Source organism: Oryzias latipes, chromosome 17 (assembly GCF_002234675.1).
Source record: "Oryzias latipes chromosome 17, ASM223467v1".
Taxonomy (NCBI): Eukaryota; Metazoa; Chordata; class Actinopteri; order Beloniformes; family Adrianichthyidae; genus Oryzias; species Oryzias latipes.
This window is the reverse complement of record NC_019875.2, coordinates 16,444,645-16,497,636: the sequence shown is the minus strand read 5'-3', so window position 1 is coordinate 16,497,636 and position 52,992 is coordinate 16,444,645. Positions and strand designations below refer to the sequence as shown.

The 52,992-nt window shown below is 39.0% G+C and overlaps 6 protein-coding genes across 7 annotated transcripts; 5 read left to right on the top strand and 1 right to left on the bottom strand.

Annotated features, from left to right (window-relative positions):
* The first annotated feature begins 2,879 nt into the window (after positions 1-2,879).
* LOC101175597 (peroxiredoxin-1) lies at positions 2,880-6,749 on the top strand. Of its 2 annotated transcripts, XM_023965078.1 has the most exons (7): positions 2,967-3,004; positions 3,278-3,339; positions 3,724-3,840; positions 3,936-4,089; positions 4,177-4,299; positions 5,917-6,047; positions 6,295-6,749. In XM_023965078.1, the coding sequence occupies exons 3-7, from the start codon at positions 3,735-3,737 to the stop codon at positions 6,375-6,377; spliced, it is 597 nt and encodes a 198-aa protein (XP_023820846.1). In that variant the 5' UTR covers positions 2,967-3,004; positions 3,278-3,339; positions 3,724-3,734; the 3' UTR covers positions 6,378-6,749. The 2 variants fall into 2 exon arrangements, with proteins under 2 accessions (XP_023820844.1, XP_023820846.1); XM_023965076.1 differs by lacking the exon at positions 3,278-3,339 and having other exon boundaries at positions 2,880-3,004.
* A 117-nt stretch (positions 6,750-6,866) lies between these two features.
* On the top strand, positions 6,867-9,582 carry LOC101175349 (HORMA domain-containing protein 1-like). Its single transcript, XM_004079076.4, has 12 exons — positions 6,867-7,564; positions 7,698-7,842; positions 7,998-8,061; positions 8,177-8,213; positions 8,299-8,319; positions 8,397-8,423; positions 8,511-8,578; positions 8,646-8,794; positions 8,886-9,103; positions 9,171-9,219; positions 9,289-9,329; positions 9,452-9,582. Exons 1-12 carry the CDS (start codon positions 7,517-7,519, stop codon positions 9,497-9,499), a joined length of 915 nt encoding a protein of 304 aa, XP_004079124.1. The 5' UTR covers positions 6,867-7,516; the 3' UTR covers positions 9,500-9,582.
* On the bottom strand, positions 9,508-17,703 carry LOC101155544 (aldehyde dehydrogenase family 9 member A1-B). Its single transcript, XM_004078994.3, has 11 exons — positions 17,291-17,703; positions 16,186-16,331; positions 15,885-16,014; positions 15,526-15,660; positions 13,455-13,651; positions 13,240-13,380; positions 12,967-13,155; positions 12,810-12,897; positions 12,082-12,223; positions 10,577-10,689; positions 9,508-9,956 (listed from the first exon to the last, which is right to left on the bottom strand). The coding sequence occupies exons 1-11, from the start codon at positions 17,466-17,468 to the stop codon at positions 9,862-9,864; spliced, it is 1,554 nt and encodes a 517-aa protein (XP_004079042.1). The 5' UTR covers positions 17,469-17,703; the 3' UTR covers positions 9,508-9,861.
* Positions 17,704-17,933: 230 nt separating this feature from the next.
* Positions 17,934-23,129, top strand: LOC101155299 (uridine-cytidine kinase 2-B). Its single transcript, XM_004078993.3, has 7 exons — positions 17,934-18,064; positions 20,025-20,184; positions 20,560-20,656; positions 21,028-21,170; positions 21,368-21,465; positions 21,682-21,730; positions 21,979-23,129. Exons 1-7 carry the CDS (start codon positions 17,960-17,962, stop codon positions 22,113-22,115), a joined length of 789 nt encoding a protein of 262 aa, XP_004079041.1. The 5' UTR covers positions 17,934-17,959; the 3' UTR covers positions 22,116-23,129.
* A 535-nt stretch (positions 23,130-23,664) lies between these two features.
* On the top strand, positions 23,665-26,673 carry c17h1orf123 (chromosome 17 C1orf123 homolog). The gene is made up of 8 exons (XM_004078992.4): positions 23,665-23,770; positions 23,861-23,944; positions 24,194-24,250; positions 24,339-24,420; positions 24,519-24,550; positions 24,915-24,992; positions 26,142-26,207; positions 26,351-26,673. Exons 1-8 carry the CDS (start codon positions 23,765-23,767, stop codon positions 26,426-26,428), a joined length of 483 nt encoding a protein of 160 aa, XP_004079040.1. The 5' UTR covers positions 23,665-23,764; the 3' UTR covers positions 26,429-26,673.
* A 1,475-nt stretch (positions 26,674-28,148) lies between these two features.
* scp2 (sterol carrier protein 2) lies at positions 28,149-50,492 on the top strand. The gene is made up of 16 exons (XM_023965174.1): positions 28,149-28,281; positions 29,677-29,734; positions 29,830-29,901; positions 29,992-30,123; positions 31,351-31,415; positions 31,562-31,688; positions 33,701-33,764; positions 33,890-33,976; positions 34,972-35,122; positions 35,194-35,341; positions 36,077-36,184; positions 39,375-39,528; positions 41,531-41,627; positions 43,193-43,322; positions 47,098-47,177; positions 50,039-50,492. The coding sequence occupies exons 1-16, from the start codon at positions 28,228-28,230 to the stop codon at positions 50,132-50,134; spliced, it is 1,623 nt and encodes a 540-aa protein (XP_023820942.1). The 5' UTR covers positions 28,149-28,227; the 3' UTR covers positions 50,135-50,492.
* The last annotated feature ends 2,500 nt before the right edge of the window (positions 50,493-52,992 follow it).

The following is a 52,992-nucleotide window of genomic DNA, read 5'->3' as shown; positions in this document are numbered from 1 at the left end:
GACAAAAAAATGTTAAAACAAACCAGTAAGTCATTACGTTTAAATGATTTACTAATCAGTTTCAAGAAATAATAGAAAAACTTGTTTTTATATAAAGCTTTATTATAGAATTTTCACAAAATCTACTATACTAATAGACTGGATGACAAGGACACAAGCAGAAGAAAAGAATGACAAATACAGCTTCCTTTTAGAAAATATTTTGCATCAAAGGTCCTAGAAATGCCTGACACACATTTAAAATCTGGGGTTATTTCACTCACAGTTTATTCATAATTATTGTCTCTTTAGAGTTTTTTATTTACTTGTGTGACATTGTATGGCTGGAACAAATAAAAAAACGTAAAAGTAGTGAGGAACTAAACGAAAAACAAAGTCCATTTCACCAGCATCGGAAAAGACATTATGTAGTGGGACAATATCAGTGAAAAAGGGTTTTTTAGCTGTGAGTTTATCTGGAATTTTATATTTTCAACAGGAGACCTTAAAGGGAAAACCTTAAAAACATCCATAAAAGCATAAGCTGTTGCAATAAAATATGGTGGGAAGGGTTATGATTTTGGCCTCGTTTTACAGAAAATCAATTTATGTTCATTTTGTGTATATTGACATGAATCAAGCCAAATGTGAGGCTATATGTAAAGTGCCCTCATCAAGAGCATTTAAAAAAAAAGTTAAAAATCCAGACCTCAACTTGACAAACTTGCTGAGAACTGAGCTTTACCTAACATCCATGTATGTTTTGATTCTAGATTGCTTATTGACCTACGTGTGCTATACATGCCACAATCACGTCCTCCTTTTGATCTGGTCCTGCTGATTTCTTTCCATCACTGCCTTAAAAAAGGCAAGATTCAACGTGGCACCCAATCAACCTCCCACTGTTCAACTCCCGTATTCCCACCGCTATTTCCTCATTAAACATTTAGCTTTATCAGACATAATTACCTGAAAAATACACTCCACAGTGCACGCATCACTTTATCTACATTTAGGATCGGGAGAAAACAACTGATGTTGGTGTAATTCAAACAAAGTTCTTTGATGAAGAGACATTTTTGACATTTCTTTTTAAATCACACACATTTGATGGTGGAGTAGGTTTGTTTTCTTGCTCTGGAAACCTGAGGCTTTGCTTTAGTAAACAATAGGATTTCCCGATCACACCATGAAGGCATTCACTTCAGCTTTGAGCAAAATAGATTAAAGGTTTTTAAAAGACATTTCATCAAAATGGTGTAAATTTGTGCACCATTTTTGTTTTAACTTGTGTATGGGTTGGAACTTCAGCCGATTTTGACACCATTGAACCAAACACTGAAACAAATGATTTATAGGATTAACACAATTAAATAGGGGAAACGTGTTGCACCTAATTTGTGTGGATAGAATTTTTAATTCTTCTTTGTGCTGTTTCAACACAAATGGTTTCAGTCAATCTGACATTTTTTGAGTAGAATTCACGCAATCTCTACACAATTTCTGATAAGCGGATAAGAGGTTTGTACTAAAATGACTGTGGTTTCAATAATTTGGTAAAATGCCTGTAGATATTCTAGTTTAAAATAGACATTAGCAGCATTTCAGCCCACCTTCACATCTGTGGGAAATTGTGTTTCAAAACTGCAGTGCTGACTGAAACCACAATGACAGCCCCACAAGTGTCCTTCAAACGTGTACGATCACACGCCCTCATTATGCAGACATTAGGATGAGAAAGGGGATGAATGCAGGCCAGCGTTTGATCACTGGCTCAGAGTGCTGCTTCTAAAGGGGGTTATTGTGTTTCTCCCTCCAGTCTGGTCCTTGAAGTAGCGCTATGGCAACAGCCTGCAAAGATGCAGCTTGATTATAGCTGAAGACGGAGGGATGCTTCTGCCATGACAGAGAAAATACACAGAAGAACTCTTTCCAACTTTATATACACTATTGTTTACTCTACTGTGTGTAGTCTTATTATTATTATTGTTTGACCTCCATTGAGTTGTTTCCCCCTTTTGAGATAATATCAATCATGAGATCTGTGGTCATATGAACATTAAGTTAGAGTAAATGAGATCAGCTTCTGGGCAAAACAGAGAAATCTGAACGTTAGCATTTCACAATTCATACGCATCATCGCTCTAGGTGTGAGAAAATCACTAAAAGTGAGGTATCTAAATAAAGAACTAGACATAGGTTAATCATTTGACAAGACTGAATGATTCACATGAAGAGCAACCACTTAAGGATTATGCAGATCTATTTTTGTTAAACAGAAGACATTTTGTTGTTTTTCTTTACCTTTTTTGCTTTTATTTAAGCGTTTAGGGCTTGTAATTAAACAACAAGAAACCTCTTTCTGTGCGAGACAGTGTGTACATTATGTGTTCTGTTCCTTCCAGTAAATATTACAGAGGAGAGGAAAGCAGGAAATGAAAAAGATAAATGACTTTGGCAGCAATCTGGATAAGCACACAGTGTTGCAATAAAGTGTTTGAAGGAAGGGAGTGAGATTTTCCAGAAACTGCTTAAGAAAATATAATATCGTTGGCAAGAGAAATGCAGCTTAAAATACCCTGGTTGAAATATAACGTCTACAAGACTTTTCCATACCGGGAGTTTTTTTGTAAGGGCATGGCCAAAGTAGAAAAAAAGGAGAGGAAGAGTTTAAGAAATATGGATAAACGAAATGTATACTTGACAAAAGTTATGAGAAAAATTGAGAAAGCTACCAAACGCTGTTTTTCCCCTCGTCTGTGTTTTTAAAACAAATTAATGGCTTCATAAACTAGAGATGTTAGAAAAAAAGAGGCATCTCTCTAGCTTCCTTTTCATGAAATAGCAGTTAAAAAGTGCAGAGTCATGCTGAATGCTTCATTTCTGGAAATAGGGATCAAGGAAAGGTTCTGTTCTTGTTCGGTCGATGTTATCGCGAGATTTCTGGGCTTTATAAAACCTCCTGATAGCGCACTCGAGCCCGCACGTTCGCTTCTGACAGTTGGTGTGGCGTGATCGCTAAGAGGTGAGTACCATAATGCCTTCATCTTACCACCCCCCCCCCCCCCTCTCGTTTACTTGTGTTTTTAAAGGTTTTTTTTTTTTTCATACAGTTAAACCCGGAAGTTTTCAGTTCAACAAGTGTCTGTTTATTTCCGTTCGGGATTTGATTTCGTGTGGAAAATCAAATAACCAGATTTTTTATAACTTTTATTTCCCCATATTATATTAAATGAATTGGGTCTTAAGACTAACACTTTTGGGCCTCTAAACGTTTTCTTTCTTTCTTTTTTTTAAGCGTTGTGGGGCGTGAAAACCTCTCTGTTCCCCAAAACGGGGCGATCTTCTTTCCCACCAAAAGTAAAACATTTAACTTTGTCTCCCACATGCGGAAATGTAAACTAAAAGAGGCGCTCGTAAGCTGTAATAAATACTAGTTTAAGTGGACACTGTCTAAATAACATTCCAACTCTTTTTCAAACCATTCTCTCATTTGACGCTTTTATTTTGAAAAACCCACTTCATTGATCCAGTTCATTATTTTGACTTTTGTATCATGTTCTTTCTAAATGTTGTTATATTTCACGTATCCAGTTGATTATGCATTACGTTAAAACTCTTAAAACTACTACTCTTACTACTTCCTCTTTCATGGATGCATAGATTCGTGCTTTTTGTCTGGCAAACGAGGAAGGCTTTTTTTTTTTTTTTTATTTAATCCCACTTCCTCCTTCTGTATTTCAGTAAGGACAAACATGGCAGCAGGAAAGGCAAAGATTGGAAGCCTGGCCCCAGACTTTACAGCTAAGGCTGTGATGCCTGACGGCCAGTTCAAAGACCTGAAGCTGTCAGATTATAGAGGTAAAAGCCTCAGTCTATCTTGTAAACAATAATTAAGGCAGCGCAAGAGCACTAATACCTTATATTTTATTTTTCCTGTTTCACTCTTCCTACAGGAAAGTATGTCGTTTTTTTCTTCTATCCTCTGGACTTCACCTTTGTGTGTCCCACTGAGATCATCGCCTTCAGCGACGCTGCTGACGACTTCAGGAAGATTGGCTGTGAAGTCATCGCTGCCTCTGTGGACTCTCACTTTTCTCATTTTGCATGGTACTTTCAGATTTTTAACATAATACCTTGTGCTTCAACTTTTGCAAATAGTTGAAATCAATTTTTCTTTTTGTTTTGGTTTGAAAGGACAAACACACCACGGAAACAAGGCGGTCTGGGTTCAATGAAGATCCCCCTGGTGTCTGACACGCGCCGCACCATTTCCACAGATTATGGGGTCCTGAAAGAAGATGAAGGCATTGCTTACAGGTGACACAACAGAGTTTTTTTTATTTTTTTCTATTTGCACATCCCTAAATTAGACCTTAAAGTGTGGATGCCATGCTTTGAACAACTTTGTCAAATAAAAAAGCCCTTTAAACGCTGATTCTATTGATACCAATAGTTCGCGTCGAAAAAAATCCGAAGCATATGAATAATAGACATCTTTCGAAGGAATCAGAGATTTGGATCTGCCGCTAGAGCGCAGGCTGGAAGTGAACCCGATATGACCTGTGACGTCATGAAAGGCGTTGATTTTCGCAGTTCCGCTTCGGACAGCATGTAAACAAAACCGGTAGTCTTCGTTTCTCTCGTGTTTAAATCTGTTAATCATCAACATGCCAAGTCGTTGTGTGGCAGCTGGATGTAGCAATACATCTACTGAAAGTGTATCTGTGTATAAAATTCCCAAACAAGAAACGCTGCTGAAAAGGGGAAAGTTCAAGAAGGTGGACGGCGAAGGATTTTTCCCTCCAGATCTGCAGGAGAGAAGTCTGCGTTTTCGAAGGGACAAAAACCGGGACACAAACGAAGAATTTTGAACGGAGAGTTGGGAGGAGGATCTTGGCTTCTGAGTCGAGGAAAGGCGGGTGAGCTGGAAGCGAGCGAGCCGTTTTCTGGGTCGGAGAGGACGGCGCTGGAGTCGGGAGCGGAGGCTGCTAAGCTAGTGTGCATCACGATGGATCACATTGAGGCGAAGTAGTCGTGTTTTCTGTTGTCCTTGGATCCAACTGGAGTATTTCAACGCACTCAATGTTTTGCAAGAGAAGCAACAGGCCTGCAACGTTTTTTTTCTTTTGCTTTTGAGGTGCCGGTACCATGAGTAAACTAAACTGTGTGTGTGTGAGCGCGCGCGCGCGCACGAGAAAAGGTTTCAAACGGGTTCAAACGGGTAAAACTGTTAATGTTCCACAGTTGTTAATGGTATACAGTGACTTTGTTAACTAAAGAGTAGTAATATCTGGGAAACTTTTATTTTGTGACATTTATTTTGTAAATTGGGTTGAAAACCAGTGTTTACCTTTGTTTAGATTAGGCCAAAAGGGGACATTTTGAGTATATTTTAGGGTAAGTGGAGTAATTTAATTTTATACATTTTTTAGACTTGCTGGAGTCTAGCCGAATCTTCATGCTGGCTATCGTCATGATCGGCATGATCACTAGACCTACTACTTTCTGCTATATCCTCCTCACTTTCGCAAAAGGGTTCGAATCGATACGGTTGCAAAAGTGACTCATCATCATGATAATCTCCGCAACTTTCCTCTTCATCTTTCTGTTCATCTGATGATAAATCGCTAATAGAGACGGTAGCATCACTCTGTGCTTCGCTATCGGTGCTAGCCATGTTGTCTGCCTTGTCTTCCTTTCGTTACGTCACAAACAGGGCGGCGCGAATTCGGCGGAATGCGTGAAGCCGGCGGCCGTCCTCGTTGTTTATATTGCGTTTTTCGCTATTTATTCTTTTTCGAAAAATATTAAAAACAATCGCAACATGAAATAGAAACTATTTACTATATTTTGGCTTATTAAAATAGGCCATGTCACCCACACTTTAAAGTTGACTTAAACCTGCAATTTTTTTTCTTCTCTCCATGATTTTAGAGGTTTATTCATCATTGACGATAAGGGCGTCCTGAGACAGATCACCATCAACGACCTGCCAGTTGGACGCTCGGTTGAAGAGACTCTGCGTTTGGTTCAAGCGTTTCAGTTCACTGACGAGCATGGAGAAGGTATGATACTACTGCTGCTATTACCTTGATCTGCATGCCTGGGAATAATTACTTTGAAGCAAATGTTTACAGTATGTTTATTTGCATTACAATACAAAAAATACTACATTTTTGGATTATTTTTCCTAAAACCAGACTTTTTTTTTTTTTTTTAACCCTAACAAATATTTTCTTTACACTGCGCCTGTGCTTTTATACTGGCACATTGTTATAGTGGGACCTGCTGCTCATCGCTCTTTCTTTTCAGTCTGTCCAGCTGGCTGGAAACCAGGTAGTGACACCATCAAGCCTGACGTCCAGAAGAGCAAAGACTTTTTCTCCAAACAGTAATAAAGCTACGACTCAAGTCTGCTGTAGGAGCTGTATTTTGAAATAGTATTTAGCACAATGTGTAAGTGTCCACTGTTCCTGTTTTGGAATGCTCTCCTGTCCATGTGGTGAACATTGTACTTGGACCAATTTCTTACTGTTGTTACAAAGATTCCTACAACCATTGTTCTTGAAATGGAACCAGATGACCTGTTCTCACGGTTTCTTTTTTTTTTTTTTACTGTAAGCATCTAAATAAAGAAAAAATGGACTCCTTTTTAAGGACTTTTGCTCACTAAAAAATAAAGGTGAAAATGCCAATAATGTTGTGAACAATGTACTTTAAATGCCCACGTAGTGCACAGAAAACTGCAGTAAAAAAGTATCAAACTGCAAAAAAGCCTGGTGTTGATCTACTTCCTGTTCCACAAAGCCTACCGTACTTCTGGAGAAGGATAACTTAATGAAATCTGAAAATTAGGCACATAAATTAGACTGCGTATAGCTGGAAATAAGTGTTTAAGTGTTAAAAGCTAGATGGCCTGAACCCTCTGGTCTTTTATTAATGAATTAAAACCCTTTAAACAAATTTAATAAAACTTTATTGAGCCAAAAAATACAGATACAGACAAATACAACCAAAACACAGCAATGACCATAAAATGTGATGTAAATAGGAAATTACAAGTCAAATTGTAAAGAACACGAAAAGACATTTACTCATCGAGAGAAGTACAAAGTTATACAGTATGGTACACTTTGAAAGTATGAATATTTCTAGGAGTGTTCTATGAAAATTCAGTTGTAAAATATTGGGACAAATTATAAATCTCACTCTAATGTTAATAAAATTTGGTTGGAAAATTGCCAGTATTATGTTTTATCAAAACTAAAAGGTGTAAACTACATCACGTAAAACTTCACGCGGGAAAAGATGACGCAACAACATTGGATAATTTTCCCATCAGCAAGCTTTTACAACTGCGCCTAACTTAACCTAAATAACTCAAACGTGTTTTAAAACCAGACAAAACTAAGTTGTTAGAGTCTAAGTCTACTACTTTATAGCAAACTTATTAGCGTGTACACGTTAAGATATATTAACGCTAATTCGTTCGCTAGCATTTGCGGTTAGCTACTAGCAAGTTCAGTAGAAGAAAATGACGTCCGGGAAAGTCTGTATGAGAAACAAAGAGAAAACGTCAGAGGTTTGAACATACATTTTTAAAAATATATTTTATTGCCAATCTAATGACATCTCTGTACACTTTTTGGGCTTGTTACAATTTAAAGTTTCTTTTTGGTGTTTTCACTTAAAAACCTGTGTTTTGGTACTTTAAGTGGCCAGGGTTGTTTCTGAATGACCTAAAAACCAAGAAGGAGTCTCTGATCTTTGTCAAGAGGATGATGGCTGTGGCTGTGTCCTCCATCACCTACCTTAGAGGGATTTTCCCTGAGTATGCCTACAGATCCAGATATCTAGCAGGTAACTAAGTACACCAGCCTACAATATCAAATCAGTGTCAAAATAAAACATAGACAATGTTTTAATCAAGATTGTTGTGAGTTTTCATGGTTTTTAAAACGTAATCATAAATAAAACTCAAAATAGTTTATTTTCTTGTTTTTCTTTTTCGGCAGATATGTGCATCAAAGTCTTGCATGAAAACGGCAACACCCCGGGCGCAAGTAAAGTTGTGAAATGGTAGAAAATAAAGCAAAATGTTTTAGGTTTTGAGAGCTTGTGTAGCTCTGAAGTTTAGATCCTTGTTCTGGTAAATTCTCATCCTGATTATTTCTTCTTTTAATTTTTTTCTTAGGCTGATGGGATCCTTTGATGCATTGGAGAAACAGTATGTAAGTCGGTCACTTTTCCCAGTCTGACATTTCTGTCCTCACATTGGAATCTCTTAATATTTCTAAATGTTTTCCTTTTTAACAGCTGCAGGTTATATCCATTGGGGTAAGTTCATGCAAACATGCAGCTTGTTCAAAAAGATGGACAGCCAAAGCTGATAGCTTGTTATTGTTGCAATCAAGGTCTACACCGATCCTGAAAATCCTAATGTGAGTAAACTCAATTTAGAGAATTTAACCTCCACGTTCAAGTCAAGGGTAACAAAAATACCTTTTGAATTTTTTTTTACATGACAGTGCATCATTGAGGCGTACCAGTTTAACTTCAGATACACTGAAAAGGGACCCGAGATGAACATTCTCAGGTTTGGATCCTGAAAGTATTTGCATCCGCCGTACGGCGACTGACTAGAAGTTCTTATGCAATGACAGGAACAAAAACGTGGAAATGCAAGTGACGCTGGAAAACACCAAGCAAGCCTCGGTGCTGCTCATCAGGAAGCTCTTCCTGCTCATGCAGAACTTGGATGCCCTTCCCAACAAAGTCTACCTCACCATGAAGCTCTACTACTACGATGACAGTAGGGGACTTTGTGGCACTTTGTATCAAGTCTGAAATCAAAAGATCTGATTTTATTTTTGTATTTTTTTTGCTCTATTTTACCTCAAAAGTCACTCCTGCAGACTACCAACCTCCAGGCTTCAAGGAGGGGGTGTACGATCACCTGTGGTTTGAGGGAATGCCTGTGCACTTCAAAGTGGGTGAGGTGCACACATCTTATCACGCCTTGAGAGTCCAAGTGTCTGTGGAGCAAAGCCAGGTGGAGAAACTTCAGAGAAGAGATTCCCTGAAGGAGAGCGGGCCACTTTCTGTGGATGAGGAAAAGAAGGTAAGCTCAGTGTGAAGATGCTACAAAACAATTTGCTCCTGGATCTGACAATTCTCCTTTTTTGTAGGTTCCTTCAAAGAAAATGGACACTGAGGGGGATTTCCCTTCTGAGGATGGTAAGACTGCTTCCAAAAACCTGTTAGTTTGAGCGTTTTAGTATTTATTCTTCATCTTTCCTTTAAAAGAGTCTGCACAGTTCAAGAAACCTGCAAGACCTCTTCAAAAGGTACAGTACATTCATGAGTTTCTGACTAAACTGAAAAACACACTATGTTGGTTTCTCATGGATGGTAATACGTTAGTCAAGTATGCAGAAAATACAGCTTTTTTATTTTTGTGTTTTCTCAGAGAAGGGCAGCAACCAAAACTCTGGTGACCAAGAAACGAAGAGTTTAGACAACCAGACGAGTTTCATTTAGTGTTTTATTGTGATCCATACAAACAGTTCAAGTTAGGTTTGTAGCAAAAAAAAAAAAAAAGAAGACTTTAGGCACTGTTTGGTAGAAAAAAAAGAATATCTTTTGTGATTTTGGACAAAACAAGTGAATTTGTTGCTTCATGTTATAAACTTGTTCGGAGGTAAAAGAAATAAAGATTTTTGCAAAAGTTGACGTTCCACGCGAGTCCCGTTTATAATAAATGATCTAGAATCAGAAATCCTTCAGTTGAAACAAGAATCAGTCTGTCCTCTAGTATAAAAACATCCATAAAACTTTCCATTTTTGAATTCACTTCATTTGTGACTCAAAGCTGCAGCTCTAGAACAGGCTGTCCACATCTCCCATCTCCACAAACACCGTCTTCATCTGGGAGTAGAACTCAATCGTCACCTGGCCGTTCTCCCGTCCTATACCTGTGGAGTGCAAAGATTAGAGAAAAACAATGAGCAGCAGCTTCAAAGCATGATAGTACTTTTGACACAGCAAGTGGATTACTCAGATATTCATTGTTGCAAACTTTACTGGGAAAACAATTACAGGAGCTTGGAAAAGTAAGAAAATACAGTGGTCCCTCGCTTTATCAGGGTTTACCTTTGGCGATCATGCAGATTTGATTTGTGTATAATTGTGCATGCTTTTTTTTTTTTTAAACAGCGCCTTGTGTTCTGCATCCTGATTGGCTGTAGACTATTGCTAATCAATTTCCTCCGTACCATGTCTCTTGTACGGATTGTGTTTAATTTGCCAAATCTACATAAATCTGTAATTGCGATCAGATCTTTGTTTTCATACTAAAGTACTGGACTTTTTTTTTTAAACATAGGTTTGAAATTTGATCGTTTAAACAAGAGATAAAAGTGTGAAAATGCTCGTGTGTGTCAGAGAATAGTATATATAGTGTATAGTGAGGAGTTTTACGGCCTTAAAACATAAATATACAGTTGACGTATTTATTAGAATGCAACTCCTGTGATAAACGAGGGGACTCTGCATACATGATTTGTGATATTTTCCTCTGAAAAGGCAGTTTTACCTGACATTTTGAAGCCTCCAAACGGCACCTCCACAGGAGTGACGTTGTAGTTGTTGATGAAACAGGAGCCGGCCTTTAGGTGCTCAACCACTCTGTGGGCTCGCTTCACATCCCTTGTTGCAGCAGACGAAGGGTTAAAATAGCGGACATGTTAACACACACATATTCATATCAGAGCTCCTATTCTGAATTAAACACACATTCTTGTCTTCATTTCTGTAAAATGTGTATATTTCTGTGAATCCATATCCATCATCTCATGCATTGTGTGTTTTATTCAGAGCTATGTAAAGATAGTAGGGGTGTAACGATACGCAAAAATCTCAATTCGGTTCGATTCAGAATTTCATAATGCTCAGTTTGGTACATTTCGGTTCGGTGTTTAACAAATCTGCCTGATATGAACTGCTGTTTTATGAACTATTATTTTATTGTTATTTATTGTGTGTGTTTTGCTGCCGGACACCTGAATGTCTCCCTTGGGAGATTAATAAAGTTTTTATCTATTTTCGGTATTTTTTCTGTACAAAAAACGAAGGCAGAAAAAAATTACGTGCAAAATGCATTTATTGGTTTTACATAATAATAAATAAAACTGACATATGTAGGTGATCTGCTTTATAAAATAAGAACAACTATTAGCTGGCAGGAACCAAAAACTTTGGATAATTAACACTGGCCTGAAAAAAAATCATTTAAACTAGCACTTTTTTTTTTCTTGTAGACCCAATTGTTACAGTCGGGTGATGCTGTTTTAAGTTGGTTAACAGATTAGATGTGTTACTGTGGCATACACTATCTTTGTGTAACCATGTCAACACACAGCAATCGACTTATCCAACTGTCTTTTCCCTTCATGGATGCTGACAGCAAAGCTGAAGTGTTCCCCCCACACAGGAGAGCGTAAGGACATGGGGGGGGTCCTCATCTCTGGCCTCATGTCTGCATATGTTTACATGCTTACTTTCCGTCACCTAATAGCGTCTCGGAGGAAACTCACGGCTAACGTTACTTCTGCCTCGGCACAAAGTTAATACTGTGTCAACCTGGGGGTTAGCCCCGCCTATAGCCACTAAGACTCATGGGAAGTGCGAAATCTTGTGCGTTGAATTCTTCACCATCACTGAGAGAGCTATGAAGAGAAGTGAGGTTCATGCTGTTACGCTGATTGTGTGTGTTCATAATAAATGGGTTTAAATGCCAGAAAAGGAGATGGAGCAATCTATTTCTCTGTCTACTCTCTCTCTGAGACTGAATGAGTGTGTGGTGCATGAGGGGAGGATAGTCAACGCAGCTAGTTAATAAGCAGTTCGGCTCTCGTTTCCCGCTACTAGTGACAAAGCAGCTGGGTCTTTACAATGCATATGCGGGGAAAAAAAAGAAAAAAACGTACCGAAACGGTTGGGTTCAACTACGTGTATCGTTACACCCTTAGAAGATAGTATCTGATCCACACACGTTGCCTGTCTGGTCACATTGGTCAGTCAGCTGCAGATGTCTCTAACCTGGTGAAGATGCCAGCAGCCAGTCCCAGTGTCGTGTCGTTGGCTCTCTGCAACGCCTCCTCTTCTGTTTCGAAGGACAGCACAGACATGACTGGACCAAAGATTTCCTCCTTCACACAGGTCATGTCATCCGTGCAGTCCCCTGAGAGATGGACGGCAAAGAAATATGGAAAAAAACGGAGAGGTCAAAATGAAGAAATGGGCGATATGGCCAAAAAATAAAATCCCATTTTTTTCAATCCAAACTGGATTTTCCATTTTAATCAACTTTTTTCTCCCTTCTTCTTCTTTTTTCACAAAAAATGGAATATATAAAAAAAGAACTATTTTAGTTTAACATCTCCTTTGGGAATTGACTCCAACACAAAGTTCAACTAATGACATAGTTGTCTCTAAATCAACACTTCTTATTACACAATTAATCCAACAGGTTTATCCTCCAGTTCTGCTGGATCCTGTTAGAAATCCTCTGCTCCTTCGGTTCAGCCAGTGTTTTCTTTTCCTCAGCCTCACAGAAGAAGCTCCTCTTAGCTTAGTGCTGTTTTCACATCTGTGCTCTGCGAGAGACCGACGGACTGACTTTACGCCGAACAACGGAAGCCCAAGAGAGCTGGGAAAATTAAATCTCAATTTCCCCCCAAAAAAGAAATAGTCTAAAATGACAAATTTGAATTAATCGATTAATCGCCCGGCCCTACTCAAAATAAAATTACAAAAAAGGAACTTACCAAGAACACACGGACTCATGTAGTATCCACCTCTGAGTTTGGGATCTGATGGGACAAAAGGTTCTCCTCCACACAACACTGTGGCTCCCTAACAGCAAATAAACACAAAGTTTTAAAGCAAGCAAAGCAACAGATTCAAATGTAGAACTTCTGTTACCTCTGCTTTTGCCTGCTGAACATACGATAAGACTTTGTCCAGGTGGGGTCTGCTGACCAGCGCTCCCATTCTGGTGCTCTCTAACAAAGGGTCTCCTATGGAAATGGCTTTTGTTCTTTTCACCACCACGTCCACAAACTCAGGCAGGATGTCCTTCTGCACGAAAACCCGCGTACCGTTGCTGCAGACCTGAGAGTCAGACGGAACAAATGGAAAAATAAAAAAGGATTCCTTCATTTTCAATCTCAGAACAGCCAGACCAGGAGACCCCACCTGGCCTTGAGAGAGGAAGTTGGCCATAAGGGCCCCCTTCACGGCATTCTCCACATCGCTGTCCTCAAAAATAATCAGCGGGGATTTCCCTCCCAGCTCCAGCGTCACAGGTTTGATCCCCTTTGATGCCATCTCCATGATCTGATTCACATGTGAGAACATTCAGAACAGAACTGGGCCTCTTTGATAGAATATTTCTGGACTGCATCTCCGACCTTCTGTCCCGTGGGCACGCTCCCGGTGAAAGACACCTTGGCTACATCAGGGTGATGGCAGAGCAGGCTGCCAGTCTCCTGACCCCCCTGGACCACGTTAAACAGCCCCTCCGGGGCGCCGGCCTTTGCATAAATCTCTGCCAGTAAGACCGCCGTCACAGGAGTCACCGGTGACGGTTTAAAAACCATGGAGTTACCTGGAACACATGATGGCAACCATATGACTAATCTAATAAACTCTTCAATATGATGCCAAAACAAGAGAAATGTCCTTGAGCGCCATCTACTGGCAAGATTTCACATTTCTAACCATGAACTCATTGTAGCCACTCTGATGAAAATCGGGGTTTTAACATGTTCTTGTGGCATTTTTCTGACAATGGAGGACAAAGATCAACAAAATTAAGCTCAAAATTTCATTTTGAATCAGGAGCAGAAGAAAAAACAGTTTGAAAAGGGTTATATTTGTGACGTAGAAAATATGCTGGGGGCCACAAGCTCCCCCTGCTCCATTCTGATGCAGACAGCTAGATCCTAGATCAATGGTCGGGAACCTTTTTGGCCGAGAGAGCCATAAACGCCACATATTTTTAAATGTAATTTTGTGAGAGCCATATAAAATGTTTAAAGCTAAAAATACAAGTGAATGTGTACATTTAATGTAATTTTAACACTTTTAATACCACTTTTAAAGTACAATAAGTCTGTGGATTCTTTTAATAACATTGTTATTGTAGGCGACTGAGTTGGACTCAGTGGCTGTGGGGTAGCGTTCTAAGTTCCGGAGTTCATTGAACGCACCAAGCAGAGATGCTGGTTGGCCCTCAGTTCTGTTGCTCAGCCTGTTGTTGGGTAGTTTGGACCAATGGGGTAAGCTATAAAGGAAATAGGAGGGCTAGCGGGGTAGAAAGTTGGGGGAGCACTCTCGGCGGGAGAGTCTCAGGAGTTGGTGAATAAATTGTACGCCGTCGGTTACGGCCTGCAGTAACCAGAATAAAGAACCCTAAAAGAGGTTAAGTCTCTGTGCCTCACTGTGGGAAACAGACGGTACATTATGCTGTTGCTAATAAATGAGTATTTCTTAGCATTAATGCTACTTCTGGTGCTGCATGGTGGTTTTGCTGATGGTCTTATCTGGTTGATACGTGGTGAGTTTAAGCTTCATGCAGGCGTTGAGACTTCTATCCGTTAAACGTGATCGTAGGTTGGTCTGAATGTTCTTTAGATGTGAGAAAGACTGCTCGCGTGTAGACGTGGAGCCAAACATAGTCAGTACAGCCATACTCACACGTTGCAGTGTGTGGTATGTGACGGGCAGCGTGTTGTAATCAGAGCGCCGCTCACCTTGCTGCCTGCGCCCACTACGCCCTCCCCTTTTATTCTCAAAGACGGGAGCGTGCATCTGCCGGGACGGCAATTTGCAGGTTTCAGGCTGTTACAGATTTGGGGTTTTGATGCGCAATACATTAGACGTTGAATTGACACCATACTTTACAAACTGGCATCGCATCGCACCCCAGAAGGAATGGTCTAATGAAACGTTAAGTTTTTTGTTTTTGTTTTAATAGTTAAAGATTTGTCTGCGACCCAGATGTGGCCATCAACAGAGCCATATATGGCTCACGAGCCATAGGTTCCCGACCCCTGTCCTAGATGTACATCTTTGTTTTCCTCGTCTGAGCTGTATGCCTGGATAGCTCCAATACTGCTCACCATTCTTGTTGCACCAGAAATGTTAGGTTGGGGTTGTTGTGAGGGGCTGTAAGATAATAAGCCATCAATGGAAGCACGTGGATAACGGGAAGTGTGTGAGGGGGGGTGTACCCTGAATCAACATTCCCGGCCACAATTTAGAGGCAAATTTCTAATGAACTCCTGCTGCTCTGCAGAAAAAATGTCCTAGGAAATGACAGAGGTTTTACCATTTTGGCTAAAAAAGGCATAACCATGATTAAAAGATCACTGGGAACACTTCTAAAATACCGTACATCAAAAGAGTGGGATTTTAATACTTTTGTTCAACTCATTGCAAGAATGAAAGTATTTCCAGCGAGAGGAGAGTCCTGCTCACCACAGGCCAGGGCTGGAGCTGACTTCCATGCAGCGATCTGAAAGGGGTAATTCCAAGCCCCGATGCCAGCACACACTCCCAGGGGCTCCCTGCGGGTGTAGGCGAAGGATCCTCCGGCTAACTGGACATGCTGGCCTTAAAACAAGAGGTTGACAAGGTTGGATGAACAAGCTGGGCTCTTTTCCATTTGGTTGGCATAAAACTTAAAAAAAAAAAACAACTTTATTACTGACTTACTTTTACTTTATAGTTAGTTTTTTAAACTAAAACTTTTATCTTTTTTTTTACTTGAGAGCCACAATGGAGGGATACAGGAGCCTCATTTTGCATGTTAAACTGAATGTGCATTTTGGGCTAACCTGCCAGAGTACTGGCTAGTCCTGCATAATATTCTATGCACAGCCTTGCAGAGTCCACATCCAGACGGGCTTCTGTGATCGACTTCCCATTGTTGACCACCTCCATCTCAGCAATCTCCTCTCTCCTGCTCTGTGTCAAACCACAGCAAATGCCAACAAATGCATTCAGGCAGACACAAAACTGGAGGAAGAAACCGATTTCCTTCTGTGCAGTATCATGCAAGATATGTAAACTAAGTTACCCCATCCTATCTGCATGGAAAAAAGGATCAATGTGTGTTTTTTTTTTCATGTTTCATACCTCCATTATGTGGGCAGCATTGATCATGATCCTCGCTCTCTCCATCCCAGACATTTTGCTCCAGTAGCCAAACGCTGACTTGGCAGCCTTGACAGCCTGATTGACCTCATCACCGCCACAAAGTTCCAAATGGCACAAGATGCGTCCTGCAAATAGAAATACGCAGCATCTAAAACAAACGTAAACAACAAAGCTTAGTTTCTTGGATTCGTCTTTTCTATACATAGGTTTTTGCGGATATTAAAGTCCTCCTCCGATCATCTTTTGAGCTACTTTGAAAACATTCCTAGTGCTCTTTTAATTAAGATAATGCCGTTTTTTGTGCTAAAATCTGAAAAACCTGTGTCGCTTTCTAGGCCATAGTTTCTGCAGACAGGCAGGAGTTTATTAGAAATATGCCTTTCAGTTGAAGGCGGGAGCAACCCCGTCCCCCCTTCCCTACCCCTTTCCTGTTGCTTAAACTGAGCAGGGGGGTTGTGGCCAACACAGTGTATCTTCTACAACACAAATAAGAATTTCTTGGATAAACAAATTCTTAGAAATGGAAAGTCGATGTTATTTTCTTTGAAAATGACCTCCATCATTAAAAAACAATAGAAAAACACAAGGACATGTTAAAAAAAGTGCCAAAAAACACACTTGTCACCACAGTGGATCTTTAAGGTTTATAGACTTCTGTGTTTAGTCTACATACTGTCTGCTTTACCCAATTTTGATTTGCTGAAAACAGAATGTACCAGAAAACCAAGCACAAAAAAACTAAAGCAAATGTTTTATTTCATTTATTTAACCTTAATTTGACCGGGAAATTCCATTAGATCAAATCTCTGAGGCCTGGGCCTTGTGCTCGCAGCTTGAAAATTTGCTGCACGAACAATGGGAAAATAATAATTGCATAAGAAAAAACAAACGCCACACATGAATATATTTGTCCAAAATAAGAATATTTATAGGTATAAGTTTCAAATAAAATGTTAAATAAATTATCCTAAACCTCCAAGGTTAAAGAATAATGAATAAAAGATCATAAGAAAGTCGTGGTCAAAGTCCAGATTTAGCAAAAAAAAAAAAAAAAAAAAAGACAAAAAGTCAACAGTCTGTTTACCTGTTGCTGGTTCGTAAACATTCTCCGTGCTGCATTTTTCTTGACCAGCCTTCCTCCGCCCTGCCCAGTAGTTCAAGGGGTCTGTGATGGTTACCGAGCCGGAAGAGAGGCACCGTGCGGCCGAGGTGGCAAGGACGGCCGCCCGCCACCGTGAGGACGCAGCCAGCCTCTGAAGCATGTTAGTTTATCCGAGCCGTTTGCTCTAAAATCCTATAAAACCTAAAGAAGGATAGCTAAGACGGGAAGAAATGACACGCACGACATAAGGAGAACAACTATACGTTCTTCCTTTATCTGGGGGCGTATGAGTTCCTAACTTACGTAAAGTTTTCTTATCTTTAGGAGGTATTGAACTGTTTATGACCGTAACTCAGAAGAAGGACCGTAACACTAGTTTTTGGTGAACAAACATGACGTCAGAGAATGCCGTTGAAACGTAAAAGCCAATTTGCTAGTTAAGCCGTCAATCAAATGCGACTACTTAATAAACAATTTCAGACTTTTTTTTGAGTGGAAAATGTTCTCATTCTCAATTATGACAACAATAAATATATAAATTCAATTAAATTTAATTTTAAAAAATTCGAATTTTCTGTAGCGTAGAATTGTGGGAGGAGCTTCGTCACAATGATTTTCCCCGCACAGCCGCTCTAGCTGCTCATTGCAAGCATGGCCGGGGACAGCGAGGCTCTTCTTAAAGACCATGACGAGAACACCAACGGTGTCCGGCAACCTTTCCTCATAGGTGTCTCTGGTGGCACCGCCAGTGGCAAGGTTGGCACTCCGACCGCCTTATTTAGGCGGCCTTATTTACTGTCATATTAGATTTATTTATTTATTTATTAGTTCAAACGTGGCTCTCTGAGTCTCGCCCTAGTGTTGCCGGATGCTAACGCTAATGGACCGCGTGGCTTTATGACGCAAGGCTGAGCCTTCATTGTCAGCTCGGTCATTTCTTTTTCTTTCACAGCACCACGCGGACTTTGAAGCACTCCCGCTTTATATTAGTCACTGTTCGCAAAAGCAATTGGGACCTTTTAATAAAAAAAAAATCTTTGTTAGCACACCTAGCTAAATTCCATCACATGTAAGCTAACAATGTCGCTCGCTCAGTCGCTGTCAGACAAAAGCCGGGTTTCATTCTTCGAGTTTTTTAATCTGTAAACAATAAAGGAAGGAATTTTTTTTTAATATAAAATATTTTGACCGACATTTTAATTCAAGATCACTTTAGCCCAACATGTATCCTATGAATTGAAGTTTAGCCCGCTTTATGCAAACTGGTATGTTGTTTAGAGGTAGATAAGTCTGTGGAAAATGCCAAAGACAGGATTCGCCCACGCGCCCTTATTGTTCGACTCTGCGCTTCAGTTAAATTTAGAACGGTCTTTTTTTTTTAAAGCTACCGTTATTGATTATAGTAGCAACAGCTGACTCACTGAATGGGACAAAATGCAAACGTCATCACTTTTTTCTTGGGTCAGCATTGATTATATTCCAGGTTTAATTTCCACATGATCTGATGTCTGTACTGCTTGCAAAGGGATCTGGTTCTGTTTTAATGTTCTCACTATTAAATGAAAAACTTGAATATGCTATAAAAAAAGTGGAAAAGCTTAACCCCAGCCTTGTTTTATCCGTATAATTTTATCTAAAGATGGGTATTTTGTGGTGCCACAAAGGAATTTCTGAACTTGAGTCAACATTTTAGTAGTAAAATGAATTTTATTCATGTCTTTTTTTTTCTCTCTCAATACATTTTTGTGAGGGATTCTACCTTGAAGCATTGACACGCCTTATTACTGTTGCACTCAAGTGCTGCAGATGACAGAGACTCCAGAAGTGGGACGCCCAGATTCATTGTTGCACAAAGTTGTCTTTTCACTTGATTATTTTATTTTAAATTTATTTTTTTGTGAGTCTGTGGGCACAAAGCAGCAGTGGTTCAGGCATTGGGGAATGTCCAGTCAGCACTTGGTTAGACATTTCAGTGGGGGGGGGGGGGGGGGGGGGGGGGGGGGGGGGGCAGTGAGGACACAAGCCCGTAACCAGAGGGCGCTTAGATTGATTGGACTTCATCTCCCTCTCGTCTTGTTTTTTAATTTTCATAGAGCTCTTTTATGATGGAATATTAGGAGTGCCACAGTTTTACAAGAAGTTGCACAATTATTAGGAGAAAAGTCAATGTGTTACAAGAAATCATACATTTATAACTTATAATTATAAGTATAATTTTACAAGACAGAAAGTTGTGCTTTTCGAAAATAAAGTTGGATGTTTACACAAAAGTGAAGCAGGTTCAGCAAGACTCTTGAGCCGTGATGTCAATTGCTGAAACATTGTCAATTGTCTTTGTGACATTTTTGCAGCTGATAGTGACATTGTATTTTGGGGGAGAAAACTATTTTTCTTGTAAAATTAATGACTTCAAGGAAAAGATTTACTCCCAAAATATTCATTTTTTTTCCTTATTGTACTACTTTTTTCCCTAATAGTTTCACAACTTTATCTTTGTACAGTTTAGACTTTTTCCTCATTTTATGATTTTTTTTTTCTACAGTTTTTACCTTTTCCTCAGTTTTACACCTTTTTATTCTTGTAAAAAATGAACCTTTTTCCTCTCATAATTTGATGACTTTATTTCCATACTTTTTTCTTCTTTTAAAACGTTTTGATTCTGTCATATTTGCTCTTTGTATTTTCTTCTTATGGAAAACCCTCCTTTTATCTGCAGTCATCTGTATGCGAGAAGATCATGGAGCTGCTGGGACAGAACAAGATAGACCACCATCAGAGGCAGGTGGTGATCCTCAGCCAGGACAGCTTCTACAAGGTTCTTACTCCAGAGCAGAAGGCCAAGGCGTTGAAGGGCCAGTACAACTTTGATCATCCGGGTGAGATGACACACAACCTTATCTTTGTGTTATTATTGCAGCATTGTGTTTATATTTACCAAGGACACAGCGTCTTTTTCAAGGTGGTTATAATGTCAAATGTGTGTAAATAAAGTCATTTTTATCTTTTTTTTATAACATAAGAGGGGTTATTCTAGTTGTTTTAGAAATGGAGCAGCCTCCCTTTGGGACTCATACAGGAGGCCACACCTGCTAATGAACCATTCTTCCATTGTTTGATGTAGAATGGTGTTGGAGAGAGAGTTTTACCTCCAAATAACAGGGAAAAAACTGTCAATTTGACCTGAAAACCCTTACGTGGTTACTGCAGGTGTGCTGGTGTAACTGTAACAAGTGTTGTTTCCTTCTCGTCAGATGCTTTTGACAGTGAACTGATCATGCACACGCTCAGGCAGATTCTGCAGGGGGAGACGGTGCAGATCCCTGTTTATGACTTTGTCACCAATTCCAGGTGAGTCGGCTTTTTTCATGTGCAACTAAAATCAGAATAAAATGACCGACTGTGATGGATGTTTTTATTACATAAAATGAGGCTGGGGTTAAACAATTGATTTTAGAGAATTGGCTATATCTTTATGTGCGAGATGCACCTTTTTGTAATCAACAGAATGATTTTTACCAGAAAAGCCACCTCTTGTATGCAATTTAGTTTCTGCTTTGGGCATTGACAAACATAAATTAAATATATTTTTAAAAATCCACCCTAAATTGATGTAGGACTTTGTCACTGCTACCCCGCTTTGCATTATTTATTTAGGCTTTATTTGCTTTTTTCTGTGTGGAAGTACTCACAGAAGAGGAAACTTTTCTGTGTTGTTCCAGGAAAGAGGAGTTTATTACGGTGTATCCGGCCGATGTGGTCCTTTTTGAGGGGATCCTCATGTTCTACTCACAGGACATCAGAGATCTGTTTCAGATGAAGCTCTTTGTTGACACAGATCCAGACACGCGGCTCTCACGTCGAGGTGTATAGCAAAGAGTTTTGACGTCCACAGCCTCTCTGTTGTAGCTGTTTTTATTTTTACTATGCTAATTCATCACTTGACTCTTTTTAGCCTGTAAGTTTTTTTAAACCAATACAAAACTAATGGTGTGAAGTTCTGCATTAATAAAAGGTGCTCGTTCCTCCAAACTAACATGTTTCATTCTGTCTTTGTTTCAGTCTTGAGAGACACTACTGAGCGCAAGCGGGAGCTGGAGCAGGTGCTCACTCAGTACATCACGTTTGTGAAACCAGCCTTCGAGGAGTTTTGTTTACCTGTAAGTAAACATTTTTGATGAATTAACCCCTTTCGATGTTGTTGTTGCAAATGTTGACCACTAGATGGCATGAGGTCATAGATACTTTGATAAAGTGTTTTTTTTAAATGTTTTTTTGGTCTGTAGTTGGGTGGTTAAATATATAATTAACGTATATTTAAATTCAAGTATGGATCTACTGCACAGCTTTATCCTAATTGTGTCTTTTTCTGGTAGACAAAGAAGTATGCAGATGTAATTATTCCACGGGGAGCAGATAATCTTGGTAAGGTCAAAAAAATGTATTATTGGAACAGATTTGACCTTATTTCCTTCAAGCATTAAAGCCCTGTTACTCCTGATGTAATCCATTAGTGTTAAATCACGAGTCCCATTGTCAGTATGTTTGCATCACATTTTAGAAGAAGCTTGAACATGTTGCTAAGGGCAAGAGTTTCTAAAATGAAGAATATAATTGTTGAAATGTGTTTTTTTTATAGTAGTTTCTTTTTATATATATGTGTGTATTTTCAGTGGCCATCAACTTGATTGTACAGCACATCCAGGACATTCTGAACGGCGGGCTGAACAAACGCTACAACGGCTGCATGAATGGGCTTGGGACTCCCCGGCAGCGGCGGACCTCAGAATCGAGCAGCCGACCCCACTGACCCCGTGGCACCTCTCTTCAGAGAGGAGAGGAGTGTAATTGTTGAGTTAAAGATAATAAAAAAAAAAGCCTCTTGGCTTCACTGTATTTAAGACGGGGGGAGAAAGACAAAGATAAATTGAGATGCCTTGTATTATTATGACCGCTCCGCTCTTGTCAGTTACTTGGATTTTAAGTGTTCAACATGGATTTAAGTTCCTGTCAGGAGGATAAATGGAAACTTTTTTTTTTTTTGTTCTCGGTGTCCATTGCTGCTTACAGGAACTTCCTGTCAAAAGCAAGCTTTTTATTTCTATTTCCTATGTCTGATAAAACTTGAACCCCCTAATGAACGGGGCATTTCAGATGTTTGGAAGAGTTCCAAACAAAAAAAAGAAGAAAATTGAATTAAAAATCTGGAAGGATTGCACTCCACTGACAATCTCCTTAGTGTTTTCATACTAGTTTTGTCCACTTTTTAGGTTGGGTGGCTGTTGCTTTACTTTGTCCATTACTGTCCAAGTTTCTCGTTTGTGGCGAAACGTCGGATTTAAAGTGACGACTAAAGGGTTAAACTGGATGCGGTTAAAAAGAATTCCAACCAAAAATACATATTCCTTCATCTTTATGATTGATTTAAAGGGATTTTGGGTTGAGCCAAAATATTCAGATGTGTAAATAACTTGATTTGTGTCCCTGTATTTGGGGACAGCCAGGTGTTTCAGGTGGTGCGTGCACACTCAGGTCAATCATGACGGTTCATCTACAATGCCATAGCAATACCAGTCCTGTAGAAAAACGGACGACAATGCCTCAGTGAAGTTGCCTCAGGTTCACTTGTACAGTAAGCATCCACACCTGCTAGCAGAAAAACATTTTCATCTGTTTTTTTTGAATGACAGCTCTGTATTTTTGATGTATGAAGGAACTGAATGATGTCCTCTGAATGGTTGTGGAGCTTAAGACTGATTTTGTGATTTGTAATGAATGAAATTATGAATCACTTCATGGTCAATAAACTGACAATGTTGCATTAGTTGTCTTTGAAATCCTTTCTTCTGGCTGTTGAAAATGTACCAGTTTTTAGGTAATTGTCTTAAAATCTAAATGTTGGCAAAAAAATAGTGTTGGAGGTATTTCTGGACGCCCTCTGCACCTTTAATGTTTTCCAATCCTGGTCCTTTAAACATTGTCCGGATTGATTTCTACCCCAACGTGCTCAAACGTCTAGATCCATGCTATGAGGGAGTTTCATTTTAAAGTCTTGAAAGGTTGGTGATGAACTGAATTCGGTGTAAAATATTCAACTTTTTCCTTTAACAAAACAGCATAAATAAAGAAAAGAGTTTACTGTCAGGATCAGGTTTGGATACTTCTTTGGTTCCTTGAATTTGGACTATTTTGACTTTTTCCCCAAGGGAAAAAAGTACTTTTAAAGACCAGAGAAAGCACACACAAGAAATAAATTAAGCCACAAATCTAAACTTCACCTTTTCCAGTAATTACATCATTAAAAAATGTATGCTTATGGGAAGAACATTGTATTTTTACGCAGGTTAAAACCTATAGCTGGAACCTGTAAGACGCTGACATTTGCACCTGCGTGGTGTAATTATAGCATTTCCGAGGAACCGTGAAGGCACCATACATAGTCAAGGGAGGAGCGTCAACATGGTGGTATGTTTGAGGCGTTTGTGTTTATTTCTGGAGTAAACGTGCTCGCAGTTTTCAGGTCTTTTAATTTCAACGTCTTGTTTTATCCAACAGAAATTTGGCCTCCAGTTCAAGGCCACCTTAGAAAACGTCACGAACGTGAGGCCGCTGGGAGAGGACTTCCGTTGGTTTCTGAAGGTAGCACTGCTCTCAAGCTAGCATGCTAAACCAGTGCGTTTTGAATTGCTTTTTTAACCTGAATTAAAAAATTAAAACACCTTTTTGAACGTTTGGGATGTTTTTACTGCGTGTAAGGCGCGTTTTATGTAGGATATAGTGTCCAGTTTTCAAACACGAATTGAAATCTACTAAAACCTCTTAATTAATAATAGTTTCAAACTTGTCTGATCTTTGACTTTGTGTTTTTTTAATCCTTCGTTTGTTTAGCTTAAATGTGGGAACTGCGGCGAAATTCCTGACAAGTGGCAGTATGTGACCTTAGTGGTAAGATTAAACAGGAACCCCCCCTCCCATTTATTATTAATTTGGGGGAATTTCCATCAAATTGTTCTTTTTGTTGATGTTTTCATAGGAGAGTGTGCCCTTAAAAGGAGGACGAGGGCACGCCAGCATGGTACAGAAGTGCAAGTTGTGTGCCAGGGAAAATTCCATTGGTATGCTCTTGTGTCATTTAAAAAAAATCATTTTTAGTTTAGAATCAGCATTTTTCTAAGACTCTTAATCATAATGCTTTCTTTTTTTCAACTTGCAGATATCTTGGCGGACACAATAACAGCCTATAATGTAAGCAAGAATCTTTTTCTGCACAAAAGCACACTTTGAGTCAAATAAAAACCTGAAAACAGAGATATTCAAACTGTGTTCATCATGAAGGCTTTTTAAAAAAAGTTATATCTGGCTGATGGCTCCGTATTTGTCATGGAAATGAGTTGTGCGAAGGACCCCCACCGGAATTGGTTTGTATAGAAGACAATACTTTTTTTTTTCCTAATAAACAAACACCTTAGTGCATGCGGACGCACCAGACACCAAACTGAAAGCAGAAAAAAAGGCAAAAAATTCTGTCTTAAATGCAGATGTTGTGCTAAGTGGAATTTGCAGATGTTCAATCTTGTGTGTGTGTTTTTGTGTGTTTGTTGGGAGGAAGGCTGAAGACAACGAAACCTTCAAGACGATGGTTCAGTTTGAGTGTCGAGGTCTGGAGCCCGTTGACTTCCAGCCACAAGTGAGTTAAAGACCCAATGTGAAGGTTTTTTGTGTAGGTGTTGTGTGGGCCAGAAGGTTAACGTGTTCTGTCAAGTGATGCTATAACACAAAAGCAAAGAACAGCACTTTCATCCAAAAACCCTCAAGATTTAGTTACAAAATTGTTTTGTCTTTATTTCGTCGTAAAACTGAAGCTCTGTATTTCATGTTTGAGTCGATCTTTTCTGATTGTATATTTGAAGAGTTCTATTAACTGTTGATACATTTGGGTTTTTGGGAAAGACGTGGGTTTTTGATAATTCATAAGTGAAGATTAAATAATTGAAAATGAAACTCCCCACGTTTAGTTTCACTTTTAATCGCAACCTATTTGTACCTAAAAAATTTTTTTTTCTTTTTTAATTCCAGTTCTGATGTGCAGGTTTTGTTTGGGGCAGCTCCTCAAACTGGTAGAGAAGCTAACAAGGCTGGCCAGTGTTCAGTGATGTACACTGTTATCCAGTCTTTAGTTCCTGTGCCAGCAGTGCCCCCCCCCCCCCCCCCCCCGCAATGATTTGGTAGCAGATCAATAAAAAAAGGCAAGTTTATTTGTATTGCACAATTTGTACATAAAGTAACTCAAAGTGCTTCACAAAACAGGAAAATGCAAAATTAAAACATACATAATAATTCTAAAATTTACTTTAAAAGAAAGGACAGAGGAAAAAAATGAATAGGCGTGTCGAGAAAGGACCCTTTACGGCTAAACAGGAATGTTTTCAGTCTAGATTTGAATCTGTCTACAGTTTTTCTACCTGATTTGGTCTCAAATGAAAAGTTGCTGTGTTTCGGTTGTTGTGTATTGTTTGAAAAGGAATCGCAAACTGTCCTTGGAAATCAATATGTGACTACAAAAAAAAAAAATCCACACATCTCTATTTGCACATTTTCTTTCCTCTGCTAAAGAAATGACTTTGAGTGTTTGTTGGTTGAAGTTTGTTCAAATATCCCCAAAAGTATGTTGACAAAATAATAAATATTTTTTTAATTCTGATGGTGTACTTTGGTCAAATGCATGATGGGAATTAAATTGTTTAGATTTTCTCCCTTTTAAATTTGTCATGCCTCTCCTGTGTTTCTGAAGGATGAAGTGATTCATATGGTGAGTCTTTTCTTTTTTTTCCTTCAGGCTGGCTTTGCTGCAGTGGGAGCAGAAACCGGAACACCTTTTCCTGAAGTCAACCTGCTGGAAAAAGTACGTTCAGGACCAACACTGTTCCCAACACTCAAGTTGTAATAAGTCTCTCGTTTTTAGTCGGTGCTTCACCCTAAATTCATTCATCACTGTTTCAGAAATGTTCCGTTTAGCTATGTCCGCCTTCCTTTTCCAATTTTCAGGACTGGACAGACTACGATGAGAAGGCCAGCAAGTCAGTCGGGATCTATGAGGTCACCCATCGGTTCACTAAGTGTTGATGCCGTCCTCCCATAACCTTTAGGACGGGGTGAATGAAACACTGCAGCCAAGACTCCAGACTCTGATTCCTCCAAACCAGAGTTCCTCCTAAACAGAGAGCGTGGACTTTGAGTGATGAGGAACATAAATGTATGTGAATGTGACACAGTTAATTCCATCCTGGATGGATCAGTTTAATTACATACATGCTTTTTTTCTTTTTTTTACTACCTTTGTCAATAAAGGTTAAGTTTACAATTCTGAATTTAATTTTCCCTTTCTTTTGCTTTAAATAGTTTTAGTTGAACTTCATGATGGACTAGGCAGATTTAGAAAGTTAAACATGGCTGTAAAAATGAACCTTTAGATAAAGATTAAAGTTTTTTTGTGCCATCTTAAATTACCCCACCCTTACATTGATGTGTTCTTCCTACCAACACTAAGGTGGATAAAGGTGGAAAGATTTCATGTAATCCATGGACACCAGTGAAGATCACAAGTCATTGACGAAAAAGGTCCAGAGCACTGTCTAGTGGGTCTAGATGACCCAACTCCCAATATTAAAGTGCCTTGGATAGCACAAGTGATATAACATCAAAAACCTAGAAAAAGGTGGTTTCTTATATTTAGTTGCACACTGCTTTCTTGATCATCACAAATATAAACCATAAAGTGGGAAACAATATTTGCAAATTTGCTTTCTCATGGGGTATTTTTATAGATTATATATATATATATATATATATATATATATATATATATATATATATATATATATATATATATACACATATATATATATGGAAACAAGTAAAAATGTTATGCACAAGTTTAATTAAAAACTATTTACAATAAAATCTGAATTTAAGCTTGGAAGCTCACTTTTTTCACAAAAGTGATGTAATGACTAAAGACAGATATTGAGATGTCTTATTTTTAGGTTTGATGGGTCAAAACAACATGAAAGCAATAACTTATATGAATCCTAATGAATTTAAATTACCAAAGTATTAAAAAAAAGTCTGCAAATGAACCGTATGATAGCAATATTTGAAAAATAATGTATCCACATAGTTCACAAATATAAAGTAACTTGTATAATAGATAATGTAGTGTGGGTCCTTGGGCAAGCAAGACCCTTTGTGCTACTTCCTAACTATGTAGCCACAGGGGGTCTGGGTCCCACTAAGCTGGTCCCCAGCCCGGATAAAATACAGGGTTGTGTCAGGAAGGACATCTGGTGTAAAGATCCGTGCCAAACCACCTGTGTGAAAGAATCAGTGAAAGCTGATTCGCTGTGACCCCTGATGGTGAATTTTGCAGTGTGAAGTGTGCATCATAAATGTCATAATAGATATTCAGAAAAATAAAGTGAGAATTATATAATTTTTTTGTTTGCTGTTTTTGTTCATATACATTTTGACTCATTTTGTTTAGTTGATTTAGCATTTTAAGCTAATAAACAAGCTCTGACGATCATAAGACATTTCACTCTGTCACATTTTACAGGTACTCTGTCTAGCTTAAGTTTACAAAGAGTTAAGTTTTAAATTTTACTTGTCATTTTCTTGAACTATGGCAATCTCTATGTTTAACATAAATATTAATTGTGAAAATTAATTATTGTTAAAAGACTAATACGATTGTTTGGATAGCTTTCAGAGAACCGAAGCCAATTGAAATTGATTCCAGAGTGATGCATCTGAGAGTTTATAGACGATCTTTGACGTAAACGTCAGCCTGTCCATCAGCTGCTGCCTGTCAGTGGTGTCATTGGTGCTCCTCTGTCCACATCTTAGTTAGGGACAAGCACGTCGCCATGGCCCCCGGAAAGAAGAACCGAGTCTTTGTCATCGGTGTGGGCATGACAAAGGTATTTTCTATGCGTGTCCTTTAGAGAACAGACTTGAATAGCAAAAATGTATCGAATATGCTGTTGAAGTTGTGATGCTAGCTAGTTTTAGCTAACTTTTATCCAGCAACATTTTCCCAGATGGAACATCGAGGTGCGATGATGACGTTAATTAATAAAAAGAAAACGCTGCTCCCATCGACTTAGGAAGTTTTGAGCTTTTAACTTTAACGTTTTAACATTTCTCCAGAACTTTGCACATTCTTGTCCATTCAGGTATTTCATGTTTTGGGTTTTTGGTGAGTGTAGACTGAATCCCCGTCAAACTTTAGGGCTGGATGATCCAACCGTTCCTGCAGCTCTAGGTTCCGATCAGAGTCCATCTTTAGCTCAGATACAAACTGCGTCTAAGGGCTTCAATCTGTGCCAAAGGTCTGCTCGATGACTGACATAACAGTGAGCGTCACTTCAGACTGAATAAATAAATGAAAGATATGCTAAAACAAATTAAATTAAAGTTAATTGTTAAATACATATTGAAAACTGATTTTGGACATTTTTTTAAAAGTGAATTTTTAAAATTAATCTAAATGTAAAAAAAAAAATCATTAATGAAGTATTGAAATTAACCTGTAAGCACCTGTAGTGGGCGTGATGCATTGTGGGATGTGTTGTTCTGGGCTGTTTTGGGTGTTTGTTGTGGTTGTTTACAGTTGCGTTGGTTGTTGCTCCGTTTACTGTTGTGGTTATGTTGTTTGGTTGTGTTGTAATTTGTAAGTTCCTCACAAAAGTTAGACAGCCCTCAAAAAAAAAAAAAAAAAAAAAAAAGGACATATACAGCAAAATGTCATGCTGATATTTATCTGTATGTTTCAAATGGAGGTTTTTTTTTTCTCACTCTTTCTTCCGGTTCATTTTGGTCATCATCATCATTTTATTTGACACGGGTTGGCATAAAACTCTGACTTCCAATGTGTATTAGGTGGTAGTTTTGACTATCTTGCTAGAACAGCACTGTACTTTGTTCAGATGTGAACCTGTTTCCCTTTTCTTGCCCACTGATTATTTAATATATTAATCTCATTAAAACTAATTGGAAAAAACAAACACTTATTTCAAATAATAATTTAATTATGTTTAGATATGTTCTACTGGTTTGTAGGGTTGAAGTTTCTGCTTGGGGCAGTTTCCTACCCATAGGTGCAATAAATCTTACGATTGCTCCAGTTTCATGTTTTTTTTTAATTGCAAGTGTTTTTTTTGCCCCCTGTATTAATGTCTTATTTATTTGTAGCTTAATGGGTTAGTTTGACTTAAGAATCTTCATCTTGATGTGATGTACACGTGGCAAGCGTAATGTTGAACTGTGTAAGAATTTCCTGCATTTGATCTGTCTTTTTTTCTTTATTTCTTCAGTTTGACAAGCCTGGAGCCCGAGAAAATGATGACTACCCTGAGATGGCCAAGGAGGCAGGTACTTATCTCTTAGTGATAGTGTTGATAAACTGAAATGAAACCATATCATAATTTTTTTTTATAAATCTGTGATTTCACTGCCAATTGTTTCAGGTGTAAAGGCTCTGGCAGATGCAGGAATCCCGTACTCGGCCGTTGAACAGGCCTGTGTGGGTTATGTCTATGGTAAAGCTTAAACTACAATATATCTCCTCATTAATAAAAACTAAAGAAAGTTGGTTAAAATGATGTTAAGTGTGTCATTCTTAATTTCAGGGGACTCCACTTGTGGGCAGAGAGCTATTTACCACAGTTTGGGTCTGACGGGGATCCCCATCATCAACGTCAACAACAACTGCTCCACAGGCTCCACCGCTCTGTTCATGGGCCGTCAGCTAATCATGGGAGGTGAGCTTAGCTTCATTGCTTTATTCTCTGCCAAATCATTGACAGCTGTGGCGATTTGCCGAAAGGTGAACAACTTCCAAGCTATTCATCAAACGTTATTTGACAATCATTAGATTTAAAGGGTTTAATGTGTCATGAGTGTGTACTGTAAAAGTGGAAAAATGTCTATTTATGATTAGGAGCCATTATCATGTCAAAAAGATTTTATGTTTTTTCAAATCAACTCATGAACTAATATTTCTAAATTGATTTGAGATATTTATGCATTTATATCGTCTTTTCCTTTGTTTTTTAATCAATCAGTCTTCATTAAAATAGCTGTAATCTGTCCATCCTAGTGGATTTGGCTGTCGAGTCAGATCCCCCTGCTCCCCTGTGGTCCCTCCTTTGGGTGGTGGGTGTCACCCAGGAGGAGCTTGAGGAGCGGTTCCTCCACATTTAGAGAGGCCAGTTTAGGGAGGTTCTGTCAGCTCTTTCGTACGCCCCCTTGACGCCTCGCAGGGAGGTTTTATTTTTTTTGTTTTTTTTTTAGGTTTTTAGTGGGGGGGGGGGGGGGGGGTGTTGGAGATACTGACTGTCCAAATTCCTTAACATCCTAAATAGCGCGGCACTATCTAGTGCCCTGGATTTTAACATCCTCACTACTTTTCCTTTTTTTAAGCAGCATATCCGATTTGCAGAAGTAAAATCCTAATAAATATGAACATTTTACGAATTCCATGTATGAATCCACTGTGTATTGATGAGGAAAATATGGATGATTTATAAATAATATATTTTTTTTTCGAAGCTCAAATTTTTCAAACGCAATGCATTATGGTCCATATTGGCCGATCTAGTGAGCATTGATACAGACTGGGTTTTTTGCAGAGATTTTTGGGAAATTTCTAGGCCACTGGATTTTGGAAATGTAGATTCGGACACTGACAAACACGCTAGATAGAGCACTAAGTAGTGAGGAATTTGGGAGACGGCGTCAGACTTAGGTGGCCTGGGAGCACCCAGGGGTTCCAGCAGCAGAACTGGAGGAAGTTTATGTGGTAGGGAGGCGTGGCCATCTTTGCTCAGGCTGCCTTCCCCCGGCAGGAGAACGCAGATGGACCAATTGGGTTGTACTCCAAATATTTTGCAGACTTTTTCACTCTAGTTGATCCATGGACTCTTATTTAAAAGTTTTTAAATTAGATTCCTCCAGAGAATAAGTGAAATAATCCTCTCTGCTTGCAGGTCTTGCTGATTGTGTCCTTTCTCTTGGTTTTGAGAAGATGGAGAGAGGTTCCTTGTCTACTAAGGTATGGATGCTCCCTGCCAGACCAAATTCAACTCTCAAAGACTCTTCAGCAGAGGCTCTTTCTCTGGTTTTGGAAAGAAAACAAACAGTGCATCTTTAAATTTGTTTAAATCAGTCTGTTTTTGTTTTGTTTTGTTATGTTTTCAGTATATGGATCGGACCAATCCCCTGGACAAGCACATGGAAGTGATGATTAACCGTTATGAGATGGCTGCAGCTCCAGCAGCACCACAGATGTTTGGCAACGCTGGAAGGGAGCACATGGAAAAATATGGTAAAGAAATTCTCAGGAAAATGCAGCACATTTTTTTTAAAGGAGCAACTTCTTTTGGTTTATGATGTTTCAGCTGCTCATCCAAAATAGCCATGAGACATTTCTGACAGGATAAATTCAGAATTTGTATCGTCTTTGTATTTTAATTTGAACCTGGAACCCTAAATAACAATTTCTGTCTTTGGATTTAGAACATTTCAACTTTTCAGGATTGTAATCTCTCTTTTTTGTGAATACATTGTTAATTGTATATATATATATATACCGTAATTTTCTGACTATAAGCCGCTACTTTTTTCCTGCGCTTACAGCCGTGCGGCTCATACAGTGACGCGGCTAATTTATGGATTTAATTGGCGGCCGCCATGTACGTATTTTCTGACGCAGTGAATGGTTTGAATTCTCTATCCAACTCCAAGCACAAGTCATTTATTTTTCAACACACCTCTAAGCAGCCAAACAGCATGGACTTCACTTCAGGTCTTAGACACTTCAGTCATGGTTCAACAAAACGAAACACGCATGCCCCGCCGCATCCCAGAATCCTTTGGTGCCATTAGACCCAACGTGCACGTGATCGCCGCTACAATATGATGAAGCTTTCAAGTTAAAAGCAATCGTTAAAAGCAGCGTGAAAAAATCCACCATCACCAACGGGTTTGGAAAAGCCGGTCAGCTGCGTGACGGAGAGAACAGCGCATGCTCAGGAGTGCATTTACCTCTGAGTCATAGTGACTCGGCTGGCTGCACGTAAATATGTGGGAATAATATCAGCCTTTATTTTGTAGGGACACGACTGGAAACACAAATTGACGTGGTCGTTTTAACGGTTATTAAGGACTGAGCAGAGTTTTGCATTGAAACGCTCACAGCCTCCGTGTGAGCTGGAGACTGCGTGTCGTGTGAGCTGCGGGGCCGATGGCAGTCTGAAGGCTCCCACACGTAACAACGCATCCGCCCCCCATACACAAAACTTACAGTATTAAGTCCGATTGCTTTGCACAGACACGATTTGCTCCGTTCACCGGCGCAATGGGGACGAAGCGCTCCTCCTTGAAGCCGCCCTGGCCAGAGCTGTCGGAGTAGATAGGAAGGGGAGACAAGGAGCGCGGGAGCGCAGAGGCGTCGAGCCATTCTGCAGGCGGCAGCCAGGGCTTACTCGAGGCGTCCGCGGAGCAACAGTGTTTGTTGTGGAAGGAAACTTCTGACCCACGCGCCGCGAGGAGGCGCGCGTATCGCGCTGAGGCGCGCGCTTTTCAGTTGTCGCTGCTTTATTTTACTAGTGTGTTTTTTAACCAGCCCTGTTACTCCCATAACGCTGCTGCGACACAAGCGGAAGGAGAGCTTTACCCGTTCACCCTTCCGTGCACTGCTGATACTTGCTCATTCTTAAACACGTACAACAGAATGTTGCAATTGTTCAATAAAAAAAAAGAAAAAAAAGAATGGCGAGCCGGGCGTTGGCCCCGCCTTTAGCCCCTAAGACTCATGGGAAATGTGGAATCGCGGATGTAAATTTCCTCATCATAACTGAGGGATGTAATGTTGATTATATGGTTACTGTTTGTAATTTTATGTATGATACCTAGATTGTCAATAAGTAAAAAAAATAAAAATAAATAAAAAACCATAACTGAGGAACTTGTGAACAGAATAGAGGTCCATACTGTTTGGCTGATGTGAATATGCTCAAATACATGAGTTTGAGGCAAAGCTGACTCCACCCACTGTGGTCTAATAAATCACACTTACTGTGGGATTCAGGACGTGATCTGTCTGGATGACAATGTTGCCTAATACATGCGGCTTGTACTCCGATGCGGCTTGTGTATGTATAAAAGTAGTTAAACACGTGAAAATGTGTGGGTGTGGCTAATAATCGGGTGCGCTTTTAGTCCGGAATTTACGGTATATAAAAAAACATTATTTGTAGTATTTGTGACATTTTATAAGTTCTTTCACCAGGAGATCCAGTTACTTGTGTTCTTGATGCATGTGTTTGACTCTCCCAGGCACCAAACCAGAACATTTTGCCAAGATTGCCTGGAAAAACCACAAGCATTCTACCAATAACCCGTAAGAGATGGCAAAAGCTGCACACTGACTTCCAAATAATCTTCATTTAGTTCGGTTTTGACTTGTGGATAAGTCAGCTCCACCATAAAGCAGAACCGCTGACAGTTCTTTGCCTGATCATGTAGGTATTCCCAGTTCCAGGACGAGTACAGTCTGGAGCAGGTGATGAACTCCAGGAAGGTGTTCGACTTCCTGACTCTCCTGCAGTGTTGGTAAGATTTCTCCTCTGTGAGATCACTAAAGTTCAATTAAAGAATGACACTTTTGCCTCCTAAAAGTGAGTGATAATCCAATCACCTATAGCTGGCAGCAGGTTGTTTTTTTAAAACCTGGATAGTTACCATTTCCAAATTTTCAAATGAGGCTTTGATTGTTTTTGTAACACCTTTTTGCTGGGTCGATGACAGCTGTGTCTTCAGCCACCCCATGCTCTCATTACTGTCAGAATTCCCTTTTTTGCTTGAAAACATCACAGGCATTCTGTAGTAGAGACTTTCAGGTTATGTCCCTAGCATACAGAGATTTCTCCAAAATATCTCATGGATGGATATTACAAACTGCAGATGATATGAGCTACTGAAAGTATTTCTACCTAAAAGAATGATCATTTCTTATTTTTGTGTCAAACCTTCTTAGTTATCTCCATAGTTGGGAGACAGATTGGATCACCTCTGACTATTGCTTCTTTTCACAGGTTCTCATTTAATAAAATGATCAAGTTATTTATTCAAATTATTCTAGTTTAATTACAACAGTCGCTACATAAAATTTAACACGACCCAACATTGTTTCTTAATAACATTATTGGACATAGGCCCCATGTTTGCCATCCTTAAGTCTTCTTGTGTTCTGTTGTAAGAAAACCATAAATAAATAAATAAATAAATACCGATAGATCCGTTCAGTTTCAGAATTGAATAAGTTATTGCTGTCAGTTTTTGTTTGCAGTTTATACTCCTTTTTAAGCTTTTTTTCCCCTGAAGTATAAGTATGCTCTTGTACTAAAAGAAAAAAAAGATTTTTGCGCTTATTTGATTGGAGTACATTCAAGACAGAAAAAAACTGAAACACGTAATGAATTATGTTCACATGTTTACAAATAGAGCTTAGCAGAAATGGTTAAAGGGCTTTATGTTTACATGTTTAGATGAAAAGTGAAATTATAATATAATAATATATATTCTTTCTTTTCTTCCTCACTCACAAGTCCGACTTCAGATGGCGCCGGAGCAGCGGTTTTGGCCAGTGAGGATTTTGTCAGGACGCATCAGCTGGAAGGTCAGGCTGTGGAGATCGTGGCTCAGGAGATGGTCACTGACCTTTCTTCTACGTTTTCAGAAAACAGCTGCATTAAGATGGTAAGCTGTAGAGAAAGGACAAATTCCACGGCTCATCTCTGTTGATGAAGCGTTCAGCTCCTCGGTTGCAGGTTGGATACGACATGACCCGCTTGGCGGCCAAAAAGTGCTTTGAAGCTGCGGGTCTGAAGCCAAGCGACGTTGATGTGATTGAGCTGCACGACTGCTTTTCGGCCAATGAGCTCATCACTTACGAGGCTTTGGGCTTGTGTGATGAAGGTACAGTTTGTCACAACCGCATCTACAACATGCAGACTTGGTGTTTGTTTACAGCAGACTCCTGAACACAGCTTTTGCGGGAAACCCCAGCTTCAAACTGACTTATGTTCACAAAGCTGACTTTCTGAGCGGTTGCATAATCAAACAAAACAAGATCTCCACGCTTGTGTTTCTGTCTTGGAAAACATAAACTGCATCCACTGCTGCTTTAGAGATGAACAGAAAATAATACTTTGCAGTTCTTTAAATGTAAAATAAAAAAAGGCCATGGACGCTAAATTTTTCAGGTGAATGCTGGGAAAATCTACTTTACTGTTTTGTTTTAGGCCATTACAGTCTTTTCTATGGTTGTCCTGCATGAGAAACACGCCAACAAATTCCCTAACTAAACACATAGCTAATTGGATTTTTACCTGTAGGTCATGCTAATAGTAAATATTCAACATGAAGACGTTTCCCTAAAATAAATAATTGTAAGTCAAGAAAACGGCAAGATATGTGTATGTCTCTGTCTGAGCAGCTGTGATTTGGCAACAAAGTTATTACAGTGACCTCGAGGAAACAAACAATTATCTTCTAAAGGTTACATTTGCTCAAAAATGTCAGCACTTACGTGGATGTTTTTTGGATAAACCTATACGATGTGAGTGAGAAAAACTGTTGATGGAGTCTGCTGACTTGTGAATTCTCTGATTATGATTATCCTGATAATCTGCCTGTCTGATGCTTTTGCAGGTAAAGCTGGTGAGCTCATTGACAGAGGGGACAACACGTACGGTGGCAAGTTTGTGGTCAATCCCAGTGGAGGCCTCATCTCCAAAGGTCATCCTCTTGGAGCCACAGGTACACAGATGTCATACTAGCCAGTTAAAAGTGGTGGAAATGGGCCATTTATTTTGCAGGATAAGTGTACTGTAAGCAGAAATGGGAACATTGATCAGATTAAGCAATTTTCATTATCTCCATTATATTTGATTATACCATGGTCCGGGTGAATAAATGTTCTGTATCACTGTGCTGGCTTCTTTAAAACAAGAAGCGTAAAATAAAGGTGGATGTTTACCCTATACTTCAGGGGTCGGGAACCTTTTTGGCCGAGAGAGCCATAAACGCCACATATTTTTAAATGTAATTTCCAAAGAGCCATACAATAATGTAGTGTCTCTTTCCCACACTGAGGCACTGAGACTTAACCTCTTTTAAGGTTCTTTATTCTGGTTACAACAGACCACAACAAACGCCGAACAATTAATTCAGCAACTCCTCAATCTTTCCCGCCGAGACGAGCGCGCGTCTCCCAACTTTATATTCGCTCACTGCCGCTCCAGCCCTCCCATTTTCCTTATCCGGCCCATAGCTGAACCCCATTGGTCCAAACTACCTAACAACAGGCTGAGCGACAGAACTTAGGGCCAATCAGATCTCTGCTTGATGCGTTTAATGAACTCCAGAACTTTTAACACGGCCCAACAGCCATGTTAAACTCAGTCCGCAACAACATGTTTTTGCTTTTTTAATAACATTGTTATGTTGTTGCTGATAAATGATGAGTATTTCTCGTGGTAGTTTTGCTGATGGTCTAGTCTGGTTTACGTGGAGTTTCTGCTCCATGCAGGCGTTGAAACTTTAAACGTCATCGTAGGTCTGAATGTTCTGTAGATGTGAGACAGACTGATCACATGCAGACATGGAGCCAAACACACACTCACACGCTGCAGTGAGTGACGGGCAGCGGGTTTTACGTTTTTACAATCCCTGCGCGATTCACCTGCTGCCTGTGCCCCCCCCCCCCCCCCCCCCCCCCCCCCCCTGCTTTCTTCCTCACACATCCCGTCCCCGCATCTGCGCGCTCTTTCTCAGAGACGGGAGCGCACAGTTTTAGGCACGGCAATTCACAGGTTTCCAGCTGGTACAAACTCTGTGAAATAATAGATAATAGTAACTGATAGCGCTGGCGTAGATTTTTTCTCCAAGCACCGCTACTACTGCGCGCCTCTGGCATCGCATCGCGCCCGAGAAGAACTGGTCTAATGGAAAAAAAAGTATAATTAAAGATTCGTCTGCGAGCCACATGTGACCATCAAAAGAGCCATATATGGCTCGCGAGCCATAGGTTCCCGACCCCTGCTATACTTGATTCTGCTGGGTTTGGGAGTTTATTGTCATGCTTGAATTGTTTTCCACATATTCTAGGTAAAGGAACGACAGCTTTTTGTGTAAAGTAAACGAAAACTAAAAACTGCATTTGTTTGGCTGATTTACAATAAGAAACGCGATTTACGAAAGTGACTTTGTTATGGAAATGTGTAACAATGGACAATTATTGGGAGGCACAGATTCTGGCAAGCTGGATCAGCGGCCTGACAGAATCCGTGGCCCCCCTGTCGTTGTTTTAATATGTGGGACAAAAGTTCCACAAGTATGAGGAGAAACTCCCACAAACCCCAGAATAAAGTATATCCTAAACATCCACCTTCTTCATAGCCTTTTTGCTGTAAGCAACGAGTGCTACAAAACAAATCAACGATGCCAGAAATCGTGCCGTGACAGGGGAGCCTAAGCACCACGCAACAAATACGTCACTAAACTGCTATTTAACCTGAAAAATAACAAAAAAAAAAATACTAAAAACTGATTGAATATTTTTTTTTTTTTTTTTTTTTTATAAGTGACCATGATATAAGTGGGATAATGCCCAACGAAGTGCGCATCACCAGAAATGAAACCGTCCTCCGGTTTGCGTCAGGCTTCCAAGGCGTGCGTTAATTTCTGGTAATGCACACTTCGTCAGCCATCATTCCTTACATAAATACTCAGAAGTTCAATTTTAAGCTTATTTTCTTATGAATTTCCTTCATCTTTAAAAAAGAACATGTCAAAAACACCAAAAGCACCATTTTCATTGGAGTGGGTCTTTAAGGGTGTTAAGAGTGTTCAATTATAGAATGAGTCCTTTTCAGTTTACAGTTCATGTATGTGGTTATGAAATGACTCGTACATTGATCAATAAACTCAAGGCTACATGTTAACAAAAAATATAGTTAATAATCAGGATCTTATCTTTTGGTTCTTGTTTTATTCAAGTTTTTTTTCTGTTTATCTCCGTTTATCAGGCATGGGTTTATTCTAATTTATAAGAGTACATTGTTTTATTTTTACATTTCATCAGAACATTGGTTTGAATGAGGATAAGTTACAACCTTTATTTTCACTTCCGCCATTGTCCACTAGATGGCATCAGGCTGACACCCACTTGACCTACATGTGGGCAGAAGCCTACATGTGAGGGGCAGGTGGCTGTGGCCTCTCCTGTAATCTCGCCTCATACTATTGAGGACACACAAACAGTGCAGCCGGATCAGGGCTTCATACATATGTACTCAGTCTATATGCACATGCATGTGCATATAGACTTGCACAAATAGATTCCCGGTATGAAAAAGGGGAGTGGGAAATCAGAAAAGTTCTCTGTTGTTTTTCTGTTTTCCAGTCACAAACAACATCTCTAATTTTTGTAAAGATATGCTGGTCGTGTCATAGATATTACAATCTGTATGCACAGCCCTCTGCCTGTGCACGAGCTCTGATCTCCTTCAGCGGGAACACTTTAATCACACATACCGGCAATTTGACTTTTGGGATTCAGTGTTTGGCTTTTTATGTCTCCCTCATTGAGGCACTTTTTCTGAACGTTAAAAAAGCATCAATACCAGCTGTATTCGCACCAGACTGTGAAACGAGAAGAGCAGAAAGGTATTTGCTTTGAAGAACAAAACTATCTTTTTTTCCAATCTACTCTGTACCGTCTGTTTCAACCTTTCTTGAGTTCTACCTTTTCAAATAATACGCTTCTTCTGAAGGATCCTTGAAAATGAGGAGCCGATGTGCTTTTTTATCTTCCATATGTTTCACACATTCCACTTTATATAACAGGGATGTTCTTTTTTTTTTTAGCCTACACTGGCCTCCATACTGTCATTGCCTCTTGTTTACCTCATCTTGAGTTGATCTTTCTGCGCTCTTCCTCTCACAGGTCTAGCTCAGTGTGCAGAGCTGTGCTGGCAGCTTCGAGGGAAGGCGGACCGCAGGCAGGTCCCAGGAGCCAAAGTGGCCTTACAGCATAACATTGGCCTGGGGGGAGCGGTGGTTGTCACCATTTATAAGATGGGTTTCCCGCAGGAAATGAGGTGACTGAAATTTATTCAACTTTAGAAAAGGTCAAGTAGCTCTTTTTGCGATCTTTTAGGTTCATTTCTTAGTTCTGGGATTCACAATTTGTCCTTATTATCTTAAATTAGAAACACTTGAGTTGCAAACTAAGTCCTATCATCCTTTTTTTTATGTTTGGGAAAAAAATCTGGAGCCAGGTCAGTTTACCCGGTGACCCACTGGGTGGCTTCTTACAAGCAAGCATGTGTCTTGCAGTTCTCTACAAGCGAGCACGTTCTTTTATTGACGGAGAGGGAGGGGGGCAGGTGATATGTAAGGATGCCCACACAAACTACACTCAATTTTATAGTCTTATTTTCAAATTTCTCAAACAATTATCATGTGAACAGCACTAACCAGCTCCTCAGTCAGTCTGCAGGACTTGGGGGGAGGGGAGGGGGGGGGGGGAGAGGGAGGGAATCTGTATTGCTACACGTCTGCGTCTCCCCTCCTTCACCCTCACTTATCCTTTGCAGGTCGTATAGGTGTTTGCTATGACCTGTAACTCACAGAAAGCCCGTAGGAAAACATGAACATTTTCACATTCATACAGGTTTGCCCAATTGTCACCTGTGAACAGCCCAGCAGTTGTCAGTAAGGGTTAATTTTCAGAACTCAATTTTAAAACCCGTAAATATAACAAACCAATATATTACTTGAGAGTTTTTGGTCAAAACGTCCAGAAAGTTCTGCATCCACAATCCCGTTCAGATTTGGCTAAGATTTAGTGCTGGTGATGGGAAAGTTGCTCCTCTTAAAGGCTTTCATGGTGCCTCGGCATTGTTGTGCTATGTTTATGTGTGAAAACGACCACGCCAGGCTCACGCCATTGCTCCAAAATGTAGTCTATATCTTCCCTAATAAACTGAAGCCTCTTTTCGCCTCTTTTTCTGGTGTAGATTTCTTCAGGCTCTTTTTCATTTTTGATGCAGAAAAACATTGAAGCGATCATCGAAGACGCAAAGTTTCTGGTTTCAAGATTTTAAAATCTTAATATAAAAGAGTAACAAGAAGGTTCACCTCATTTCAGGCCTTTTTTTGTTTGTTTTATTTTGCAACCACACAGTTTGTCTTCTTACAGAATAAGATTATTAGAATAAGAAATGAATGAAATGAATTAGTGCCAAACGTTTTGCTGAAACTATTATTGAGTGTTCAGTAGCTGATGGAAGCTTTACTTTGACTAGCAGCTGAAACATAATCACTCATACAGTAATAATCCTATTTGGGGCTCTCGATTACATGCTTTTTGATCATTGCGTAACTAAAGTAAAGTAAAATTCTTAAAATAAATGGGCAAATAATTAGTCGCTCTGCAATGAAGCAGAGGTTTAATGTGATGCTTTGGGTCATTAATAATAGTTTGTTTAATATTTACAAATGTGCCTAATTAATTAGTAATAGATCACGAACAAGCTGTTAGTCAATTATACACTAATGTCTTGTTAAGTGTTAGTTAACAGTTTATTTTACAGTTTATTGATACTTAAGTCATTAGAAAGTAAAATACTAACAGCTTGATGATAAATTAATAATACATAAGGTACAGTTTTGAATTGACATATAGTTAGCAAGTCATTTATAACTCATGAACTAACAGTTCTTTATATTTATTAACTAGCTATAACAATTATTCCATTTGTTTTTTGTGTTTTGAACGTATGTTCTCTGTGTTAGACACTGTTTTTTGTTTTTGTCTACTTATGAATATTTTTGAGCAAAGCACAAAGTCTTTGATATATTCTGCAGTGGAGAGTTCAGGTTGGATTCCTTTTGAAAAAAGGAATTAACTATGTATAATTGAGATCTGCACAAGGTTGCTTTCTCTGTTTTTCCCCTGCTTTTGCAGGGAAGATACTTCTTCAACATAAACAACCCATCAGAAAACCCAATCTCCACTTGGCTTGATTGAAAGCGGTCTCCTCTTTCCCGGGCGCTGCTGCTTTTCCACTTAACTTTTTTTTTCTTTTCTTCCCTCAGGTCCACCAGAGGTTCATCAGGCAGCTCAAAGGACGGCAATCTGGAAGGTTTCAAATCGCACTCCGTCTTCAAAGAGATTGAAAACCAGCTTCGGCAGGTGAGATATTTGCTCATGACCTGTCATCTCCTCTTGTGGTTGGTAGATTTCTGCACATGCATTAGTGGAATCTTGTGTTTTTTCCCATTTAAGGTGAATGATTGGAGAAGACATAGCATGACCTTGAACAAACTGCTGTTTTATGGGGAGAAATTGTACTGCTATGACATATGATGTGATTCGATTTTTTCCATCCATTAGGAAGGTGAATACGGCTGTTCGACTGTGTAGAACAGGCGTTTGGTCGCATTCAACTTTATGGCAACCACTCTCGCCAGCTTGTTGAAGGCCAACCCTACCACTGAAAAAGCAGGCTCTGGAGAATCTGTCAAACATTTGAAACGTTCAGCATGAGACCTTTTATCGAGGCATCTGATGATTTAAATTTTTTTTTTTTTTTTAATTACGGTGGCCCTAAAGTGCAAATCGCACCAACAAATCACTCGACGCAAAAACATTTTAAAGATCACAACGACAATTAAAAAGGCAAAACAGAAAAACAATAATACACTTTACAAATCAAAACAAACTTCCAGGAAGCAGAACAGCTGATGGTGCCTGACATCGTCGGCTAGAAGCAGAAATTATACAATTTACTGTAACCCTGACCACAAAATTGTTAAGAATTGTAGAAAAAAACGTTAATTAAAGCTTAAAACGTTGATGTCTGCCACGGCCGACGCTCAAAACGCTCCGCAGGACCTCTGATCGTGCCTGTACATTGACATAAGATAAATCATGTGATAAAATGGTTACGGTATAACAGGGTGGGATTATATAAGCACGCTTCCTTCCACTTCCTTTCAAGCAATATTTATGAATATGTCTAATTATCATCAGTTTGATAGGTCATTGTATGAATGTATAACCAATGATTGTATTGTTTTTGTGTATTATTCTTATTTGATTGCTTGAAATAAACCATTTCAAATCAAAATCAAATGAAAAACTGGACGCCCCTGACGCCTGAATGGCGTTGGGTGTGAATGCAGTTTAAGAAAACCGGACTGAGTGACCCCACCCCCTTTTACGTTCCAAACAGGAAGTATACACTGGCTCCAGGAACCCAAAATCCCTTTGACTTCTATAGAGAAGATTCTGTTTTCCCTTTCTAAAGTCAGTGGATTAAAGGCAGTACAATCGAAGACTGAGCTCCCTCGGAAATGGTGCAAACCTCAAACGAGTGTGCTAGCAGCGGGGTTTGCTCTCCTTTTTGGTCGAGTCAATTACAGAAATCCTCAATTTTTGGGGTAATAGTGAAAAAGAGTGTGTTTTCTGGTTTCCTCTCCTTCCTGCATCTCTGCAGCGTTTCTTTGAGTTTTAAGGTCCAAGCTGTTTATTCTCTAGCATTCCTGTCATGAACAGCTGCTTCTCAGATCATCCTTAAACTCTCACCATCCTGCTTCTCTTCCTCCTAGAGTGTCAGCGCAGCCAAACGTGCTGGATGAGAGGATTTTCACTCTGAGCGTCGGAGTTGTTGACTCTGGGCTCGGTTTGCGGCGCGTGGAGCTCGGTCTCGCTCCTTTTCCGTGTGTCAGAAAACATTGAGCCTTTCTGTCTTGCAGAAAGGCGAGCAGCTGGTGAAGAGGGTCGGTGGCGTCTTTGCTTTTCGAGTGAAGGACGGCCCCGGCGGTAAAGAGGCAACGTGGGTGGTGGATGTGAAGAACGGCAGAGGATCTGTGCTGAATGAGTCTGGTATGTGTCAAAACACACGTCCTAACTGCAAACGGCGTCTCAGAATAATAAAGCAAGAACGTTTGGCACCTTTCTGATGGGTTCCTATTAATTAATAAATGTTTGAACTTCCTTAAAGGCTGAATTGTTTTTTTGCTGTTCAGCTGTGGAGTAACTAGGAACTCAGAGGTTCTTATTTCAGCCTTTAAACGTTAGAACCCAAACTTTATTAATACGTTCATTATTTCTTTTTAAATAATGATTATACATTTGTAATGGAGGGGACCCTCATGTGTTTTTCCAAATTCGGCATTTGCAATTTCTATTATTTAAAGGGCCCATAGAAAGCTTTTTTAAGCCTTTCGGAGCAAACTATATCCATATATGGGAAACTCTTCCTGGCTGTTCCTCACTTATCTATGTGAGAACCCGTTTGTTTTTGTGGATTGGTGTTCATAAAGTGGGTTTTTAGAGGAATACTCAAAAATGCACGAGTGGTTCAAATGATACACTTAAAAAGTTGATTTTGCATGGTATAGGCCCTTTAAAAAATGTGCGCTTAGCGCATTCTTGAACATGCGTCACATGCCCATTGTGAACGTGGCATTACTGTTGTCATAATGCTTTTATTTTGAAAGAATTCTAAAATTATTCGTGAGGATCTGCCAGGAAAACAAGTGATATGAAAAATCTTACACATTTTTTCCCCCACACCTGTGTATTGCTTATTTAGGTTCAGCCCTCTGTAAATAGTTTGTTAGCAGTTTGAATAAAGCTTTGCATCAAATGCAGGAAGAAAAAACACAGAGAGGATGAGGTTCAACTCACAAAGGTCATAAACACAACTTTAAATGGAAAAAAAGTTATAATAAAAAATGAAAATAACCAAAGGAAATCAGAAATTGCTTTTAAATTGTTTCAAATAACTTGTCAAAAACAGTCTAAGAAAAACAGACCTGGACAAAAATGATGGTATTTTTACCTCTAATTTTCAACATTTTATTTTGAAATTCATTTCAATAAATCACGTCTATCAGGTCCAAGTGTGGTTATTCTTTCCTTTATATTTTATTACAAAAAAAAATATATTTTTTATATAGGTAATTTTTGCTCACTCTGTCAATTGTAGTTCTTCTAAAGAAAATTGGAAATACATCAAGAAGTTATACTGGTAGAATTAAGGAGGAAACTGGACTAGAAAATCCATGTTTGTTTTGTCATTAAAAGACTTTTGTGTGGTTTTGTTTGGTGAAGTCCTGCTTTTAGTGAAAAGCTGAGCTCTCTAGTGGGAGATTTGAAGTAGTCGAGACCTTGAACGTATTTTTCTTGACCAAACTGCATCCCTGATTCCTAATGGACTCACAAAACATTAAAGCTGCTACAGTGACCATCAAAACCAAAGGAAACAAAAATCTTTCCAGTATTCTGGAAAAGGCTGCAGCTCACTGCTATCAAATGAATTGAATTGAAATGGGATTATAATAAATAGTCATTTAAAAAGCAGCATTAAAATATGATGGTTTCCAGAAAGCACTGGAACTGAAAGTTTTTGAACTAAATGTTATTTGTAGTTTAATTTCTAAGATGACAGCAGTGCTTCATCAGGGAAAAAAAAGGTTCTGTTAGATCCTAAAAGGTCAGTAATGAACAAGATGTACTGTTCCCTGTTAGCAAGCTCCAAACACAGGAACACTGAATGCTTTTTTCCCCAAACCAAATGTAAAAGCTTCATAATACACATTAAACAAAACTTCTATCCTCTTAGGTAATGTGGCAGCATCCATTTCATCATTTTTGATGGTTTATCTATGTTGTTTTTAGTTAAAAACCCATTGAAGTTCATTATGCGGTTCTGTCACATTTACTGGGACTCAGAAATGAGGAAAGTAGACTATGAGCGTGTAGTTTGTTTGGGCATCCTATGGGCTCCCGTAGGACGCACATACTGCCCCCTACCAATGACTAAAGTGTGGTGTGAGGACAACGAATGACGCCATCACCCGTACCTCATAAGTGTGTCTAACTTACAGTACACTTACAAATATTTTCCGATACACTTCCCACATGTACAACATTCGTACTTCCCATTTTCACGACGTCCCTTGAGGAATCTGCGAGACCCACCTGCGTTCCTGTCTACAACTCTCCATGCACCCGGACAACCCAAAAACCTGCAGCACCCATATGGACCAACTCCTGTCCATGTGACTAAGGCTTAGGTTGTGGGACCTCAAGGCTCTGCTTGTCCCAAATTTTGCCTGCTCAGGAGTCCAAGTGTGGTCTTTAAGCCTTCTGCGAAATGACCCACGGACCACCAATGGTCTACAGCCCAGAAGTTGGAGATCTATTCTCTAAATCCCAGATTTTTTCCTCTCTCTTAAGACCCCACAAGGAGTAAGCTGTAGTTCAAAAAAATCAGTCAAAACCAGCTTCTAAAGAGCAAACTGTCCACTACCAATGAGGAGAGTGAGCACAGGAGAAATGTGAAAACATCAGGTCCCACTAATCCTCCATCTTCTCTTCCCTGTATCTAATGCTAACGTGGTAATACCAAATGCTGCAGTTCTTAAATCAGCCACCGGAGGCAGGTTTAAAAAAGGAGCAATTTCCCATTGATTATAATTATAAAAAGTAACAATTTAAGCGAAATAAATAAAAAATAATAAATAAATAAATAAAAACCTGATGTCCAAAATGTATTCGATGCTTTTCACTTAATTTTGTCGGCATTTTGGCTGTTTAGTTCAGAATCCCTATGTGTAACGTAAGACAGTGTAGGTTAAACTCAAACTCAAACTTTGTTTGTTTGTGTAGCGCCTTTCATACCAGTTGACAACACAAAGCGCTTTACATAAAAGTGCTTTGTGTTTGTCTGTATTCAACACGTTCACTCATGTCCACATTTTGAACAACAGAATATTTTTGTGGAAGGACAGCCTTAGCTATCAGCTTCATCACCTCACATGCAGAGTTAATTTGAATATCTGCTTCTGTGTCGTTCGCTGGCCTTTCACAACCGTTTTTAAGCACCCAAACCTTGACTGCATTCGACATTCTTCCGATACTCAAAGATTGTTTTTGTTTTTTTTCACTGAGAGAAAGGTTGAGCATTTTAAAAAAATCCATCTTGGTGAATTTGTTTTTGTCAAAACCTTGAATTGAATTTCACAGAAAAAAGGTTATTGAGTTTGGCCATCACATTTTTAAAATGACTGGCATGCTGGAAATATCCGTCCAAATCCAATATTTGGCATCCCTACTTTCTAGTCGACACTTCTTCTTACAAGGATTGCTCAACACTATCAAATTGCACCAGGCACAAACATTTACATGCTCCAAAAAAAGCTCATTTTTTCCTGTACTGCTGGTTACTTCATGCATATTAATGTTCCATTATTATGCGGAAGCTGAGAATTGTGGCTTTCTCTCCAGCACAAACACACAACTTCTGGTGACATTTAAAGTTAAAGACAGCAGAAACAGTTTTCATTTGAGCTGTGAAGCGCCTGAGTGTCTGAGCTGCTCCTCATTTAGCTGGTATTGGATTTCACCACGTATGCTGCACGATGTGGCATACGTGCGAGTAATTCCAAACACTTTTCATTAAATTGCAAATCGGCCCTCTTGCTGCCTTGCTTTCTATTAAGATCATTAACAAAGAGCGCCAAGATTGGCTATATAAAAAATTCAGCATGTTTTTTTGAATTTATTTTGGTCTGCAGATTTCTCATTGTGATGCTGTGCTGATACACCTGCAGTGAGGTGTAATAAACCCTTTTATTTTCTCCCACTGTAGGGGAAAAGGCAGACTGCATGCTGACCATCAGCGACCATGATCTACTGGACTTGATGAGCGGAAAGTTAAACCCACAAACGGTGCGTTCAGTCAGTGTTTCAAGGAAAAGTTTTTAAACAACATAGTTAATCCAACATGTCATCTTTCATCATCCAAAGTGCTCTAATTTTTTGCTAATTAATACCATTAACACCATTTGTCTTTATGTCCGTTTCTTATACAGTTTAAATTTTATAAATCACAACAAAAAAGGAAAACTGGAAATAAAATGCCCCTAAAGAATTTAAAACAAAACAAAACAAAAAAAACCATTCACTCTGCTTGTTAGGAAGATATAAAAAAAACTGCGTGCAGTTTGTGCGTTTAACAAAATGAATATTTAATGATTCTAAGAATACAACATTTTATTTTATACCATGGTCCAGGTGAATTTTCAATTCTGATTGGCTGCTGGGTGTGCATTAAAAAGTGATAATCCACAGGGATAATGTACACCTAAAAAAGAAGTTCCGGTCACATAGCTTAAATGTTCTGTGCCATTGTGCTGGCTTCTTTAAAACCAACTTTTGGTTCACTATCTGGATAAAATCGAGCGGTAAGACGTGAACTTTCTCTCTGAACTGATGCTTTATTTAATCTGTAGTGCAGACCAGCATAGATATCGCTTTCCTTTGCCGCTGCAGTCCAGGTCCGCGCCGGCTAAGCCACGTAGCAAATAGTCCAAACCAAAAAAATAACAAAAATAAACTACCAAAAACTCATTGAATATTTTGTAAGTGACCATGGTATGTAAGGGTTAATGGCCGACGAAGTGTGCGTTATTACTTTTTAACACACGCCGTGGAAGACTGAACCGTCCATCCGCAAAGCGTAAGCGTTACGTAAGAAATAGTTACATAACAAATAGTCCGCGTCGCGCCGCACCACCGCTGCAGTCAAGATATATATATGCTGATCTTTCCGATGGGTTGAATAAAGCATCAGTTCAGAGAGAAAGTTCACCTCTTACCGCTTGTTTTTGTCCAAATGATGAAACAAAAGGTTGTTTTAAAGAAGCCGGCGCAGTGATACATTAAGGTAGGTGACCGGAACTTCTTTTTTCACCGTGCGGTTATCAGGTTTTAATGCACACCCAGCAGCCAATCAGAATCGAGTATTCACACGGACCATTGTATAAGTGGGGTAATGGCCAACAAAGTGTGCATTATCAGAAATTAACGCACTTCGCGTTGGACGGTTACTTCCGCGAAGTGAAATAATTTCTGATAATGCACACTTTGTTGGCCTTTAACCCTTACATATTATATATATTATTTTATTATATTAAAAGTTTCCCTAAGAAATTGCTGAGATGCACAGAGGACATATTTTGAGCTTTTTAAGGTAGGCATCAACAAAGTGATTTTTTTTTTTAAGGCATTAAGTCATCTCTCATTTTCATCACAAAATAAAAGCAGATCTCTTAGCCACTGCTACCTTTGAATTCTCCATAAAACCTGCAATGCAGGATAAGACACGCTCCACGTGTTCTTCTAGACCAGGGGACTGCAACCTCCAACACTAAAGGAGCCATACAGGCTGGGTTCTCATTGACCAGAACTTCTAGAAAATAATCAAGCATTCTTTGTATTTATGTTACTTTCTTTCATGGTATATATAACTGAACTTTAGCTTATTAGAAATAAATAAAAAAATGGAAAAAACAAAGAGAAGATAGCATTTTATTCTACCCATGACTTTGGTTTTTACTTTTAAGAAAGCAACACACTTTGAAAAATAAGACACCCTGGACTACAGCTGCTGCAGCAAATTTACTTCAACCACAAATGTAACACAATATAAATTACCAAAGGCATTTTTCCCCATTTGTTTTATGTCTACTTTAGCGGGCAGCCTTCCTTTTTCCTACTCACTAATGTTAACCTGAATGTAAATATCACTTCATTGGTATAAGATCCATTTAAAAAAGAAAAATGACGTACATGCAAAAATATAAATCTTCTCCCCTCTGGGCTAACGAAGCATTTTACAGCATAACACAATCAGCTTTAAATGTGTCCTAATAATAAATAGAATTTTAAACTTTTGAACACTATTTGAATATTTTGAATATTTCATGTGTGCACTCTGGATGAAATACAAGGCCTCTTGATGTAAGGTAATGTCAACAGGATGAAAATATTTTGTTAACAACTTTTTTATACCGTAAATTCACAAGTCTAACAAAATGAATATTTTCTTCAATCAAAGAGCCACAATGGAAGGCTAAAAGTGCCACAGGTTGCAGACCTCTGTCTTAAACTGACAGGATCCTAATTTGTCCACAAAATATTAAGAAGTTATTTTTATTTTTTTATTGAAAGAGTTTCTAAGCATTCATCATTAATTTTCTATAGATTCCAGCATAAAAGGTGAGTCAATCAAAAACACTCTGCAGCAAAGATATCTGTTTTTTTTCTTTAGTTTTCCCCTTGATTTGGGTACAGACGAGTCTACTCAAATATCTCTTCGAACATGTGTGGGCTTTTAAGGGCTGCCACCTGTTCCCCTTTGTTACTGTCTGAATGCAAATGTTCCACTAATTCACTAGTACAAATTAGTTTTAATAGGTTCAGGGGGATGAAGTTTGAAGTAGGACAAAACAATGTTTGACTGTAAGCGAAGTCAAACGGAAACAGAAATTGTGTCTTTTTATGTCTGCAGTTTAAAAGACTCTGCATACAGAATTTAAAAAAGCAAAACGTGACTCCAGCATCTGAAGTTAAGGATCAACATGATGTGTTTTTGTTCATTTTTAATAAAAAGAACCACGTTGAGTGACTTCAATGGCATCCTGTCTTGTTCTTCTGCTGTTTCAAAGAGCGCCTTTCAATGAGTGAGTCACGCTTACATAAAACCTCTGAAAGCTGACGTTGTGATCATTTCTTTGCCGTCACCCTAGGCGTTCGTCAAAGGAAAGCTGAAGGTCTCAGGAAACCTGGGAATGGCCATGAAGCTGCAGAACCTGCAGGTTTCTCCAGGCAAAGCAAGGCTTTAAAAGCTTAAACCTTTGAGACAAACTCATTGTTTTACTGTTAGTATGAATGATCTCATCAAACGCTTACAAAGTCCCCTTGATTTTCCTTCCATTATCGATTTACTACATCGGTTAAATTTTGCATCTTTTTTCTTTGTAATTTTACACAAACATTCTGTGATTTATTATTATTTTTATTTGAAGGAGAAATTATACAACATGTTAATATAATCATGTAGCTATAAGAACGATGTGCCTCTGATTTGTAATAATGAGCTGTTTTTGACCTTATCCACTGTGATAAACACTTTTACAAGAGTCTGTAAATGATGTCTAATTTTTACTAAATAAAAATCTATAGAATCTATAACAACAAGAACACTTTTGTCTTTTTTACTCTTGAATAAAAGTTTGTTTTTGTGACTTACAGATGAAGAATTACAGGTTTTTAACTTAACATTCACAAATTGATCAAATCCTGTAGTATTAGGGATTTCCCTCAACTTAGTTTCTGCAGACTGAACCTTTAAATGAAAAACAAATTAGAGTATTAAAATGGAAGCAGGGTTTGGAATGGAGCTTCGTGCTTAGCTGTAATAGGAATTTGGAGTGTAAATGACAGCCTTCTGCTGCTGCTGTCAGTACTTGTTAATGTGAGCCGATCTGAAACTGTGACAAAAAATGTTTGAATGGTATTTTTCAGGTCATCAGGGAAAGACTTTGTCATTGGGTGTTTTTTACATTAAGATTGTCCAGTGGACTCGGGTTTTTAATGTTTATTGTAGGTAATGCTAAAAATAATCATTTGGTCAGTTTGGTTTCACTCTTTGCAGTCAGGAGCGGATTGGAGCTGCCTCAAAACAAAATGGAATTAGTGCAGGTAATGGTTATATTGTCAAAAAACTCCCAAATTCCTAATTTTAAAGAGAGGTATTTACAAACTATTGAATGGGAAAACAGGGTCTGTTACCTTTTGAAAGATGAATGTTGCAAGAAGGAATTACAGTTCTCAAAACAGCCCAATTGATATAAAAAAACCCCAGACATTTTCTGATTCAATCAGACATCTTTAATGGGTAGGAACTCTTCAGGTTGATCTTATGACAAAAGCAGTGTTTAAGTTTATTGTATAGAACTGTCAAAGACATTCAAAATAATTAACTAAGGCAGATTGGAAGAGGCATTTTACTCTTGAGAAGTTTTTGAATTCCATCCGTTTTCTTTGTATCCTCATTCTGATCCACATTCCAGCAAAGTAGATGTTGTAAAACAGAGAATGTAGCTATATTATAAATGAGAAAGAACAAATACTGTCACAACAATGCATTTTGATTGAATTTAAATGGTTTTGATATTATAATTTTGCTATTAATAATTAATTATTATTTATAATTACTTTATTCATGCTCTTTCAAAAGAAATCCAAATCAATAAAAATCAATCTTACTTTGATTACATGGGCATCAACAGTTTAATGTCTTTTGGCGAAATCCCTTCCTGTTCTATAATTTCTTCACCAAGAATACGTCTCCCAGAGATATTCAGGGTTTTGTTGGCTTGCAACACTATTCAGTTAACGGACTATAAATAAACCTGGTCCAGCTTAGCGGACAGTCTGCATAAAGTTTTTGCAGGAATAACTGTTTGGAAGGGTACATTGCTTAGGGATATGATAAAAGCTTCTTTTCGGCCTCAGCATGAAAGCCCCTTATAGCCTCAGAGCTAACTTTGAATTCCTATCAGTGCTAAGGTTTTCTCAAGGTCATCTCTTCTGAAACGGATTCACAGAATAGCTCGATCCTTTGGGCAGCAAGAAATCTATAAAAGAGTGGCTAAAAATAAATAAAAAGAATTATCGATTTGCGGTGGCCTTGGTCAAGGTGCAGCCCTTTGTTGGCCCATAGCAAATGGCAAAATGCATCTGCAAGATATGCAAAGCAGTAATCAAAGCAAAAGGTTGCTACTTTGAAGAACCTACAATATGACATGTTTTTTGTTTCACACTTGTTTGTTATGTATATAATTCCACATGTGTTAATTCACAGTTTTGATGCCTTCAGTGTGAATCTACAATTTTCATAGTCCTGAAAATAAAGAAAACTCTTTGGATGAGAAGATGTGTCCAAACCTTTGGTCTGTACTATATATAAAGAAAATTAAGCATAAAATTGTATTTCTGAATAGAAATAGAATAGAATAGAGTAGCCCAGGAAAAGGATTCCATTTAAAAAGGCCTATAGCAGTGATGTAGAAGCTACAATGCCACAAGCGTCCTGCTCTACTCCATTCTGATGCATCCACTTGTAGGTGACAGGTACATCTTTGTGTTTCTTGTCTGAGCTGGGTTTGTGCCATGGACTTCTGCAACTCAATCTATAATTTGGTCAAGTACAATAGTTTAAAAGGGATTTGAAATTCAATTCAAATAAAGCTGCATTAATTGGACCTTTTCAACAACATTTTAGGTGAAGGCCACATTAATTACTTGTATCAATATTCATGTGACTGGCCAAAGTGAGACTCCAGTTGAACTCACATTTACTCGTTTTTCTGTCACACCCTAAGGTCGCTGTCAGTTCTCCCATCACTGCAGGTTTCACCTGTACGTGTTGGGACTTGCTTCCACTAATCAATGAAAGCAACGATTGGCAGTCAGAGCCAAAGTGCTTTTCAATTCAATAAGGCTGGTTCGCCATGTGCAAGTTGTTTGGTCTCAGATGCATGGCTGTAACAGAATTGATTTTAATATTTCTCTCACAGGCCCTAGCTAGCACATAGCTCCCAAAGCTTTCATTCTGAAAATCGCCTGAGCCAAACTGTCTTTGCCACTGAACAATTATGTAATTGGTCAAACAGCTGATGTACAAAGTAATGCAAGT

Bases quoted from the DNA above. Each gene is read 5' to 3' on its own strand.
- LOC101155299 (XM_004078993.3), top strand. From the start codon at position 17,960: ATGGCCGGGGACAGCGAGGCTCTTCTTAAAGACCATGACGAGAACACC. The intron at 18,065-20,024 runs GTTGGCACTCCG...TTTTATCTGCAG, and splicing joins GTGGCACCGCCAGTGGCAAG to TCATCTGTATGCGAGAAGAT. The intron at 21,731-21,978 runs GTAAGGTCAAAA...GTGTATTTTCAG, and splicing joins ACGGGGAGCAGATAATCTTG to TGGCCATCAACTTGATTGTA.
- scp2 (XM_023965174.1), top strand. From the start codon at position 28,228: ATGGCCCCCGGAAAGAAGAACCGAGTCTTTGTCATCGGTGTGGGCATG. The intron at 33,977-34,971 runs GTAAGATTTCTC...CTCACTCACAAG, and splicing joins CTGACTCTCCTGCAGTGTTG to TCCGACTTCAGATGGCGCCG. The intron at 41,628-43,192 runs GTGAGATATTTG...TCTGTCTTGCAG, and splicing joins TTGAAAACCAGCTTCGGCAG to AAAGGCGAGCAGCTGGTGAA.
- LOC101155544 (XM_004078994.3), bottom strand. From the start codon at position 17,468: ATGCTTCAGAGGCTGGCTGCGTCCTCACGGTGGCGGGCGGCCGTCCTT. The intron at 13,381-13,454 runs GTCGGAGATGCA...CATGTGAATCAG, and splicing joins GCGTGCCCACGGGACAGAAG to ATCATGGAGATGGCATCAAA. The intron at 12,898-12,966 runs GTAACAGAAGTT...ATTTGCTGTTAG, and splicing joins TTCAGCAGGCAAAAGCAGAG to GGAGCCACAGTGTTGTGTGG.
- c17h1orf123 (XM_004078992.4), top strand. The intron at 24,421-24,518 runs GTATGCTCTTGT...TTCAACTTGCAG, and splicing joins TGCCAGGGAAAATTCCATTG to ATATCTTGGCGGACACAATA. The intron at 24,551-24,914 runs GTAAGCAAGAAT...GTTGGGAGGAAG, and splicing joins ACACAATAACAGCCTATAAT to GCTGAAGACAACGAAACCTT.
- LOC101175349 (XM_004079076.4), top strand. From the start codon at position 7,517: ATGACGTCCGGGAAAGTCTGTATGAGAAACAAAGAGAAAACGTCAGAG. The intron at 8,795-8,885 runs GTAGGGGACTTT...TTACCTCAAAAG, and splicing joins GCTCTACTACTACGATGACA to TCACTCCTGCAGACTACCAA. The intron at 9,220-9,288 runs GTAAGACTGCTT...TTCCTTTAAAAG, and splicing joins GGATTTCCCTTCTGAGGATG to AGTCTGCACAGTTCAAGAAA.
- LOC101175597 (XM_023965076.1), top strand. From the start codon at position 3,735: ATGGCAGCAGGAAAGGCAAAGATTGGAAGCCTGGCCCCAGACTTTACA. The intron at 4,300-5,916 runs GTGACACAACAG...CCATGATTTTAG, and splicing joins GATGAAGGCATTGCTTACAG to AGGTTTATTCATCATTGACG. The intron at 6,048-6,294 runs GTATGATACTAC...CTTTCTTTTCAG, and splicing joins CACTGACGAGCATGGAGAAG to TCTGTCCAGCTGGCTGGAAA.